The sequence below is a fragment of the Dermacentor silvarum genome, chromosome 10 (genome assembly GCF_013339745.2).
Source record: "Dermacentor silvarum isolate Dsil-2018 chromosome 10, BIME_Dsil_1.4, whole genome shotgun sequence".
Lineage (NCBI taxonomy): Eukaryota > Metazoa > Arthropoda > Arachnida > Ixodida > Ixodidae > Dermacentor > Dermacentor silvarum.
In genome coordinates this window covers 102,063,305-102,135,393 of record NC_051163.1, presented here as the reverse complement: position 1 = coordinate 102,135,393, position 72,089 = coordinate 102,063,305, and the positions used below count along the sequence as shown (strand labels likewise).

At 43.1% G+C, this 72,089-nt stretch overlaps 1 protein-coding gene and 2 long non-coding RNA genes across 4 annotated transcripts in view; all 3 read left to right on the top strand.

The window, feature by feature from the left end:
- LOC125940662 (uncharacterized) overlaps positions 1–9,973 on the top strand; it is a 24,516-nt gene extending 14,543 nt beyond the window's left edge. For both annotated transcript variants that reach the window (XR_007463860.1, XR_007463861.1), the window contains exon 2: positions 1–9,973. This exon is cut by the window's left edge and continues 3,115 nt beyond it. This is a non-coding gene — a long non-coding RNA (uncharacterized LOC125940662).
- Positions 9,974–21,457: 11,484 nt separating this feature from the next.
- LOC125940663 (uncharacterized) lies at positions 21,458–30,420 on the top strand. Its single transcript, XR_007463862.1, has 2 exons — positions 21,458–22,917; positions 29,821–30,420. It is a non-coding gene; the product is annotated as an uncharacterized LOC125940663 (long non-coding RNA).
- Positions 30,421–34,960: 4,540 nt separating this feature from the next.
- On the top strand, positions 34,961–55,895 carry LOC119466379 (zinc finger protein 513; the record flags this gene model as incomplete). The annotated part of the gene is made up of 4 exons (XM_037726886.2): positions 34,961–35,129; positions 39,182–39,560; positions 44,245–44,288; positions 53,194–55,895. Coding segments are annotated over 4 exons (951 nt in total), but the record flags the coding sequence as incomplete, so codon positions are not given.
- Positions 55,896–72,089: the final 16,194 nt, after the last annotated feature.

Sequence of the window (72,089 nt, the reverse complement as noted above, 5' to 3'; positions counted from 1 at the left end):
CTGTTACGTACGATTTCCCCAGTGCCAACGTTCGCGATCAACAACACAGTGACCTAATGGAGTTACGCTTTATTTTTACTGGTTCATGCGTTCCCGGAAACACAATTGTCTGCCCGCTAGGACCCCTGCAAACAAGAAAATGCTTGAGGCGCGTGCAATCGAGAACCGTATATAGCAGCCTGCCACATCAGCTTCCCTGCAATGCTCGCCCGCCCGTCTCGCATAAAAACGCCAGCATGCACTCGACCTCTTATTCCAGTACCAACAAATCTCCTCCTAGGTCGTCGCATCACCATTGCCGCCAAGCATATTGCAATAAGCATCTTCACCTATTTGTTTTACAGTGCGTATGATGTAGTGTCGTTGGTAGCGTACTGCACGCATTTAGTAGGTGAAAATCCATACGCGCCGCCGTTTCCTGCAGCAGGCGGCACGATGTGAGCGTCGCGTTGTGCTTCGGCGGCATCCCGCGTCAGTCACCAGCTCGATTTCGTTTCGGTTTCCCATCGCCATCTTAAAACACTGCGCAATAGGAAAACTAGACGTGTCTGGGGCCGCCGAAGACTCATCAGCTCGACGCGTGTGAGCGTCTCGTGCCTCGTGTGCAACGATGCGCACAACACTTCGCATTAAGTAGATTTCAACTATACAATCGAGTCTGTCGGATTGTTTTGTTACTTTGGATCGGACGTTTTCTCGGATAGCACGTCTTTTCCTGCGTTTTTTCCCCAAAATGGATGAACAAGGTTCTACTGTATATACAATTGTTGAGCTGAATGACAAATGTCCCTAAATGAAAGCAAAACAGTATACATGACAGTCACCCACAGAATCCGGCTGTTAAACTTTGCGAACACCTTAAAAGGGAAACAACTGCCAAGAGTAACGGACTACAAGTTTTGGGTTGGGACCCCTGTACACAGGATTTAACCTGTACAACTAATTGATTAAATAGTTGGCAAAACTAACTAAAGATTAGGGCTACAGTATACGAACGCCTAAGTACGCTTTGCCAGACGTGAAGCTAACAGCTTGCAAAAAATGTTAAGATCGATCATTGAATATGCATGTCGGGCTTATGATCCACACTTTAAGACACTTATAAAACTGGAACAGGTACAACAGTGTTCACTGCATTTTATTTACTATTGTAAACACAGAAACTACTCACTATTTTCACTTTATCAGAATGCAAACTTACCACCTCTCAAATGCAAGAAGCAAGAAGGGCTTATTCTCTTTCACAGTATAATAGGCAACAATGTAGTAATTGATAGAAGCTGATACATGAAAGAAACAGTGTGTCGCGGGTTACAAGAGGCAAACAAAACATAAGACGTGCAGAAGAAGAATGGTTCTCAAAAGGATGCTGTCACTATTAGTTTTTCTTATGAGCATGAGACTGGAACAGGCTACTACCAATCGTTGCAAATGTAGAAAGCCATGAAGGATTATCTTTCGTTGTTCTCTATAGTTACTGGCACCTCAGCATCTTGACTAGTACCTTATCATGCTGTACTTAATTTCTGTTACACTGAGTGTGAGTCTATTGTTATTGATTATTTGTGTTACCAATGTATGCCACATATAGGTCGCTTGTGTTACACCAAGAGTGTTTATTGCAATTTTTTTAGCTGTGTAGTATCACTCCTATGCTGTATCATAAACAGGACTGATAGTGTTTGTAAATAAATAAGTATTGACATGTTTGGGGGGATAGCGGAAAAGTGCATGGCAGCAACAATGCTGGTAGCAACACCTGGTGTCGCACAGTCTAACCATGAAACAAAGCTAATGCTACAGTGACATGTTATATTCAACAGAGCAATAAATAAGGCTAGTTGCATTTAAATTTCGGTAAGGAAGCAAGCTTTTCGAAAAGCACAACACGTGGAGACAACTCGAGAACGCAAGTTTTCGTTTTGTCTCTTCGTGTAGTGAGTTTAAGTCGGCGCGTTTCGTGAAATAAATGTTGTATACCGCTTGCCACTGTTACAAAGCTTTGCTAGCGAAATAATTGTAAAATGCAGCACCTTTATTATTTTACTTTGACGATACCGCTGATGTGGCGCAAACATTTTTCAAAATGTAGTTGGATAAATCATCACGAGGTGTTACTGCCAGCATTGCTGCTGCTGTCCGCAGCTCTACGAATAAATTAATACGTAAACGGTTAGAAGTTCTTGCAGACAAGCTAAAACTCTGTATTTTCCACTTGAATTCACTACAGAGCAGGTGCTCAGAAAGTGGTCGCATTGCAGGCAGCAGTGAGGCGAGATATAAGAATTTGCAAATTGGCTGCATTCAGTGGCAATATTGCTCAGATCTTGAAAAAGTTCTGGAAAAAGCACATTTCTCGATGAGCTGAAAATTTTTAAAAGCAATCCAACCTTGTCTTAGAGTAACAGTGCATGGGACAAGATGAACAGAAGAAAACGGACAATGCTTTGTCCATTTCCTTCTGTTCGTCCATTCCAATGCTCTGTTACTCTATTTAACTTTAACATGTACCAGCAGGTCCAACTTGGCATTTTTTTGTAGAACCTTGTCTTGTGTTCCCGAACTCTTGCCGCTTGTCACAGTACTGTGTAGACCTGTACACACTTGTTATAATGGTGGCCGCTATCTTGCACATTTTGCATTGTATGTGCATAAAATTAACCCTTTTATTAAGTCATTGTTTTGTGCTGATTGTAGCATGATCCTCCATCGGACCATAATGAAAGTGAACAGTCGGAACTCAATGCTGTCCATCAGCACTTATTTCAGAGTTACATAAGGCAGTAAATTTCCTGGTTAATTTTTGTGGTCATGCATACTGTACTTCACAGAGCAAGCTGCTTGGATGTGTTGTGACCAGCTAAAATTGAAATTTAACAGATGGCATTTTGATGACACTCAGTTCAGTTTACTGTGTATATCATAACCTTTAACCCAATGCATGGCGTACCATCTCTCCATCAACCGGGCAAACATCTAGATCATTCTATTAAAGACAGCGTCTCTGTCTCTTGATTCAGTTTATTTCACGTTATGGAATAGTAGATTTTGAGAGGCAATGGGTTTCTGTTAGGCCTACATTGAATTGCTTCCCTTAACTTGCATGGTGATGAAACATTGTGTAGCCATGGTCCAACTCAGTATCAAGTCTGGAGATTTATTGCAAAATCACGTGACTGCATGATTGCCTGCAGTTTGTTTTCAACCTTTATCTTTTTATAATGTGTAAGCCAAGGCATGGACATAGCTCTTAAAATTTTGTTTCTGTGGTTTATTTCTGTTCACGAAGTCAGTACCTGATGTTCTGCTGGCTTTTGAAATATGCTTTGAATGCTATTACCAGTCGAGAATGCATGCGCTTGGACGTCAGGGCAACTTGAGCTAATGTTATTACGAACAGACTTCTCTTCATCATGGCAATATCTGTTACCCTGATATGTCCACTTGTCAAAATGTTTCCTCCAGTGACATCTCTCTTGTTTGAGTACTGTTTATTACCACTTGTCCATTTGTAGAAAGTATGCAAGCTTTACATTTTATACCACCATTTATTTAACTGCACCAAAGTAAAAAAAAAAATTATAGCTTTAATAATCACTGTGACATTATCGTTACTGACCAAGTGTCCAGCTTGACAGCCTCTAGGTAAGGAATAAGTTATAGTGTTATGTGTGCGATTAAGAAAGTTACAATGACTTTTAATTATCAATCTTGGGTGGCTGCAAAAGAGCAGTTTGGAGCCCATCTTTGACATTATCTAGCTGTGCAAAGAAATTTTTATTAGACAATCTCCTGTCAGGGCTACACGAACAAATATTTCTCACTCAAAGGCTCTCTGAAAGCAAAACTGACACATAATGAATAGCGCCTTGAGATTGGTCTGCTTTCGTATTTCTCTTGTCACTTTATTTTTCTAATGGTAAGCAGTTAATGGCTATAACACGGGCATAGCAGCGAACACCTGCTGCTGAAAACTTCTTGCAATGCAGAAAGGATGCACGATGGAATGATATAAATTTATAGTGCCACTGGCACCCAGACATTGCACTGGCACCAAAGAAGAGGGGAAAATGAAGGATCCACAAGTACGAGTGCATCGCAAGTGCAAGATGTGCCGTATCAGTGGTGACCGTGCCCGCATGACAAAATGCAGGGCGGCGATAATAATCTCACAGGTGCCCTCCTTCTGCATCAGTTTCACTCTCAGAGAGCCTATGTGAAATAATTGTTCATATGGTTCTTACAGGGGCTTGTTTAAAGGCCAACTGCAATGCAATTTTGGACCGTGTAAAAAGCCTAGTTTAAGATGGTTTAGATATTGAGGCCTTGCAAAATTTGAGTGGTAGCGTCCTGAAAAGCTGGGAAAACTGTTCTTGATACCAAAACTGCAAAAAGCACTACCACTGCTGCTCGCAATAAGTGACGGATGACCTAGAGTGAGCGGCTCCTTATCATGACCTCACAGATGAAGCAGTGCCCGCGACGTGCTGAAAAATCTTAGGCTAGCACTTGAGTCATAGCGACGACTACCGGGTGCATTTGTCGTCTGCTAGGTGCTGTTTAAAGGCTGCTAACAAGAAATATATGTATGATTAGCAGCCTGTAACTTCGCGAAGATGGCTGTAGTGGTATGCACTACTCGTAACAAGTTTAGTCGAAGGGAAATTTTGTTGCATTTGGGCTTTAGCGAAAACGTTCTCACTGAGCTAGATAAGTTTTGAGGACGGGTTCCAAACTGCTCATTTTCTCGTCACCTAAGGTCACTAATAACTTAATTTACATCAGTGATTAGACACGTAAGTGCGTAAATTTTTATCTAAAAACTGCCAATATGGACACTTCAGTTGTAACAATCATGGCGCCATGATTTGCATTGCTCTAATTTAAACATTCGGTGCATCTAAATGAACCCTGTGTACAACTTCATAATCGAGAATTTGTGTCCACATTGTGTACCCATTCAGTATAGCAAGGCCTGTTGACTAGAAGAAAAAGTGAAGTGGTTAAGACTTTCCTATAATAAGCAGTAGACTTGAACTCAAATTTAGCACTTACTGTCACTTTGATCAAGGAAATGAGGGAGCCGAGACAAAAAGCTTTGTGTCTAGCTGGGCCCGAGTTACCTGTACGTAGTTTTGAACAGTGCACAAAATTCTACATCAAATGTAGTACCTATATAAATCAAACTTTCCGATGAAATGCACAAAACAGTTTTAAATTTTATATATGCACTGAAGCAGAAACTAATAACTGAAAATGCTTTGATACATGATGCACACAAAATATGTAGTAATCTATTATTGTAACCAAGTTAACTGATCACTGGTAAAATATTTCTGTAGGATACAGCGAGGGCATTCACTGAAAGCAGTACCCTATGTCTGTTCAGTACAGGACAGTTTAATGGCCTTCTTACAACACGTGCACAAGTGACATTCTTGATTGAACTTGATAACTTAACATTTGTTTGCTGTAATTACTGCAGCTGGTGGGGGTTTGCTCACATTTCTGTTGGCAAACGTATCTGCTGGATGTATTATCTGCAGTAGTGGGAGGTAAACGGTTTTTATGTTTGAGCAAACAGAAATCATATATGTGAGTTGCTTTTAAAAAGTATATAGTGTTGAAAAGATGGTGCCATAGCTAGGTCTCACGGCCTACCATAAACACCCTCAATGGAATGCAAACACATTTTTGCATGAGGATATGTTTCTAATAATTACGAGATTGTGTAGTTGTTTCAGTGTTCAATGATCAGTGTTTTATGCTTGATCTCTTTTCGTTTATTACGCCTTAAGGAACGTAGGCATCACATTAAGCTTGTGTATTGTCTTTCACACCTTAAGGAACCTAGGCATCACATTAAGCTTGTGTATTGTCTTTCATTCTAACTGTTCTTTTTTTTCTGGCCACCCTGCTCTTCATTGTTATTCCATGGTTGTTGCCAGCAATACATATAAAATAAATTATCATATTTAATATGTACGGGTGCGATGGTTTTTCCAAGTGTGTATGACCCTGTACTTAGCTTGTTCCTCAGTTTTGCACTGTCTTCTGCATCGGTGCTGTCTGAAGCGCCCCAGAAAGTGCTTCTATTGATGGAAGCGCACGTGATGCCACAAGAGCTTTTATCAATGAGCAAGAATAGTTCTGTCCCATGACTCAAAGCTCGGTTTCCTGCAACCCCCCATCTCCCCAGATGTACTTTTTCGGCAGGCTAGTTGGTTCATACTGACTTTTTAGTGTGCTACACAAAACTTTCACTGTAAGGTGCAGAAAAAAAGAAAGATGTGAGAGGAAAGAGTGCGAACAGTCTGCCTTCCTTTTTGTCGTGTCTCTCCTTTTTTTTTTGCACCTTACAGGTTTCCTGCAGTACATTATAAAATGTAAAACCCCTAGATGATGTTGCCCGCCACATTTCACTAGGGTGCCTCTGTCTTTATTGCCCACCGCTCCGTTTAGGGTGGCGACGACTGCTTCGTCTGCTACTGTGCCTGCCTTGTCTGTGCCCAATCCTTGGCAGAGCATAGCTAATGCGCGAGTGAAAAAAGTTTTTCAAGGAAAGGAAGAGCATTTTTTTGCCGATAATAATGTGCATAAAATCAGCAATGAACATTTGCAGTTAGGGGATTCAGTTGTTGCCCTTTCTTCAATTTTATAAAATTTCAGAACAGCAGTTCTAACTTTTGTTAAATACAGGGTGTTTTTTTTATACTATAGAGATATTTTTAATAAAAAGGTATGAGCGTAGCAAACACGGCACTTTTGGCAAGTTTCTAGTTGAGGTGGGCATGCTTTGCCACTAATGACGAGTTTCAGAAGGATAAGAAAAATTCGTTACTTTTTTACTAGTGTCTTGGGGGTTGTTTAAATGGCAAATTTGGAAGCAGTAAAATTTTAATGCATCCCCCATTTTGAAAATTCTGTTTAATTGCGCTCTATTTGAAACATCTAATTTCAACACTCAATCCAGGCAATGTACACAGATAATATCAGTGTGTAAGAAATATGTACTTGTAATATTGAATATAATGAAGATGTTGGATGGGACTTTGTTATGACAAGGTTGCATGAAGTGTGGACATCCCTGCACAGTACGCATTTGGTGCATTAAGGCTGTCTTTCTGAGCCACTCAAGAATGAAGATTGGGAAGTTGGTGTGTCAGAAAAGCGTGGTTTGAGGCTGTGACAACATGGTTTTATGCGCAGCACACAGGCTTATACGCAAAAGCATACTCGCTTTCTTCTTTTTTTTAATTATAATTTTAAGAGCATATTAACGAAAGTGTATGTTGCAATATAATGCTATTCAGGAGGAGGTCCCAAACTCAGTGACTGTAATGCAAACTCTTGTATAAAGTGTATGTAAGAATGTAAAGAGCAGTTGTAATGGAATAAATTACAAGCAGTCATACTATTAGTCGCCTTCATTAACAAAGCTGTAAAATGCAGAAAATATTCAAGAAATAATGTGTCTTGCAGGACATGGCATTGACTTGCCATGCAAGTTCCTTGTGTCTTGAATGAATGTTTCAAAAAGTGAAATGCAGTGGCATTACCACTGTTTGGGTGACGTCTGTATTACAGAAATAGTGAACCCCATAAACATTTAGTCATGTCTTTTTGTTGCTTTTGTCACTTTGTATGACTGTTTCGTAAGATATGATGTTAAGCCAAAGTACCAGTAATATTTCTTTTATCCTGCAGTGTTTTCTTTATTTTTCACATTGTCATTTTGTAAGCTATGTGGTTTGTTTCTAGTGTGTGTTTATGGTCAAGGAATTCATTGCAACTCATGCTGTTGCTTTTGTCAAGTGTCTCTGCATGCCTGTACGGCAACTGTTTCACAAGGAGATGGTTTCCCTGTGTAGTTGGAATCGAAAATTACTGCTCGTGTTATTTTGTCTTGTTCTCTGTCCCACGTGTTGACGCTATTCATGCCTGACATTGCCACGCAAGCTGGCCTGCACTGCTTCAAAAGTACTTGGCATTGCAATTTATAATACATCAATGTTGTCTGCTTTAGATGTACTATTAGGTACACTTTATGGAATTGTGATGTCACTTTTCATTGCTTAGTTAGTTATAAACTTGATAGTTTTGTTTTCTGAAAATTTATTTCTGACAATATTTGTTTAAAAATTGACGGCCTAATTAAAAGACTCCGCCTCAGCAGTCACTAGAATTTAACTTTTTCTTTCAAGTACAACAAACCTCACCAAATTTGGTGCAGTGGTTGCCAAAAAATATTTATATTTTCCCATGTGTTTAGATAGGAGCTCCTTAGCTAAAGCTTCCTCCTAATGTCTGAGAACAGAGCTTCTCTGCTCTAGTCTGTGTATTAGAACACGAGCAATTTAGAAAACCCATAAGTAATTTATTTTACTCAGTTACTTGATGCTCTGCTGCTATTTAATAATCTGTCGCATTACGGATGACAGTACATAGACGACTTGAACACATTGCTTTTCTAGGCATGTGTTCTCCCTCTAGCACAATAATAATGGCGTCATGCGCATATGGTGGTGGTTTGCAATTTATTCCCAGATAAAATATGGCAAGCAGCCATGTTTTGCCAAACCATGCGAGCCAAGAAAATGTTTTCGTGCTGTGAGCGTGAACAAACCATTAGTAAGCGCAAAGTTTTCTTTAGTTAGAAGGTGTCTGACTAATAGTGCGATTAACTGTCATTGACATGTCTACTCTGCCCTGTAGCTTGGCCCTTCCCGTGTAATACTCGTGTCTTCTCTCTTCGCAGCTGCATCAGGACGAAGCACTCGAGGTGAGGGGCGGTCATTTCTCCAGTGGTGGACGGTGAGGGAGAATGTCGAAGAGGCAGGCACGACTGAACCGAACAAGCCACGCAAGTTTCGCCAAGTCATCGGGAACGCCAGTAAAGGCGCCGACGTTCGGAGAAGGAAGACTTCCAAGTGTAGAGAACCGCTGCTGTGCGTCCTCTGCCCGTACACTACGCCTCACGTGACCCACATGAAAGACCACATGCGAACGCACAGTGGGGAGAAACCCTTCAAGTGCACCAAATGCCCTGCTGCGTTCACGCAGGCAGCAAACTGTCGGCGCCACTTACGCGCCCACTTGCGACAGAAAGCTACGCCGACCTAATTATTTCCATGTGCTCAACGCTTGTGAGCTCTAGCGCTCGTGTTTTGTGCAGAAGTGCGGGAGAGGAACTCAGTGATGGACGTTTTGTGAATGCCATAGGGGATCTGAGTGCTCCAGAATGCTTTTGGACAGGACCACAATGGCACACGTACATCGAACCTGGGCGTTGCTTTTGTTGGTCTTTCAAGATAGAAAAAAGAGGACCCAGTTGGATGTAGAAATGATTATTATGCTAGTTGGTGCACTACTGCTAAATAGTGATGCTCCAGTGTGAATAGACAGTTACTATGGTGGGACAATGTAAAAATAATGTAGACAGGATGACAAAGGCACACATACGAGAAACACGAGCTCTGTATTTGCATTGGCATGAAGTATGTTTCCAACTTGGGTTGCCGGCCGTTAAAGCACGTAGGATGTAGAGGCGCTGTGGTGTGAGCACCAAATGCCAGCCATTATTGAAAAACCACCATTTGGCGATTTCTTGCTTACCAACTTTGACAATGAGCGGGCTTTAACCTTACCTCTTCATACTTGAGCTTTGACATTGAAGAGCAATGTGCCAACCAACACAGGAATGAGCATGTTTGAAATAATTCAGCTTTGTCTTCTGTTCCCATGTTGCATTGTCATTCAACAGTTTGTTGCACTTGGTTTTGGTTGCAGCAGGAAATGTACACATCGGTAGTTTTTTTTTCTGTGTTCCACTTGTGAGACAACAAAACCTTCAAATCTTGTTGTTAAAGCTGCATGTGTAAACTGTTGGCACTGCCAGACGATTAGTGCTGGTGGAATTTTCCTGGCTTGGAAATGACTAAAGTATAAAATAAAATTTGACAAAGAAAAAAAATGTGTGTGTAGAAATAATTAAACAGTTCCCAAAGAATTAGTTGCATAGTGATTGCCCTGATGAGCGAAATAACGATTTCTTGCAGCTGGGGCCACACTTGTTGACTTTTCTGTTTCCAGTATGGGCCTGCATAAACAAGATCCTGATTTCAAGTAGAAAGTTTCTGCTGTAGGGTTGCACATAATGGACCATTAGGAAGACAACATGCCGACCAAAATCGTGTTGTCGAAGGGGTTAGATGGTTCGGCTTCCACACGCAAGCTGAAACATTAACCCTTCGCCAACACCATTTCGGTCGGCATTCTGTTAATTATGATTCTAATATGAATCTGCTTCCCGACCAGACGAGATGTCATCCAATTATTGATTTTACAATGGCCCATACTTGGCACCATTGGCTCTCCAAGTATGATATTGAGTGCACAGATTGTGGTGATTGGGTTGTCCCGACAGCTGTGCATGCATGCGTCATGGGTGACCTTCTACACACTTATTTATCAAAGGGACATTTTTATACCTAGTATCTCTTACGAACTTGCTATTTGGTGGACACTATTACGCACTCTTGTATGCCCAACATAAATATGCACGACCAATGGTGGGATCTAACCACTGTCCAGCAGTTACAGCAGCCGAATGCTGTAACCATGACGTCATGATCGCACACATGCTTCTTTTGTACCAAAGTCGTTCTCTTAATGTCTGGTGCATGCGTCACATGCATCAAGGGCTAGTTTCTCGCATACTTTCCTCGTTACTGCTAACACTTAGAGAAATTGAGTTAGATTGCACTGTCTTCAGTTTTGGCCCATATTTTCTCTTGAATGTGGAGGAAGTTACCCCATAGCATAAAAAAAAACTGGGTGCCACGAACATCAGATGTCGGTCCCATTAAATGCTTAACCACTCATCTTCATTTCAGACCGTGGCTTAAGTTGGCGCCTTCACTGCAGCACTGACATTTGTCTCCCACAGATGCAGCACCATCGAGCGATTCTGGCGAAGTCATTTCATTTCTCCAGTCATTGATGGCAGATCCTCCCGAAGAGATGAATGAGTTCAGGCCACGTGGCCATCGTTTCTACCAAGGTGGCGGAGAAAGTGGTCCTCGGGCGTGCTGGATCAAACAGAAAAAAAAGCCAGTTCCTCTGCAACTTCTGCCCGTACGCAACAAACTTTTCGTCCCACATAAAAGACCACATGCGGACTCACAGTGGAGAGAGGCCTTTCAAGTGCTCGCAGTGTACGGCCACGTTCACGACTAAGGCAAGCTGTCGACGCCACCTCCGAACTGTACATCAAGAGGGTTGATAGCTGGGGGAATGCATTGCTGCAAACTACACAGTAAGAGGTGACATGAGGTAAGAAAGTGAACAGGACGTGTGCTGACTTACAACAGAGTTTACTGAAAAACTAAGAAACCTTATATAGTATGCAGCCAGAGTGTGATGTTACTGTCACAGCTGGAAAGATACAAGCATATGTAAACAACAGCATGTTTCATGTTCTTGTGTAAATTGATCGTAAATCTGATCACTGATCGTAAATTAGTTGTCTTAATTGAGAGGTGGCTAACTCGTCCCTAATGGTGTGAAATGACTCGATAATCCCATGCTTTATGGATCTTCTCTCTTTTGACAGAAGTACTGCGTTTATTGGAACGCTTGCACCCACAGTTTCAGCAATGCATTGGCAAATCTAATCTTGATGTCTCCGAAAGAGATCACATGTACTGTCTTAATCTGAGGTTAACCAGTGAAGCTTGTACCAGTGCATTGGAGAGCAAACTTTGTCCCTCGAGGAAGTGTGGAGCCCGCAGCAAATTTGCATAAAAATAATGAAGGCTCACCGGGCAGCATCGAGGGGCACTGACACAAACTAATTTCTCGACTCATCTGCGGTGGTACAGCAGCTTCGCCATTGGGCAGCTAAGCATAAGGTCAAGGGTTCAACATCTTGCTGGCCCTCTTGCATACAGAGCAGAATGTAAAAGCTCTTACGGAATGTGCTTCAGGTGCACATCGTAGAAGCCCATGCTTGATCCAGAGCATACAACTGTTGCATCCCTCCCAGTTTTGTTTGCAGCTTTGAGACTTTATTTCTTTGGTTCCTTCTTTCTGGACTTGGAGGCTTTTATGATTAGCATTCAACGTCCTTGAAAAGTACATCATTGCTAACCTATGGCATGGGAGCCTGGAAGATAACAAAGAAGCCCAGAGAAAAAGATGAGGCAACAAATGATGTGGTAGAAAATTATAAGCATGACGTTAAGAGATGGGAAGACAACAGTGCAGATCGGAGGGCTGCACTGTTGAGCAGATTGCGCATTGTGTAGAGCAGGTAATCGACAGTCTATCATAGACTGGAATGGACACCCAAGGCAGGGTTGATGCATTTGGGGTTGTGTGACAAGTGCAAGATTTTTGTAGACTTGGAATAAGGTCAGCTGTTGGAAGAAAGAGAGGAACTAGAGATATCTGTGGGACTGTAATGAGAATGGATGGATTGCTGTTGCTGCCGATTTCGAATATGTCTTAAAATGTAGCCGTGCACCCAGCTATTTCAGAATAGAACTCGAAATGCTTCAGAACAACAAATAATTAATGGTAGCATTAATAATTGTAGTCAGCTCTGGCTGTTTCAGAAACAGTACTGGGAAACTTGGCTAGCTGAATGATCATAATGATCATATGGTATCGAAGCTGATAACAGCAGTTCACAAAACAGTGGCATAAAAAAGAGTATGCGAGTTAAGTTGTCAGTTGGTTTTTACGCGCAAGCATAGATGCCTAGTCTCTGAAATTGGCGCAATTATTGCCGCCGCGAGGGAAGATAATCGCTGCATTTGTGCCCTTTCTGTTTGTGCTTTGACGCTGCTGTGCTCACTGGGCATGTTCGTGGTGTCCATGAGCTTGCGTGTAACCCGCGTTCACAAAGTGAAACTTCACTAATTTTTGTTTGCTAGCCTAGCAAACGCTATGCCATATCACTGCTGTCTGTATTGCGGTTGTTCTTGTTGTGGACTGGAAGTGTGGCCGTTGATTTCCCGCCAACTGTAATCGCTGCCACAACTGATCTCGGAAACAACCTCCACTGGAATCCACTTTGTACCAGGGGGTCTGAAAGTGGCAGCACCGCCGCCAGTATTGCAGGCAGCAACGAAGCCAGAGATATCGTTATGCAAAGTGGCTACATTCAGTGGTGAGTTCACAAAGATCTTGAATTAAGTTAAACATTTGTCAACAAGCATAAAATGTTGAAAAGCAATGCACCCTCATCTTGAGCAGAGAGAAATGCATGGAACAAGATGAACAGAAGGAAATGGACAGTACTTTGTTTCCATCTGTTTGTCCAATGCAGTGCTCTGTTACTCTAACTTTAACATGTACCAACAGGCCTAACTGAACATTTTTTTGCAGAGCCTCGCCTTGTGTTCCTAAACTTTGGTGCTTGTCACACTACTGTGTAGCCCAGTACACACATATTGCTTGTTCTGTGCTTATTTTACATTATGTGTGCATAAAGTCAACCCTTTTATGAAGACATTGTTTTGTGGTGATTGTAGCGGGATCCTCCATCGGATCATAATGAAAGTGAGCAGTCGCAACTCAATGCTGTCCACCAGCACTTACTTGAGAGTTACATTAGGCAGTACATTTCCTGGTTAATTTTTGTGGTCATACATACTGTGCTTCTCTACAGAACAAGCTGCTTAGGTGCGTTGTGAACAGCTAAAATTGAAATTGTGCTTAAGCATTGTCATCATATTCAGTTCCGTTTACTATGTATGTATCATGATTTTCACCCAACTCTGGAGTACCTTGCCAGGCTATCAACCAGGTGAAAATCTCGAGCATTCTATTAAAGATATCTCTAGTATATGTTAGTTCAGTTCATTTCACAATTTCGCGGAGTAGATTCTGAGAGGCCGCATGGGTTTCTGTTTGGCTTGAACTGAATGTTTTTTCTTTAAACTTGTATGGTTATGAAATGTTGCTCACCCAGGGTTCAGGTCAATATCAAGTCTGGATGTTGGAAAAGAATGTGACTGCATGATTGGCCACAGTTGTCAACTTTGTTTTTTTTTTTCATATTGTCTAAGCCAATATGTTGATATAGCTCTTGAAATTTTGTTTCTGTGGTTTATGTCTGTTGTCTAAGCCAGTAACTGATGTTCCCACTGTCTTTTGCAATGTGCTTGAAATGTTGCGATCAATCGAGAATGCATGTGCTTGGACGTCAGGGTAACTGGAGCCAGTGTCTTGGTAACTGGACTTGACTTTGTTGGTGCAACAAATCTGGGCAACATTTGGAGCCTCTGTTTAGACGTGTGGACTTGTCTTCGTCATGGCAATAACTGTTGCCCCATGTCCACTTGTCAGTCAAGTTGACTTATTGGAACATTGGCCAAGTCCACTTGTCAAAATGTTGGCTCCAGTGACGTCTCTCTCGTTGTCTAATTGTTCATTACATTCTAAGGTGCTTGTCCATCAATTAGACAGTATCCAAGCTTTACATTTTGTGCCGCTTTTTACTTAGCTGCACCAAAATTTTAATGTGGTGGGCGCCCTTTCACTGTGTCAGTTTCACTTTCAGGGAGCCCTTGAATTTGAGATATTTGTTCACTTAGCGCTTACAGGAGCTTGTTTAGAAAAAATTAAATTTCTGAGATAGATAGCATCAAGGACGAGCTCTAAACTGCAAATTTTTCTTTGACACCTAAAATTAACAATTATAAGTTAATTAATATAACTTTGGTGATTAGGCAAATAACTACACTAATTACTTTTTCTAAAAGCTGGACATTCGAATGGTAACAACGGCACCATGGTTTACATTTCTCTAACTTTAAAAAAGATTTTGTTTCGCTAAAGGAACATATGTATTCAGCTTATATGATTAAGAATTTGTCTGTATACTTTGTACCCATTGAGGATTCCAGGACCTGTTTTCCAAAAGAACAGTAAAGTATTTCAGATTTTTGCATAATACATGGTAGAATTGTACTAAAATTTAGTGATTACTGAGACTTCCTTGCAGGATGTCGCAAAAAGATAATCCGTTTATGTAAATAAGTCTTGTAGTGAGGACGTTTTAAAATGTTCTCTTTCTTGAACAGTGCATAAATGGAATGTTTATGCTACAAACAAGATATCTTGACGTAGCATTAACATTGAATGCTAATCTCATTTAATTTATTCCATCCTAAACGAATGTTCACATTACATTTGTGCATTCTTTTGCATTGGTTTTGTTCTGTATGTCTGGCTGCCTTGTTCTTTGTAATGCCATGTCTGTTGCTGACATGTATATAGAATAAAATGTTATACTGAGTATGTACTACTGAGATGCTGTTACCAAGTGTGGAGGACCTTGTGTGGCAAAGTTAATAGTAAATTTTAAAGCGTTAGCTTTATTTAGCTCATTTCTCAGTTTAAGCAGCGTAAACTTTGACAAGATGTGAAAAATTCTTGTCAGTACTGCGAGGATCATTGCACTTTAACTTGACTTTGCTTCCCTGTACTCATGAGTTTGAAAAGTGGTCTCAGCACTATGTTGGCAGTTTAGAATAAGCATAGTCAGAGAAGTTGCAGAAGAACCTTGTGCTACTCTTATTGCTGAAATGATAGACCTACAGTGTAGTATCTACTTCGGCGGGCAAGTAACCGATGCATAAGATGGAACATGTGTTTCCACCAACGAGAGAGCAGAGTTTTGTCACGTGATGCAAAGCTTGGTTTCCTGCTACACGCCTAAATGGTGGTGCCCTGCACTGCATCACGGGTGGCAGAACCCACCAGTTGTCTGCAGTATTGTGGAATTCAGCAAAATCAATAATTGACTAAACAGCGCTCACGCTTTTCAGCCTGATTCGCACCACCATCGCTCGCCTTGTCTCGTCACTGTCGTGACACAGGCACATATTAGAATCGGGAGACAGCGCTTCCACGCCAGTTTCACCTTAAAAAAGGAGGCCGTAAAAGTAAAGTGTTTTAGCCAGCATCGCTGACGTCCTTCTTTTGGGAAGAAACCAGTGAGGAAACACTTTTTCCCGACACGCCCGTGTCGTGATAGGATGAGACGGATGATGGCTGTGCAAATCAAGCCTGCATTTTTCTAATATTCAAATTGACTTCCTCGATACTAGAGTTTATATTGAACTGGGAAAACTGAAAATGACGCTCTACAGGAAACTTACGGATAGCGAACAATAATTACAATAATAATCACCCATGACTCTGTAAATGGGGGATCTTTGTAGGGCAGGCAGAATGCATAAGTATGTAGCAACAATAGTGTCTACAATAACTGCTTTAATAATCTGAAGAGAACGCTACTTGAAAGAAATTTCCCACAAAACACCTTAAACAATGGCTACAGAAACACAAGTTAATTGGAAAGGAGATCAGTATTGGCTTGAAAGGCACCTAAAAAACAATCCAAGCTGCTGCGAAGCCTTTGCAACAACGTATTCCTATGCACTCGTAAACAATATTGGGAATAAATACTAACAAATATTATCAAGCACTGGGCATCATAGAAAAGTGTTCCCGGAGGTACCAATTGGGTCATATATCGCTGCAATAGAAACTTCAAAGGCATGTTAGGTTCACACAAAAGTAAGCCCTCAATGTACTGTCAATTTGAAGGCTTGCTCTCGCCTTAGATGTCAGATCTGGAGACTTCTTCAAAACGATGATAAAATAAAAGGACTACAAGTGTTATGCGCACGAAATTCTTTACATGCATGATTTCTACCATTATTTATTTGGTGTAACGTTGTTTTTGCCACAAACGTTATCGGCGAAGCAGGACAGTAAATGAATGCCAGATCAAATGGACATCATACGGACATAGCTAAAAAACCAGGAAGCAGTCGCATAACATTTTAACCTTCCAAGTCACAACCTTGATGAAATTAAGCTTCATATCCTACACACTTGACTTTCTTCGGTCAGAGACAGAAAATAGAATAATATCTTGTTCATAATTTCAATACACTGCAACCAAGAGGCATAAATGTTTCAGAGGGAGCTTTGAAATTCATTCTTTATGCCAGTGGCATGATTATAACAAGCAGCCTTTAGTTTTGCATAGCAAATGTAATGTAATTTCTATCGAATATCATTAAGTGAACTTAATGTCATTTTTCCTGCTTGCTGTTGTAGAGAAATAAAATGTCATTCGAAAATGCTGGCCATGACCTTTGCATTTAACATGAGTACATCTTTTAAATGATACATTTTATTAATAAAAAGATACTTTAAAATTATATGCTAGGCTGTTTTAGACAATTTGTTGCAGCTGCACAACAGGAACCCAAGTCCAGTCAAGCTTAGCCAAGCCAAACAAAAAGGAACATGGCCGATGACATAGGTGTCCTAAATGGTCTTGCCATACTTTTAACAAAACGTACATTTCTGCTTCTGTCCACTGTGCCCAACTTTCTGGTTCTGCACATGTGTTCCTCGACACACTTGCACACGGAAGGACCAAACTGCTGGGACTAAACAAATGACGTCGCTGACACTGGCATCCAGCCGCTGAAGAGAGAGCAGCCCTTTTTTTGACAACTTGACTTTCGCTTACTCGGCGCACGAGCCTATTCTCCTCCTCCTTTGTGGGTGGGGGAGAGTGAGCTTTGCGTACATGAAAAAACTAAGTAAAGCAGATGCTGGGTTGGCCAAGACAAGTCCCCTTGACAAAATGTTGGCTCCAGTGACACTCCTTGTTTTACCACTGCTAATCATTTCAAGCCTCCATCTTCTTGTGAACCTCTCTCCCGTTTTGGATTTTTGAGGGCTTATAGGTTCACACACACACTGGCCATGTCTACAAACCTTTAATAAATTTGTGATTCTTGTTAACCGTGCTTGCTCGACTCTACTTCATTTGATCACTCCCCATACTAGCACTCACCTGTGTGCCATCTGCTCGCTTATCCTGCACTGTCACAGACTTGAAAGGTGTCTTTGCAAAGCGATCTTCTTTCTGTCTAGGCATGATTGAAACAGCGCTTAAAATGGTAGGTGCTTAGTGAAGCTATCAAAGTATTCATGTACGGAGACGTTCGAAACATGCCCAATACTGATAGTGATCTGTGCATATACGATAAAGAAATTCAGCAAGCAAGGAAGGCATGTTTTACAAATCTATGTGAACCAAGGAAGCGTTTTTTTTGTTGTGATCATAAATAAACCGGCAGTAAGCACAAAGTTTTATTTTAAAGTTGTGAAAATAAAATGGCAGCCGCTTTAATGAGCATATCTACATTGCGGTGTAGCTTGGCCCTTCCAATGAAAGCTGCTATATGGACTTGTTGGTATGGCATCTTCCACTTTGTTGTAGTGCAGGCAGAACGACAGGACGCAGAGAGGCTTATTAGACAAACGCGCAGCGCTAACTTCCACCAAAGATTTCATTCCAGTTTTCACCAGCCGTACCTATACCCAACCAAATGTCACAGTACACGTGTACATTGCTGGGCAAGCATAAGCCAAACCAGGGAAACCACAAGCAGGCACTTTTGAGGTCACGTCAAATTTTAGAAGGCAATTACTAAACGTGTACTAAGATAGTTGAGCTCTTTTATAGATAATGAAATTTATGGTGTACTGATGCGTGTGTCACTAAATGTAGCTATATTTCTAGATTTTGCATCCAGGTGCTTCATTTTGCACTTCCTTCTGCTGGAAACAAATGTTTCTTTTAATCTGGCTTGGTAGTCTCATCTTTTGCGATGGAGGGCAGGAAATAATCAGCTGCCTCATTATTTACTTTGTTCATGGATTCCCGTAACTTATCATTTGGGCATCTACCAGCTTGACTGATATAGTTCTATCCACTAGTGAGGGGAATGCAGTAGATTACAGATGTGGTGCATTCAATGAAATTGTTCATGTGCTTTTTTTTTACATGCAGTGCCAGTGATTCCTTTTCGCCTCGTCTTCCTGCTCAGACTTGCCAACTTAGTAGGCGCCAAAAAAACGAGGTTTATGTCACTCCTTCGAGCAATCTGTTTTGGTCTGTGGTAAAAACAATGCATGTTATATCCATCAAAATGTTATGTCCTAAAACGTTTCAATGGGTATAAGTACAGCGGTAAAAATTTGTTGTAAATCTGTTGTTGGAAGTTAACACTGTACGTTTCTTTAAAATGCCTTTCTGTGTCCCTGCTGTGTCCTTGCCTTCACTGCAAGAAAGTAGATTGGGCCTTCCAGTGTAACACGGGTGCTCTCTCTCTACGCAGCTAAACCAGGACGAAACATTCGAAGCAAGGGCAGGTCATTTCCTCAATGGTGGACGGTGATGGAGAATATGGAGGAAGCAGCTGAGAATGTATCAAGTCACGCAAGTTTTGCCATGCCTTAGGGAGCGCCTATAAGCGCACTGCTCTTCGGGAAAAGAAGATTGCCTAGAGGAAATAACTGCTTTTCTGCAGCTTTTGTGCATACATAACGTTTCACACCGCCCACTTGTCAGACCACGTAGTGGGGAGAAACTCTTCAAATGCACGAAGTGTCCCGCTGCGTTCATGCAGGCAGCAAACTATCGTCGCCACGTGCGCACTCGCAGGCACCAGAAAGCCCTGCTGACCTAATTGTGCCTTCGTGCTCACGCCTGTGGTACCTTACGCTTATGAGTTCATCCCGCTCATGTTTTGGCACAGATGTGTGTGAAAGAAATGCATTTATGAATGTTGTGCGAATGACACAAGAGGTACCAGTGCTCCAGGTTGCTTTCTACACTGTACACAGGCATTGTTTTGGATGGTCTGACGCGATAGAAGAGGGCCCAGTGTACGAGTTGGATGCAAACTGATTGTTTTGCTAGTTGGTGCGTTACTGCGAAATAGCACTTCTCCAGTGTGAATAGACAACTACTATTGTTGTGTAATGTAAAAAGAATGTAGGCATGATGACAAAGGCACATATGCGACAAAGATAACTTCTGTATTAGTCATATTGACGTGAAGTATGTTCCCAACTGCAGCTGCTGGCCATCAGAGCGTATAGGACGTTGATCGCAGTGGTACGTGCGCTATCCGAGTCTCAGCCGTTATTGGAACACCACTATTTGGCCGTCTCTTGCTTGTCAACTTTGTGGCAATAAGTGTGCTTTTGTCTTATGTATTCATGTTGGAGCATTTATATTGAAGAGCACTGTGCCAACTAATTCAGGAATGAGTAGAAGATATAGTTGCTTGAATATGCATGCTTATCTTGTGTTCCCATTTTGCATTGCCTTACACGAGCATGTTTGCCATTCACTACTATGTTGCACTTGGTTTTGAGTGCGGCAGAATATTGTGGATTGCGTTGCTAGCCTTTTTTTTTTTTTTCGTGCTGTACTTGCAAGACACGAAGCACCTTCAATTCATATTGTAAAAGCCGCATGCTTAAATGGTCGGGATTTCTAGACAATTACTACTGGTGGAATTTTACCTGGCTTCATTATGGAAACAGGTTCAAAGGAACCCTGATTCATGTTTCTTTGAAGCTTCAAAATTTCCTTTGAACGAGTATGGTACCTCCCAGGAATATATTACTGAAAAAATGTCAGTTTCGCCATAAGTGTGAAGCAATGAATGCGATAGCAACACAGCAATGTCATACGAAGTAAGGTGAGCGGCTTTGGTAGCAATATGAATTGGAGTAAACATGAGCTGATTAAGTAAGCAGGTGTGCTGCGGCGTAAGTAGACCGACATGAAGAGAGACTCGATGACCACGAGAAGGCGCGTGTGAAACGGTGGTGCTGATGAGAAGCGCTTCCCGGGGGCAGCGCGTGCGAATGGACACACCTGTAGCGCTGCACTGCCGATCCGGGCAGCATTACATGTGTAGCGTGCGTTGGAAAATGTGGCCCGACTATTACTAACTGAATGAACAAGCATGGTGTGAGCGCGCACAAACATGAATAGATCACACTGAATGACTGCAGACAACGACTGTCAAAACGCTGGCAGCAAGCCCATACGCTGCAGCGGGCGAAGGTACGTGCGGTCTATCGCTTCAACAGAAACTGAGCGGCGAATGCACAGTGCATAAAGGTCAGAGCCGTCTGGAGATAAGAGGCGGTGCGGTCGAGCGACGAGCGCGGTTGTTGGCAGAGTAGAAGTGCGCCCCCCGCTCCCTCCGGCGCTGGCTTCCCGCTTCCTTGCTTGCGCGTGGGAGATTGAGTGCGTTCGCTCTCCGTGATAGCGCGCGTCCCCGCACGCTTCCGCTCGGGCATACGGCGCGCGGCGAAGACTTTATCTATACGGAACCTCACGGCGACGGCGATGCCGACGGCAGAAATCCGGTTGAAGTGTCCATATAATTGCTATCGCAATAATAATTTTTCAAAAGGCCTAGTACAAGCGTAGATACTTAGTGTGTGGTATTTACCTTTCCCATTCGCCCTCAATGGGACCGCCATTGGCGATAGTGGCGATAACCCGCCTACGGCATTACGGCAAATGGGCTTGTCGCGGTGCCCCGTGGCTGCCACAATATTTACGCTACGCAGCAGACGAAGCTACATGTGGCTGCATGCAAATGTTAGTGTACAGCAATTCCGTAGTGCGGGCTCGCTTGCTTCAGCCTGACTGTGCTACATGGTGCGCACCAGCTCTTTTCTGCACAGATTGTAGGCAAATCCAGATTGTGCACTTTGTAGCACTGAATAGGAAGCTCACATCTAGCCAGGAGCCGCTGGAAGTGAGCGTGCTTCCCAACTGCTATTTGTCGCGAAGCATGGGCAGGCATAGCATACGTGTGGTCTGCCTTTAAGTTTCGATTTTAAGCTCCGAGTAGTTCCAGGCTAGTTAAGTGTTCCAGACTAATAAAATTTTGCGATAACTTATGGCTACGACACCGTGATAAGCAGTGCAGGCCCCGCAGGGGCGTCTGCGTCAGCAGGCGTTTGGTGTGTTGCGACACCACGGACCCGAGCACATGAGGGTTGGACCCTCTCGTATGGAGTCGTGCATGGCTTAGCCGTGCCTGGGAAAGGGGAATCTGCGGGTTTGAGCCGATGCCAGGTGTCCGGACCTTTAAGCCCCCCCCCCGGCGGAGGAAACACACCTCTTTGGCCTCTGCTTCACATAGACAGTGTTTCCAGGTTGACCCAACTGCAGGAAATCGGCAGTGTTCTTTTCCTGTCCTTCTCTTCAATCTTCATCTTTCTCTCTCAATTTCAATCTTTCCTGTCTTCTACTCACTTCCTTTTACTTCCGATTTTCTGGGCAGCAAGGGTTAACCTTGTGTAATATATCCAGTCTTGGGTATATATACATTAGTTTATAGAGGCGATGCATGGCTGGCATCTGCAGTTATTCTTCCAACCTAGTAGAGTCCCCTCATCGGGCTTGGTGGTGGGTGGCTACCCTTGCCGCCGAATTTTCCAAGGCTTACAAGGCAAACGCTCCCCCCCCCCCCCCCCTCCTTCAAGATCGCCCCCTAAAAAGAGAGTTTTTTGTTAAACAAAATGAAGACACCTTCCCAAAGTACCATATCTTTCACAGTGAAGGCAACACAACAGTAAGAAAACTGTCACCTTTCCTAGTACGGAAATACCTAGCAAACACGGTTGGACTTGGCTACAAAGCCTCGAAATGGCAAGCGGTGACCGCCTCCTAAAATTGACAAAGAAATATTAAGTTGAAGAGCTCGCTGAACTTGCCAGTATCTGTGACATTAGCATGACAATCTTTGCACATTGCTCGCTCAACACAAGCAGGGGTCACCAACACCTCTGGTTTGGTGACCTCAAAGGTCTCGTCTCCCGAGGCGAGACCTTCAAGGTGAACGCATCGCTTGCAAGAGTGGATGTCCAGCCCCGCAAGAGGCGATGGACATGATTTCCAGTCAAACAGAGCCACCAGTGCCCAAGAAGCATCGAGAATCTCTCGGCCGCTCCAAAAAAGAGAAACCCCGCATCACGAGGCCCAGATAGGGCTCTGTAAGTTAACTCGCCTATATTAGACACGCAGCACAAACCTCTTCTGCAATATGGACACACAAATATGGCAGTGGAATGTCGGGGGACTTCTACATAATCTAGATGATGTTAAAGAACTTCTCTATAAACTAAGTCCAAACTGCTGTGTGTTCAGGAAGCACACCTAAAATCCACATAGACAAACTTTCTTAGACACTATGCCATTTTTTTGGAAAGACCACAACGCTGCTCTTGCCACGTTGGGTGATGTAGCTATAATTATAGATGAAGGTGTTGCCTGTTGGCAAATACAACTCTGGATGTCCCTTGAAGCAGTTGCTGTCCAAGCACTGCTGTTCAATAAGCTAGTCACAATCACTTCCATCTGCATTCCTCCTAGCACAGAAGAGAATTTCAGAGCCTTATCGATGAACTTTCCGAACCCTGTATAATCATACGAGATGCAAACATGCATAGCACCCTGTGGGGAGACTTTCGTTGTGATGCGAGAGGCCGCCTAATAAAAATTTAAATTTTTTCCTCGAATGCATGCCTCCTTAATAAGAAAGCAAAAATTGTACCGCGTTGCACATAAGACATTCTTCTTGGTAGAGATAAGCATAGCATCAGGTACACTTATACCAGACCTAGAGTGGAACGGCATCAAGAACCCTTACAGAAGGGATCGTTTTCTGATTGTTTTAAAGCTAACAAAACCAGATGAGTGCTATCCACAAGTTCCCATATGGAAAGTTGATTCAGGTGACTGGACGCAGTTTTGCGAACTTGCAGTTGACCTGGGATGATATCCGTGTGCTCAGTATTGATGATGCAGCGGCATACCTAACAGCTTTTATAATTGATGCAGCATCAGTATGCATCCCACAAACTTAAGGCTCGGCTTCTAAACGACGCATTCCCTGGTGGAATGAGAAATGTAAGGAAGCACGTAAGAAAGCAAGGTGTGGTGTCTCCTTCGTAGCTCCCCAACAGCAGAAAACTTCATCAAGTTCAAACATGTTAAGGCACAAGCAAGATCTATGCAACGTACTGTGGCAAAAATACATCTCGAACATTAATTGCTCCACGTAAGAAGGAAAAGTACGGAACAGGGTAACAAAATTATTAGGTCGGCCATCTTACCATTTGCCGTTGGTGGATGACCAAGCCAATGCTGTTGTCGAACATTTGAGCATTTGTCCAGTTCAGTATCTTTCCTGAAACACAAAGCAATAGCAGAAAGTAAAGCACTGAACTGGAAATCTTCTATTGAGACCATATATAGAGTAAACAATTACTGCAAGGTGGCGTGCTTAGCAGCACACTTTTTATCGTAAAAATTAATTCCTTGCATTCCTCAATACCGCGTAGTATATTTTATTTGGTATACATTGATGACGTCCAGATTAGATTTAAGTCATGTAACCTTCGCCATCTTTGAGCGGCGAGTTCAGCTTGGTCTGAAGAAGGTGTCTAAATTGGCCGATGAAAATGGCTGTAAGCTCAATGCCAACAAAAGAATCTGTCCTTTTTATTCAAAAGAGTGGCTTCATCGCAAATCCTGACGTAGAACTTCATGGACAGCAGATACCTGTGAATCCAGAACACAAATTTTTGGACATCATGCTAGACACAAAACTTACGTTTGTCTCACACAAGTAATGTCTTAAGAACAAATTTCTGAAAACAATGAGTATTCTTTAAAAATGTTTTGCCGACAACATGAGGTAGTGATAGGAAATGCCTTATGGAACCTCTACAACAGCCTCATACGTACACGCTTAGATTGGGCATCATAGTGTACTAGTCTGCTACTTCAAGCGCCTTGAAGATGCTGGACCCTGTTCACAATCTAGGTATCCGCCTGGCAACTGGGGGCTTCAGGACAGTAGCGAACCTCTATGTAGAAGCCAATGATAGCTAGATAAACTTTATTAGATAGTTTTGTCTTGCCACGAAGGGGCATCGCTAATGGTTGGGACCCCTAGTCCAGGGCTCCGATGGCTCTTGCCATCTTCTCTGCTCTCTGGATTAGCTTGAGCTGGTCATCGAGGGCCGAGCTGGACAGCAGTGCCTCCCATTGCTCCCTCGTGGTGTTCGTGTCGTGTTCTAGGTTGTGTAGCGTGCACTCCAAACGTAACGTGGTATAGGGTTGGTGTGGCCCCGCACCACAGGCATTCGTCCCTGTAGGCTGTGGGGTGCATGCGATGTAATTTGTGTAGGTTCGTGTAAGTGCCTGTCTGGAGCCTATGTCAGACAGCGGCATCCTCAGTCTTTAGTTTTCGATGGGGTGGGGGATATCGCAAGCCTCTGTGGTAGTTCAGGATTGCTGAATACTCGGGGTCAACTGGGTCAGGGTCATCTGCAGTCGGCTGAATTGTCTCTGCATCTTCAGCAATCATAGTACAGTTACACATTTTCTGACCGTTAATACGAACTGTGAACATCCTTCCTACATAACCGTAAATAACCCTTCTCAGTGCATGCAAGAAAACTTGGCGAGGAAATGGATGTTTCACTCCTTGAGCATTGTCTGATGACCCCAGCAACACCATTGCTGCCGTGGTAGGGGCAACTCATAGAATGTGATACATCGTTGTAGAGGTGACCAAACATGCTCCAGAGTCACATATTAGAATGCATTTCCTAGAATTCCAGTCCAAGTACTCGTGCACAGTTTTATACACTCGTGCTTCGAAGTAGCATGTCGGGGTATCTTATGCAGTAGTCAGTTCATTCTTCTGGTAATCCGGTGTACTGCACCCCGAAACAAGTATCTTTACGGCTGAGGCCTATGCATTGTTGTCGGCTGTGAAGCACATAAGAAAATAAATATAAGAAACAATTATATTTAGACTCCCTAAGCATCGTAAGAGCCATCATGTCACTCTGTAAACACAAAAATCCTGTACTTATTGAGTTCTACTCAATTCTGTGTAGCGCGTATATATCTAACCAGCATGTCATTACATGCCGAACACCTGGCCATAGAGGTATCAAGGGTAATGTGATAGCAGACCAAATGGCCACATCAGTTACATCGCAAGCTATTAATCATACAGCTGCTGTCCCTGCCACAGATCTTAAGCCTTCCTTACGAGAGAAACTGTGAAGCCACTGGCAACGCTTGTGGGATTCTGAAACAAATAAGCTTCACGTGATTAAGCCATAGTTAGGTTTCTGGCCCTCCATAACCAAAACACGACGAAGTGATGTTCTATTCTGTCGACTCGGGATAGGACAAACATTTAGCATCCATAATTTTTTACTGACTGGAAATCAACCTCCAACCTGTTGTAGATGTAGTGAGAGACTGACTGTCCTCCACGTCTTCTTGGAGTGTCAGGGAAGCCGAAACTGAGAGAAACATTTCCCTCTAGCGTACCGCTATCCGGCTATGTTTCTTGGTGCAGAACCATGTTTTTTTACACCAAAGTAGCTTTAAGTTTCTTAAATGATGTATTGCATGATATTAGTCCAAGAAATTCGTAGCACACCCTCTCGCCAGAGCATGATGCTGCGTTAATTTTCTGTAAAGCACATGCCTCCAGGCCCTCAACTTTCAAGGGCTTTGTTAAGGCAGCAGTGCTTCTGACAAATTTTCACCACTGTCATATTTTAGTTTGTCATATCATACATTAGTAATGTCACTTTTGCATTCATAGTACACTTCATTAGTCATTGCCATAATATTATTATACATACATTTTACGCACTTCTGCAACGACTATATTTAAGGCCCCTATACAGCCATGTCACGTTTACTTCGTACTTAATCGCCTTCTTTCTGGGGTGTTACGTGCCAAAACCAGCTCTGATTATGAGGCACACCGTAGTGGAGGGCTCCGGAGTAATTTTGACCACCTGGGGTTCTTTAACGTGCACTACAACGCAAGCACACGGGCGTTTTTGCATTTCGCCTCCATCGAAATGCGGCCGCCACGGCCGGGATTCAATCCCGCGATCTCGTGCTCAGTGACGCAACGCCTTAGCTGACTGAGCCACCCCGGCAGGTGTACTTAATCGCTACATTGCTAACTCATTAAGACTAGCTTGGCTCTCTTTGGCCATACTGTTGCTTGATGAATGGTGAATTTGGTGTTTTGTGCCACAAAACCCCAAATTCACCATTCATCAAGCAATGTGGCCAAAGTTTCATTCCTACAGGGTGGGCATGGCTGAGTGTTGGCTGAGACTTCTTGATGTCAGCTATTGGCCAATAGCAACCGTGTATAATAATTTTGTTGTATGATGAAATATGGCAGCCCCGAAAAGGGTAAGGAGAAGGCTTCAGTTAGAGAGTGAGAAAAAAATGTGGCTTTACGCTCCGCTTGCGAGCCCCACGTGCCATGAAGGAGTGCAAAATTTAGCTGAGATATTCGCAGCAGCGTATGCTATGCGTGGAATGTGTTTTTTCACCTAGCTCGAGGGGTAGTTCAAGACTCCTTTAAAATAGAATTTGACAGAACAGCAAAAGAAACACATTTCACAGAAATAATGTAACAAAAAAGGGAATGAGTCTTACCATGAGCATCAAAAAATTTATTTACATCTGGGGATGCAGTTGTTGGCTTCTCTAACACCCTACTGTTTCCAGCATAGGCCTGCATAAACACAATCCAGACTTCAGATTAAAAAACAGTTTCTGCTCAAGGGTTGGTCATAATGAACTATACACTTTGCACTGAGAAGAAGGAAAAAAAAAAATGGCTAGAACTTAGCTCCACCAACTCTCTAAATATGATGTTGCATATTTAGATTGTGATTATTGTGATGTCTCAACAGCTGTGTGTGTTCACAGGTGACTTTGCTCACTCATTTATGAAAGGGACGTTATATCTTTTACAAACTTACGATTTAGTGCACGCTGTGATGCTCTCGCATACGCTCGGGACACAATTTTCTGTTAGATACCATCAAAATGGGTAAAATTCCTCTGTGATGCTATTAAGAAATGCATCTATATCTACAACACCTAAGATGTGATTGTCTAAACAGTAGCAGAGCTATCCAGCCTTATTTAACACACACTGATGCTTGTTTCTCCCTTTTTACATGACACAATTGAATTGTGGAACAGTTTGCCTAACACAGTTGTGACCAATGAAAGGTCTACTGATTTTGAAAATGCATCAAGTACCATAAAAACCCGTGTATAATACGAGGTTTTTTTTCTGAATTTTACCATGTAAAATTTCTGCCTCGTATTATATGCGGATCCCGAAGTTTTCAGCGTAAAATTTGCAGTTTCGGGATCGTTTTTGCTCACTGCTATCATCATCAAGACTCGTAGCGGAGTATGCGTCATCTTGCGGTGGCGTCGGTAGGCTGCTGCTGCTGCTATAGTGCCTAGAATATATTCTAGGCACTATACTGCTGCTTCGAACGGGCGCCATTTTGACCACGCTAAGAATCGGCACGTCCGCTCGACTATCTCGCACGATGTCGGGACCACGAAAGTAGTACCCAGCTGCCTTAAAAGGAAAGTTATTTTAGCTGCCGAGGCCATCGGAAATTGCGCCGCAGGGCGGCACTTCGATCCGGGGGCAGAGTTCACGGCTCGGATGACATCCCAGTTGAAAAGTTGCAACGGCGGCAGATAAGCGCATTTGGTCTTGGCAACGCCGTCGCTTTGGTGGCAGTGGCTCCCCTCGCCATCCCTCTCAACTCCCTCGTAGCTCCCCCCACCTTTGACTGGCTCCGCGCGCGCCCGACGCCGCTCCCGTCGGCGCGGCGCCAACTTAGCCCTTTCCCTGAAGTTTCGTTTTCTGCCGTTGTCGGGAAGTTGGTCGTACAAGCGTGTTCCGGCGCGACGGTGAAACGGCGACCTTGCTATTTGAGAGTGAAATTGCCGCTGCGCGTTTTTTTTTTTTTTCCGTTTTCTTTTTCTCCGCGTGGCGTTGAGGGGTCTATCCTAAGCTTTTGCTCTATGGCGGTGTCGGAGCAATGCCAGTCAGAGGCGCCGCCACGTGATTTGGAGCGCTGCTGAGGGCATTGTCGGTGCGCCTTATGTTCGAATTAACCGTCGCAAGTGCTTTCGCGTTCGAGTTACCGGGCGTTTTCGCCCATAGCAATACACATAACTTTGACGGGACCACAGCGTCAGTTCGAATTAAGCACGTTCGAATTAACGAGATTAGATTGTCAATGCTTTCTGTGGGTTTTCCTCGCTCGCATTATATGCGGGTGAAAACATTTTTTTTCGTTATTGCTATCCCCAAATAACACCTCGTATTATATGCGGGTCCATATTATACGCGGGTTTTTACGGTACTTTTTTTTTGCGATGTATACTAAATTGTGGTGTGAGCATTTTATTTGTTGACTTTTCTCTGTATGATCACTCTTCTTTGTTCCTTGTTTTTCTGTTGTTGATTACCAATGGCATCAGTGAATTTGTATGTTACATAGAATATAATGCTTTATGTATGAATATTATGTGTCGTGTATTTTTGACACATCACCCTTCCTGTAATGACCCCTAGAACTGCGTTGACAGTATCAAATAAATAAGTAAATGACCAATGGTAAGATCTAACCTCTTTTCACCAGTACACCAGCCCAGTGCTCAAATCCACAGGCCACGATTGTATGCATGCTTCATCCATGCCTAAGTCACTCTTTAACTTCTGGCGCATGCATCACATGCCGGTTTCTTGTGTACTTCCCTTGCGACAACTTTCACTTTGAGACACTTTGTTAGAGTGCACTCCCTTCGCTATCAGCTCACATTTTCTGCTTGACACCTCTAATATTGGTGTAGTTAGCCTGTAGTGTCTGAGCATTCAAAAGAAGCATGTACCACGAGCATCAGATGTCAGTTCCTTTAAATGCTTGACCAGTCATCTTTCAACTGTCGTATTAATTTTAGAGATTGGCTTAGCTTCACACGTTTAGTGCAATGCTGGTGTTTGTTTCCCACAGATGCAGCACCTTCGAGCCATTCTTACAACGGTGCTTTGTTTTTCCTGAGCGAGTCCAGGCCACACAAGGATTGTATCATCCAAGGCGGTGGAGAAAGTGGATCTCGAGCTCGCACGATCGGCATGCGGAAGGAGCCTCTCTTCTGTAACCTCTGCCCATACACAACGCACTATACAAACCACTTCAAGGACCACATGCGGACTCACACTGGAGAGAGGCCCTTCAAGTGCCCAGAGTGTATTGCCACATTTGCAACAAGGACCAGCTGTCGGCGCCACTTGCGAACTGTACATTGATAATGTTGACAGCTAGGCGAGTGGTTTGTGTGCATTGATACAAATGGCGCGATAGGACTGAATACAAGGTAAGAAAGTGAACTAGACAAGGGCTGACTTGCAACTCAGTTCATCGAAAAATGGAAAAAGACCTTGTATAGTGTACAGCCGGAGTGTCGTGGTACTATCACGGCCACGAAGATACAAACATTCATTAACATCATCATTTTTGTGTTACATGTGGAGCACAAATTTATTCATTTTACCCTCCAGTGCGCAGAGCTTGGGGATAATTAAGCCCCATCAGAAAGATGACTAACAGTCCTCTCCTTCCTCCTGATATGAAATGCGTCGATGATCCTAAGCTTTATGAATCCTTTCTTTTCACAGAGCTACTGCGTTCATTAAATCTGGCTCACATTCATAGTCTCAGCAGTGAATCGACTAGTGTGATCTTGACGTCCCTGAAAGAGATCGCTTGTGCCATCTTAACCTGAGGTTACCCAGTGAGGATTGTACCCGTGCATTGTAGAGCGAATATTATCCTTTGAGGAAGCACAGAACTTGCAGTAAACTTGCAAAATATTAATAAGGCATTGCCTGGCAACTTGATGGTATACTGGACAAACTTCTTTTTTTCTCAACTCACTGGAACCGAGGTGACTGAGTGGCATCGAGAACCATTGGCCTTGTGCTGCTGAGCAAGAGGTCGAGGGTTCGACTGTCCCATTTGCATACTGGGCAGAATGTAAAAATGCTCTTGTAACATCGAAGAAGCCCATGTTTAATCTGGATCCTTCAACTGTAGCATCGCTCGCAGCTAAGTGCGCAGCTTCAAGACTAACCTTATGCTTTGGTTCTTGACTTGGAAGCTCTGACGAGAAGCATCCAGAGAGTCCTTGAAAAGTATATCAATCAGTGCGTTCTGTCAGTGCTAACCCAGGCCGTCAAATAGAAACGTGTTACGTTTCGGTTCTGGTTCGGGTTCACATTTTTCGTTTCACTTCAGTTTCAGTTCAGGAATAAAAATTGTAATGGTTCAAACCTGTTCAGAACTTTCTGAACTAGCTCATTCAGGTTAAAACTAGTTTAAAGAAAAAAAAAACCATTCGCATGCTTCCGGTTTCCACAAGAACGTGCAGTGCATTGGGAGAGACAAGTTGAATTGGGTATAGTGTAGAACTACTTTGAATCATGTCATTTTTCACTGGCATTAGCTTGAGAAAAATCGCCTAAGTGTGGCACCATGAATGAGAGTGTTTCAGATGCTCATGCACACTGCAGCTTTCCAGAACAAAAAAAAAAAGCACTTAGAGCTAATAAAGGACGACAAAGAAAGAATAATTTTTGAATCCACAGTCATGGCTTCACTGGGAGCAGAAAGATGTCTGAGTGCACCATATATCTGTCTATCGCTTGTGAAAATTGATTCGATTGACGGAGCGCGGAAGAACAATATGGTGTGTGATGTTCTATCGCTATCTTGCTCATCATGTACCCAGATAAATTGACAAATGTGCGAAAAATAAACACCTCTTATTTGCACTTTGTCCTGTAAACTTGTATTTCCATCTTCTTTCTTTGTGTAGTGCTTTTAGATCGGCACATTCTTCAAAGAAATAATTTTCAGCGCTTTCATAGGTGAAGCTGGGCAGTTCATAGGATAAATACTTTTTTTTTTCTGGACAACACGTCAGTTTGAGCTAGTTTTTGTTTTTACCAGCAGGCACGACATGATATGTAGATTAAAAAAAATAACAGAACTGTAAATTAATGTTTTTTAATGTGTGAGCACTATATGCCCCATTACGTGAAAATTCGTCGTGGTCGGCGTGACCGAAAGATAGTACCAAAAATGCTCAGATTGACATGAAATTTTTCAGGGAAGTTTCTGTAAACAAAGTAACTTAATGGCTTTGAAAAGAAAATGTACGTTTCGGTCTGGGTGGGAATCGAACCCGGGCCTCCGAGGTGCGAGACGAGCACGCTTCCCTGACGCCACGGCAGCTCCACGGTTCTGGCTGACTAAACGTGTGCCTAATGCATGCATCATTGCACACGTCACGTCGCAGCCATCTGGTTGACTTAAGGTGTGGCCTGGTGCGTACGTCATTAAGCACGTGATGGTGCAGTCAATGTGAAGTAAATGGCACCTCGTCATGAGTCTATAAAATGAGAGATTTCATGATGTTCCGAGGTCTACAAACAGTACGACTTCGCATTCCTGCATGTAAGCAGTCTTCGGTGTCCCTGCCAAATTTCTTTTTGCCTCGAAGGCCCATGTTCCCTGTTAAGCATTCCCGTTATGCACTCGTCACTGCTGCGCATTTCTTGCCAATATCACTGTGTAAGAAATATGTTGCTCTAACGAATTTTGAATGGAATGAAGGTGTGTGTGTCTGATGACCTTAATTATGAGTTTTGACTGTGCTGCTGATGTGTTCTCGCCAAGTGTGGACGACCCTCTGCAGTACATGTTTGGTGCCTTGTGACTTTGATCTATATGGGCCACTCAAGAATGAAGTGTACGATGTTACTGTGTCAAGAGTGCATTTCATGGTTGTGAGAACATGGTTTTATGTGCCATACACAGGCTTGTACAGGAAGGCATGCTCGCGCCATGCTTGCTTTTGCATAATCAGAATTTAGCTTAACCTAAGTGTATGTTATAAGAATGTAACAACCAGTTGTAATTAGGTAAATTATAAGCAATGATAATATTAGTTGTGGAATTGATTATATAAAGCTAGAATATTACAAACAGTAATGTGTCGCATAAAATTCAGTTGAATTTTTCTGCAAGTTTTTCTTGTTTTAAGTGAATGCTTACGAAGAAATTATGTGCAGTGCATTATTTTTTGGGTGATGCTTGTATTAGAGAAGCACTTCATCCTCCTATTATGCTTTAATTTATGGATGTCCTTGTGCAGCTTTGGTTGCTTGGTGTGGCTTTTTCCTTGTGTGATGCTAAAACCAATGTACCAGTATTATTTCTTTCATGGCGGAGTATTTTCTGTCTCTCAATTCTGTTGTTTGCAAAAGTGAATGAATTGTTTCTAGTGTGTGTGTTTATTTCAAGGAATTCATCACAACTTATGCTGTTGTTTTGCGAGACATTCATGCATGCCTGCACTGCAACTGTTTGGCAAAGAAAGGGTCTCCCAATGTATTTCTTATTGAAAGTTAGTGCTTGTGTTATTTCGTCTTCTGTCTCTCCTGTTTGCGCTATTTAATCCATGAGAATGCTTCATCAACTTGCCTGCACTGCTGCACTTGGCGAGTACTTCCCATTGTTGTTCGCCTGGTTTCTCCAAACTTGTAGTTGCCGACAGGCACAAGGCTAGCCCACGTCTCCACATCAGCTTACTTCTTCAGCAACCACGGGTGTGTTCCAATTCATTCCTGCAAGCAAGGCTTTGTAACCTAATGTTTTAGAAGGCAGCTTCATTTCTGTAACTATCTGTGTATCGAAACGTGAGTCCACCTAGGCATTGTTCACCGCTTGGCGTACAATTTCGGATGCAAAAGTAAGCTGTAAAGTCAAATTTCAGCATACCCCAAAGTCAGTTATTCCACTCAGCTCTCATTTTATGCTTGCTTGCTTTTTGTCATTACAGATAACACAGCAAAAACTTTAATGACTTGTGCACCTCGCTTTTGGAAAGCGATGTGGCAGCCATTGTCTGCCTTCTATTGTTACTGTTACAGCAGACGTACGTAAGGAATGAGAATTTTTTTGCCAGTTTTTGCTCAAAAAAGAGGTGCCCGTGTTGCTAGTAGCATTGGCCAATGTCGCCTCCCAATTTCTGACTTCATTTGATATTTTTTTAATATTAATTTTTTCTTACAAGCTAGGTTCTACTTATCTACTTTTCTTCCAATATAAGTGTCTTGTTTCATTTATTTCATATTTGATTAATGTTGTTTCTTCCCCCCTAAGCTCTAAAAAAAGAATGTGTATTCGTACCTTCCCTCCCAACTGAACATGTCTTTATAAAACTCAGTTTCTTCTACCAGTTATTTTCTTTTGACTTTTTTGTTCTCCTTTTGTTTTCAAATCTTCAAACAGCATATACTTTTTTGTTTTCCCCAAAAGATGGGCCTGCGGTATCATCAATGCATGCTTGTGTGTTTGAAACCTTTTTCATTTTTATCAGCTAGGCTTCTAAATTAGCATTAGTTTCCCTATCTATTGCCCCTCTATAGCAATTAAATAATGCCGCCCTCCTCCACTGACTAAGACATGTTGCCTTATCAAAACGGTGGCTTCAGCTACATTCCTTGTTTTATCGCTGCTAATCACTTCAAGCCTCCATCTTCTTGTTACCCTCAAGCTTGTTATAGATTTCAGGCATTACAGTTTCACACACTGACCACGTCTACAGACATTCAATACAATAGCCAATCTTTTTAACCATGCTTGCACGACTTTATACCATTGCACAGCCTCCCATAGTTGCACTCGCCTGTGTCATCTGCTCGCTAGACAACAGAGTATCCCGCACTATTGCAGACTTTGATGCTGTCTACTCAAAGCTATCTTCTTGTGTCTGCGACACGATTGACACACAAGCTGGTAATTGTCCAGCGAAGATGCCAAAGTATCCATCTACGCGGAGATTTGGAACACACCCGATATTGATGGCGTCATGTGCATATGGAAGTGGTTTGCCATTTCTTCCCAGAATAAGTAAGGAGGCGATCTTTCACTAAATGATGGGAACCAAGAAAATGTTTCCTTGCCGTGAGCCTAAACAAACCAGTAGTAAGCACATTGTTTTCCTCTCTTGGGAGTCAAAATAATAATGCGAGTAACTGTCATCAATGGGCCTACTCAGCCCTGTGGCTGGGCCTTTCCAGTGTAACTTGGGTGTTTTTTTTTTCTCCACGCAGTTGCAGCAGGACGAAGCACTCGAGGCCAGGGGCGGTCATTTCTCCAGTGGTGGACGGTGCGGGAGAATGCCGAAGAGGCAGGCGCGACTGAACCGAACAAGCCACGCAAGTTTCGCCAGGTCGTCGGGAACGCCAATAAAGGTGCTGCTGTTCAGGGAAAGAAAATTGCCCAACGGAAAGATCCACTTCTGTGCAGCCTTTGCCCATACACCACGCGTCACTCGACCCACATGAAAGACCACATGCGAACACATAGCGGAGAGAAGCCCTTCAAGTGCACCAAGTGCCCTGCCGCGTTCACGCAGGCAGCACACTGTCGGCGCCACGTACTCACCCACTTGCGCCGGAAAACCTCGCTGACTTAATTATGTCCGTGTGATGCTCGTGTTAGCTCGTGCTTGAAAGCTCATGGCACTCATGTTGTGCAGATGTGTGGGGAAAAAACCGCATTAATATATGTTGTGTTAATTATATAAAGGGTCATAATGATCCCCAGTGCTTTAAACAGAATCGCAAAGGCAGACATATATTTACACGAGCATTGTTTTTCGTGGTCTGACGAAATGGAAAAGGGCTCAATGTAGAAGTTGAATACAGGCGAATCGATTATTCAGCAAAATGGAGCATTGCTGTTGAATAGCAGTGCTCCACCTCGAATAGACAGGATGACAAAGGCTCCGTATTCCTGATGTTAACTTGAAGCAGGCATACGCTGCCCAAGTGTTGGCCATTATTGAAAAACCACTATTTGGCAATCTCGGTTATCGACTCCATGACTATGGGCTTTTGTCTTATCTCTTTATGTTTGAGCACTGACATTGAAGAGCAGTGTGCCAACTAACCCGGGAATGTGTTCATTTGAGATATAGTAGCTTGAAATACATATGCATGTTTGTCTTGTGTTTCCATTTTGCATTGCCATTCACTAGTTTGTTGCACTTGGTTTTGATTGCAGCAGAAGAATGCTGGCTTGCTATCTTTATTAGTATATCTTGCCTTTCTGAATGGTAGTAAAGAGCAATATATATGTTCATATGGTTACATATGTCAACTTTGCCACGAAGTCTCCTATTTCATAGTATTGTAATCGACTTTGTGAAATTTTGTACAGAGAGCTATGTAAGGTTAAATTACGAACTAGTAAACATTGCTTGTCTTGTATTATGCTGCTTGTCTTATATTGTGAACTAAATTTCCTCAACTTGTTTCTTTTGAAAAGAAGTATCCATGTCCAGATCTTAAATTACTGCCAAAATATGTTCATATGGTTGCACTTCGTTGCACAAACCCTGATAATGTTGATGCATGGCACATTTAAGGGAAAGTGTTTTCTCATTTTCTGAATAAAGACATCCTTGCAGGGCACTCAGAAATTTTTTTTCTAAATTACACTTTTACAAGGGGGTCATTGGCTAGAATTTGACCTCTCTTGACTTAAGCCCACCTAAATGGATGTAAAATCTATAAGGTTGAGCCCAATATCGCCACGAAAAGATATGAAGAGTGCCAATAGGAATGTGAACACGGAATTTATGTTCAAAGCCGGTAATTTATTACGTGTGTGCCTACGATGGGAAGAGGTTGCATGAATGGGATTCTTCAACAGGTGAACAACATATAGCAGTGCTTAAAGGGCCCCTAAACCACCCAGAGGTGGAAATTTAGTTCTTGTGTTGCAGTTGTGCACGAGTCTACAACGAACACGTAGCCGCAAGAATTTTTGGAAATGGTGCCGTAATAGTGGAGTTACACGCGTTTGATTGAAACACGGCCCTCGCTCGTTTTGCTCTTTCCTTCGCTACTCTCCTCGTTAGCTGGTCTCTCCTCCTCGCCGAGTGCTCTTCCAAATGTCACGTGACATACGTCATCGCCGACGCGCTTCTCAAAACACTGTCCACTACCGGTTAAGGCACATCCACGCTAGCGGCAAATATACCGACGGCGAACCGGCCTCCAGTGCCATAGAACGTCTGCCGCACGAGAGGTGTCCAAAGTGCATCCAAAGCACGATCAACGGGATGGTTGATGACCGCGAAGCTGCGCACCTCCACCACTGCGACAACGAAAACATCGGCTGCAGCTTCTGTCCTAAGAAAAATAATTTCCGCTAGATAAAGCGATGCATGAATTGTACATTTTATGAAGAGCGATATCCACTGTCAAAGGTTAAACATGAACGAGAGCTCCGATACTTGTCGAGCTCAGCTGCAGTGCCCGGCTTCTGACGGGAGATGACTGGCTCGGCTGTGCTCGCATTGCAGCCGATGGCGCTGCTAATATCAGCGCATTTTTCTTCTTTGCGTACAATTATTGCAAAGAGCAATAACAAGGATAAGAAAATGTTGCGGCTTGCGAGCGTCGGTAATTTGTTCTGAAGCGCCGTTCGCTTTAGCTTTGAAGTGAAACGGAAAGGCCTAGGGACGATATCGGCGCATTCGAGCGATCAGCGGCAGTGAGGCTGCCGCACAAATGGGTCCCGGTCTCATCCTCTCTACAGCAAGGAAATCTTGCCGTTCGCGAGCAAAACTGCCGTCGAACGATGGCCCACGAATGGCAAATGGCGTGCGGTGAGTTACCGTGCCGGTAACGTGGACGAGCCTTAGCTACGAGCGACTCAGGGCTTCTCCGCTACCCGCTGTTGCTGCCGTGCCGGCCTGTGCCCATGCGAAGCGCGCCGCTACGGACCCTGTGTTGCACGCACGTGTAGAAAGGCCAACACTGTCGGACTCTGTTCGCGCAGCTAATCAGACCGCTAAGCACGACTGTGTTGGAATGTGACCAATTTAGCCGCCAGCAATTGCAGCCCGCACTTGCATTGTGGGCTGTAATTACCGACTTGCAAGTGCGCACAAGCGAGCAACACGACGAGGAAAGGCAGGGAGCACGCGTACCTGCTAGCAGACTAACTGGAAGTCGTAGGTTCTTGTTCGACCAATGGACATCGTCACCACCGTTGACATCACCAGATGCACCCTGATGACATTGTGCCGACCGCTGGGGATACCGGAAAAGCCAGGAGAGGAGGACGGCATTGTTTTTTTTATTTTGTGGCGCGCCCGCGGCGCATAGTGCTGCAGCATTTGGCATCGTTGATCGTGACGGCATTCTGAACTCGATGCGCATGCTTACTTTAAATGTTCAAAAAATATCTGAGGTGGTTTAGGGGCCCTTTAAGACGTACTGGTGGGCTAGTTTGTTAGCCTGGATGGAATATTGCAGCGCACTTTGAAACAACAACATAACACAGATTGAACAAACACAAGAGCTGTTAACAGTGCTTGTGTTTATTCATTCGGTGTTATGTCATTGTTTCGAAGTGTGCTGCAATATTACAAAATAACAATGTTTGAGGTTCTGACTGGTTCTCATGAATCACTAGCAAAGCATGTGTGCATACGTGAAGACGACGACACCGGTTGGTGAAATGGTGATGGAGATGTAAGGTGAGAAGCGCCTGAGAAAAAATGAAAAGGAGAGGAAGGCGGAAGAGCTGGCATTGCTGACGTGGATGAGAAGCAAGACAGTTGCATCTCCAGCTGTGCTCTGGAGATGGGAAGCAGCAGCTTCGGGGGACCATGGACTGGAGAAGGGACGTCCGAGAGTTGGCCGAGCTTTGGATTAGTGGTTCTGCACATTCCATCCCAGCTACAACTATGGGAAGACCACGAGTGGTGCATACTCCTGAGGAAGAAGCTGCCTACCGCGAGCATCAGCGAGAGTTGGCACGTGAACGGGCTCGTCGTCGCAGGGCGACCCCGAGCTGCACGCCAGAGATGCCGAGTTTAATTGGCAGCGCCGGGAGGCCGATGCCGAAGTGCGCGCCCGAGACGCGGAAACACATCGGCAATGCCGGGAGGCAGCTTTGCTGTTCAACCATCTTCACGGAGTGGAAGGGGCAGTGATTTCTTGTCATCGGACTACATAAGCACAATCCAGATTGAAAAGCTTTTAAAAAATTAAAAACTGTTCTACAGCGCTTTCCACATAACCGCTACTGGATTGGGCACCATAGATGATGCACTTTCCATCGCACTAAAATACACACACACAAAGAAAAAAGAAAACAGGTGTCGCGAACCTCAGAAGTCGTTCCCCGCAAATGGTTAACCACTCATCTTGCAAGTGTAGCATGTATTCCTGAGCATGGCCTAACTTGGCTCCTTCACTGCAGCGTTGTCATTTATCTCCCACAGATGCCGCAGCACCGACGAATTGCGGTGAAGGCACTTCGTTTCACCAGTCATGGACGGTGGATCCTTCCGAGGAGGCGGGCGATTCCGAGCCAAGCGGGCATCCTTTCTTACAAGGTGTCGGAGAGAGTGGTGCTCGAGTTTACAGGAACGGGAAGCGGAAAGAACCGCTTCACTGCAGCCTGTGTCCATACGCGACACACTATTCGACCCACTTCAAGGACCACATGCGGGTTCACAGTGGAGAGAAGCCCTTCAAGTGTACAAAGTGCCCAGCCTCGTTCACACAGAGGGCACACTGTCAGCGGCACTTGGTCACCCACGAACCCAAGAAGCCTCACCAACGTGCTGCGCTTGCACGTGCCTCTATTCGGAAAGCGAGGTTTGTCCCCTGAGGAAGTGTACAACCTGCAGTAAACTTACAAAACGAAAAGAAAGAGAAAAGAGCCTTCCTTGGCAGTTTCAAGGGGTACTGCCACAAATTTTGTTTCGTGACTTACACCTGCAACAGTAGCTTAGCAGTCATGTCGTTGGGCTGCAGAACAAGAAGTTTCAGGCTCGATGCCTTGCTGTGATGGCTGCTTTCCAGGGGAAGGAGTCTGGGGGACAAAATTAAATGCTCAAGTACTGCGCTTTTTGGGTGCTAGTTAGTAGTAGTTAGTAGGACACCAGGTAGTCAAAATTGTCCTTTGTAGCACAGTGTGTGTATTCAAGATGTTGAACCCCACAATAAAACCATTTCCAAATCTGCTAGTATGCTTGCTAGCACGCTTTTCTTATTTGCCCAACTAATGGTGGCACCGATCATGATCGTGATTAGATCAGGCCAAAGTGATCGGAGCTTTCTTTTGCTGCTTCTAAAGTACCAGAGTAAGAACACTGATGGCTGCTTTGGGGAGCCTGCCGGTAATTCGCGTTGGCGTTGTTTCCCATTTTACAATATAATAAAGTCATTGAGACATGAAATGGCCATGCTTAACTTTTTAGGTTATCATGTCTCGCATGCTGAAAGATGCGTAAAGCTCTGTCCATTTGCTCCACAGCTCCTGTTGTGGAGCAAATGAATGCTTTTCTACCAAGCCAGTTTCATTTGTAATGATTTAGTTGATGATCCCTTGTGGTTTGCTCTGCTTATAGTTACTTATGCAATGTAGAGAGCTGTGTTGATCTTATATTTCCAATTAGAATTTGTGGCAGAGACATGAGTGACGTCACGATCAGATTGACTGTGAGGAAAGTGAGGGCTTGGGATCTGTTTACTCTCGTCACAGGAGAGTAAAACTTGTGTTCCACTTGCTGCCACCATCATCGTGGTATTGTTGTCAATAAGGAGTCTTGTGAAGCTCACAAAAGCTTTTGTTCTAGTGGAGAAGAGATTAGTTTGGCTAAAACTGTCGATAGGGCAGTACAGCGATCACGGGGAGAGTGACGAGCAGTGCATAAGCAAGGCACATGGGAATTGAGAGGCCATTTATACAAAAGCTTGACGCCTCTTTTCATCCTTTGAAAACCTGTGCACGAAAAGCATTCAAGGGATTTGCACATGCTGCTGCTGTAGATGTTGGAGTTCGCTACATATTGTGCTTCCACTTAGTGTGGTATGGAGGAAAAGGTGCTCAAGCCTTTCCTTTACAGGGTAAAAGCTCCACCGTCATCACCAATGTTTGATGTTTATTGTGGGAAATTGGGTACTGAGTGCATGATGGCAACTTCACAGTCGACTCCCGTTAATTCAAAAGGTCGAAATGACAAACAGCGGCAAAATGAATGAATTCCAATATATTTTTATTGCTCGAGGTTGTCTACAATGTCTTTCTGCTTAGTGTTCTTGCGCGATTAGATCGTGATTAGATCAAGTCAAAGTGTTTAGCAGCACACTCTGGGACCTGACTCTTGTGCATGCTTTCATCATGAGCACACTTGCCAACCTATGAACTTTATAACTTGCAAAAACCTTCGTGCACAAAGCAACAGGTATAGCACACGCTTCTTTAAAGCTTGTCCTCAGCACCTGCCTTTCATGGGATCAGCACTCACTTCACTAATGATTTGTCTTTAGATCTAAATTTACCTTTAGATGTAAAGCACTCAAGCAGCAGCAAACATTGAACAGCAAAGACTGACAAGCAATGCAGTGTTTCTATTCACATCGACTTTTTCAGCAACTTGTTGCCGATGTTGCTTGCTTCAGTCTGCATAAACTTGCTCGCAGCCATTACTCCTCTTGCATCCTTTCAAAATCGTAAGCCTTCCAAATGTAGGTTCGGAGACCAACCACCAAAACTTTCATGAGAATAGAATCAAATTTATTTTTTGAATAGTGATGAAAACATTCACGAAATTGTAAAATGAGCCCAAATTCGTAGAGATTAAAAAAAATTGGGAAATTTGGCATGTATAACCACGTGAGCCATGACTATATCTTTCATGTTGTAGGACAAGTAAACAGTGCTAGTATGTGTGGATTGCAAAAAATGACTGCATTGCTATTAGCTGTCCAAACTGCCTCATGGGAAAGCTAGCTTTACAATTATGAAAAGGGCCTATAATTTAGAAATGCAGCAAGTAGGGCTTGTTGGTTGGGATTCATTCTTGAAGACTGTAACAACGCTGACAACAGACGGAAAAAGAAGGCACACAGATACATTTTTTCTCTGCCTTGTCTTTTGCACCTTTATTATCTTGAAAAATTAACCATACAATTTAATTTGTTTTCGGACTTATTGGCTTTGATAGGTAGTTTATCAGTCCTTGAAGAAGTACATAAATCCATTTGTTTTATTAGTGCTAACCAATGAGGCCATAACTTGGATGATAAGAATGAAACTTGAAAGAAGACTGGGGACCAGTTTACAAGCGGTAAACGGTAAAAGGATACGCCGACTGTTAAGAGACGGGAAGACGGCAGTATCTGTTATACAGCTGATATGGGTAGTTGATGTTATAGTTGCATTCAAGTGAAAAGAACAGAGTCAGGCAGATTGTGCAATGGTGTAGAGCAGGCTATCAGTAGTCTATCGGAGTACTACAATGAGTGCCAGGGGGAAAGGAAATGCAATAGGGGGCATGCAGCGAGATCAGGATATTTTCAGGCATAGGACTGGGGCAGCTTGTGCGAGACGATGGTAAGGAGGTCACTAGTAGGTGCCTCTGTTCTGCAGTCAATCTGTGACACCGTACACCGGAAAACGAGGAGTTAACAGCTTATAAGGCAAGTAGTCCAGCAGGAAACTTCTTTCTGTATTGGGCTACGCGTAGGCATTGCAGCTAATGACTGCGAGCGGTCCTCATGGAGCGTTACTAGCGAGAGTGTACGAGGTACAACACATGTGTTCTCACTATCTCTAGGCCCTGTGGTTTCAAGTAATTTATATGCATAGTCTCTTAGCTTCTATTCCAGATATGCTTTTGGCAATATTTGCCGCTAGTAATAGGTCGGAGGTATGTATGCATACAAAGTACCTAGGTACCATAAGTATAAAATGAAATGCAAAGATAGCAAATTAAAACACCTGATATGCATAATTACATGCAAGTGCGTCGTGTAATGGCTTTGTAGCCTGTCAATAAGCATTGAGTATAGCACCAAGTTTACAGTTTTGGAGTCTGAATAGAGACTATTACAAATGCAGGTGAACCTAGAAACGGAACAATGCATTGGAGTAGTGTCGGTATTGTTCACATTTTAGTTTATGCTGATAGTACCTATGTGCACTGAAGAATATTGTGTAAGTACTCCTTCAAAGCACAGATCTCGAAGAAACATCATGGAAACCACATTTGTCAGTGGCTTGAAAAAGCTTGAATGCATTTTCGCCTTGGGTTTCAAAGCCTATACTGCTTGTCACCCTATTGTGTAGCCCAGCACCCATGGATTACATATCATAATGATGAGCACTGTCTAGTATATTGTATATTTGAGGTGCATAACATTGACTTGGTTATAATGACATGTCGTTATTTTCATCATCCCTGTGAGCGATTGATGCTTGCTTTTTTTTTTTGCGATTATTGTAGCATGACCTGAGAACAGCTCACAATGAATGCAAGCAGTCGGGTTTCGATGCTGTCCAGTAGCCATCACTCGATAGTTCTATTCAGCAGAGCAGTTCCTATTGTTTTCTAGTCAGGCATGCTGTGCTTCACCACAGAGCATGCTGCTTGAGTGCATTATGACCGCCTGAAGTTGAAATAGTGCTTATTAAGCGAATTCATTTGCACTGCATTAGGCATTGTTATGATGTTTAGATTTATTTACTGCATATATCTTTAACAAAATAGCTGGAGTAGCATGCCAAGCTGTCAATCGGGGAAAGATCTCCAGCATTCCATTAAAGACATCCCTTTCTATCTTTCAGTTTATTGCACATTGCGGGATAGTAGCTTTTAAGTGGGTGTGAACTTTTTATTGATTCACACGGACCTTTTCTCCTTTAACTTGTATTACGGAAAAGTGCACAGCCATGGTTAAACTCAATATAGAGTCTGGAAGTTTGTTGCGAAAGAATGACTTTGCATGATTGCCTGTGGTGCAGTAGCGCACCTAGGATCTCTGCCGGGGAGGGGGGATATTTGGGGTGGGGAGCAAGCATTTTGCATGATATGCAATTTCCTTGTTTAGCCAGAAAAATCTAACAGCAAATAAAATGCCTAATATAATAATAATGACACCAAAGATGATGATGTTCTTCTTCAGCATTTTACTCAAAGTAGTTTAAGAGTGCATGAATAAATACAAGACAGTGATAGTGTTTTTGTTAATCCGGGGAAAATTCGACCTCAAGCCACCTCCTGAATTGTAATGACAATGTAAACAGAGCACTGAAGCTACACATCGGACTGGTGAGGCTGGACGCGTGGCGGGGAGGGGGGTTAACTCGGCTTCAGGGGGGGGGGGGTTACAACACCCAAAACCCTCCCCGTCGGTGCGCCACTGCTGTGGTGTGTTCGAACTTTTTTTTTCATAATAAATAGGTCCATATGGTTACGTATGTCTTGAAGTTTTGTCTGTATTTTGTGCTTGTTGGCTAGGGCAGTAACTGATGTTCTCATTGTCTTTTTGCAAGGGGCATGGAATGCTGCAATCAGCCAAGAAAACATGTGCTTGGAGGTCAGTGGTCTTGCAGGCTTATTGTCTTGGAATGGTATCTAGAGCAGTGCACAGGCTTGAGCTTACCCAAAAGCTCGGGCTGGCCCACGGGCCGGGTTTGTGTCAGATAAGAGCGCTTTGATGTTGGCCCTCGGAGCTCCGGAGTCCGGCTTGGTCTTTAGTTGTGCCCAAAATAGGCCCAGTTATGTTATCTGTAGCTTTGGAAAACTGCTCACTATGAAAATTACTGCATTTAGCACATTTTGGGTCAGTAGCACCTGTCGGTCTAGAGAAAAGCAGGGGCAGGCGGGCCACGACACTTTAGCGATATGCTCCACCGATTAGCGTTACGCTAGCAGCGCTCCTCAGTCTCTGACAAAATGATACCAATTCCAAGCCCACCTTCGCTCCAATTTTTCAGTCTTCACAATACTACGAAACTCTGGTCAATGTGGTTCTCGGGCTATTAAGACCTCCAATTTCTTGAGGTGAGCTGCACGCTAGCAGCAGTGTATTATGGAATTCTGAAAGCCACTAGACGAGCATATTTAAATTTACAATCATGCCAATTTTAATTGTTTGCTGGAATTCTAGCATTGTACTGTGCAATTGTTATTCGAGATTCAAGAGTCAGATGAAATGGCTACTAGTGCGTACAACAGTAGTCAACTATGTCTTCTCTATACGAATATACGAGTGTTACAACAGTAGTCACCTATGTCTTCTCTATACGAGTTTTCACTCCATCTCTTTTCCACTATATATTGCTATACAATCATCTGGAATATACAGTAGGGGCATTCATATGACACAGCAATGCACAGGTATAATAAATAGAGCATGTAGTTTCTTGTTCTTTTACCTGTTTATTTGTCAGCAACAACTTCAGTGCTAAACCTCACACAGTCAAACCTTTCTCATAGCTAAGTATCTCCACGTGGCTAGTATCCTCGCAATAACTGCGAACTGGACCATGGTTTGTTAGGCTAAAGGGTTAATGGGCTGAATTGGGCTGGACCAGGTCAGGCAGGGACTAAATCTTTCAGGCCTGGGTCAGGTGCAAGTCGGGTTTGAAGCAGTCGAGTTGGGCCAGAAAAGATGGCCTGTACAGTGCTCTAATGGTATCTCACTGGGGCACAACATCTCATTAAGGATGTCGTAGTCACATTGTGCATGTATTTCAAATATTTGCAAGTGTGCTGCGATTTCAGAGTACACTATTTTCTATAGAAACATTCCGTGCTGTGGGATGCTTAGATTTGACAATGCACAGCGCTTCTTTTTTAAGTTGGCATTGCTGCTTATGGAGAAAAGAATGCATGCCTACATTAAAATTAACTTCTGTATCTTCTTTCTGGTGGGTCATTCTGTAGGGTCTTTGTGCATGCTTTTGACAGCTGCAGCTTTTTTGATCCATTCTTGCTGCTTTTTGTTGTGCTTTCTAATGTTATGCTTTATGATACTTTCTTTGATTGCTTATTCTTCATGAGATGAGGTGAAATATTATGTGTTGTAGTTTTGTTACTACTTTGGTGCTAGCTGAACAAGTGGGCTGCATTTTGTTCATGCCATACAGAGAAGGTCTGTTAATTGTTTGCCCTAAGATTCCAGGGTTAGGTTCTTGATCGAACACTTCCAAAATGCGACTTTCAGTGTGCGTTGATTGGCTGACTGGGGAAAAGTTGTGGATGTTTTGAATTGAGCTTAGACAGGTGCACTTCTTATCAGCCTTATTTCAGTCTATTATCAGCCTTTTATCAGCTTTATCGATCTAGTCAAGCACAGTGACAGAAGTGTACTCTGCAGATCTTTTGGCCAAAAATCAAATGTTTGTTTGGCATAGTTATTTTGGCCATGGAGCTGTTGTGCAGCTTTTCGTGATGTTAAATGCCTTTCACAATCTTCCTCTCGGTAATGCACACACTGTTAATGTTCGAGCAATATGGCTTTGTAAATTCAAGGAATTAAAGTAAGTTATATGAAAGGTGACACAGAATGGTTATTGTACCCACAGCACAAGATGACAACTAGTCTTATTTGGGATCACTCAGTGTCATGGCAGTTACTTGTTCATTAAGAGTACAAACACGCCATTTTCTTGCTAGTCTGTGGGAACCAGGAGTGCTTCATTTATCTGAGCACTCGCACGTGTCATACCATTTAGTCTATATGCTCGGACAAGTGTCGTTCGGCCACCATATCTACAAAACTCTTTTTGCTTATCCTGAAAAGAAGCTAGCAACGTCAACATTTAGACATTGCAAACTTTGATATTTCCAGTGTATCCAAGTGTACCTTGGGCACTGTTGCACTGAAAGCACCAATATCGGTGGCCGTGAAGTTGGCCTCACTATGTGGCACTCATCAGATGTGACAAGTTTGTGGAAATTTGGTAATGGAGTTGGAAACGTTTCATTCACAGACGTTCATGTGGGATCAGAAAGTACACTTTGGCGCATGCCTAATCACAGAAAAACTGAGTCGGACAATGCTCTGGTCGATTACACAATGCCCCATTCACGTACTTAAATTGCAGTTCTGAAGTGCCAGGAGGGGATTGCCAGATTTCCTTGGACTGTGCTTCCCTACCCAATATACGGAATCATTCATCCCCTCTTATTGAAAACATCTCACTGTATTCAAACCACCATAGCAGTTTCGATTTGGAATGCAAGCCTGCAAATAAATCTTCACATTTTACGCACCCATGTTAGCCATCAGGCTGACAGATTTTTTTTTCCCACATGAAGCAGAAATGTTAAAGTTGTGTGACACCTTCATTCAAATGTAATTATCAAGCAGTGAGAGGGCATCCAAGATTAAAATTTTTCATACAGAATTTCTATTCATATTGCGCAAACTTTTCAGATTGTATGTAAGACCTGTTTACTAGGAGAAAAGTGAAGCAGTTGAAATTATTGTGCAATACAAAATAAAATTGAACTGAAATTCATCGATTATTCTCAAAGTTGTGGGGTGTGGCAGGAGCATGAATATACAGTAATTTGTTGTCTTGTTGCAGGAAGTTAAGTATTATTTGCTTCCTTGAATTCTGCATGAGTGCAATTTGTTTTTGCTACCAACACATTTCCTGATGTAGTACATTTCATGTTTTATGTTTCTGTATTCTTTATTACTGTTCTTGTTCTGTATGCCTGGTTGCACTGTTCTTTCTTCTCCATCATGCGTTTGTCGTCAACATTGCTGGCAGTATGTATAGAAAAAATTGTCACACTGAATACAGCGCAGTGTAACAAACACAGATGTAAGGAATTATTGGATATAACAAAGTAAATGGGAAATGTTTCTTGCCAAGATCAACATGTAAGGAGTAAATGTTGATAACGCATATCTTTGTGTTGTGTGCGACATTATTGTATCCCCTTCAGGCACTAATTAGTTCTGTCTATTGAAAATTTATTTTCACAGCATCTTCAGAACAGATGGAGAATTTTAACAATTTTTAGTGTGTTTTGTCAAGTTTATAGAATGTGGACTCCATGCCTGTACGGGAACGTCAGATATGAGAACATCACCCATTTCACGCTTAGCATACTACTTCCCATCTTGCCATTTGAATAATATGTCTGACATAAAAACATTGTGAAAAACAGTAAAAGTGAACCCATATGTGATGACAAGCTGAAGTGAGGGCAACCAACCTGCCATTTAATTTGTAACTCATTCTGCTAAAAAATTTAACACTTACTATTCAAATCTTCAGCACAGGTCCAATCAGAAGTGTTTCAAGATGCTTGCAACACATTTTTAAAATGTTACTTTCATCAGCGCTTTTGCTTTTGACACACTATTCTTTGGCGTGTGCAGTTGAACACTCAGCGCCTAGAGGGGATAATGAGGATTGGCTGTACTAGTGAGGTCTTTTCACCAAGTGCTATAACAAATTTAACCTAAATTGTTTCTTTCTAGTACGAGTGCGGCAGAAAAAAAATGTTGATATCGAATACCATACGTACAATAGTGTCTTTGTGTCAAATTCAGCTGTTATAAGGAGTTTCAGCTGTACGGGTGATGTGCTTTCGCAAAGTGTGTAACACCTATTTGGTAACTTAAATCTTTTATCCTTCTGGGTCATTCAAGAATGCTATGTGCATAGTTAGTGTTTCAAAAGAGCACAATTCATGACTGTGAAAATATGATCTCATGCGCAGTGTTCGACCTTGTACAGGAAGGCACGGCCACACTAGGTTCACTTTCACATGAAGCCATAAAACTCTGCGAATATTACGCAAGATTATGCAATGTGCCTTGCAGGACACGCAGTTAGCTTTCTGTGCAAATTGCTTGTGTTTTGAGTAAATACTTGCCAAGAAGTACAATGGAGTATCCATACTTTCTGGGTGTACAAAATTAGAGGTACAAAGTGCGGTATGTCAGAAACAGCTTACCATTTTAAGGTGTTCTAATTTAGTGGTGTACTTCTGCCACTTCTGCTGCCCGGCGTAGCTTATTTTAGTATATGTGGTGCTAAACCAAATCAGCTGTATTATTTCTTACATGGTGCAATGTTTTGTTTCTCATGTCTGTTGCTTGGGAAGGTGCGTGAATTGTTTCTAGTGCGTGTTTATTTCAGGGAATGCATTGGAACTCGCACTGTTGCTTATATGTTAATCCTTGTATGTCTGAAATGGGGAGATATTTTACGTAGCCTAAAGCTTGGATGATGGTCTGATACAGTGTTTTCACTGCAGAAGACATGGTGTGGCAATAATTTTTGCACTTTCCTATGAAGTGCCCATTACTGTACTGGTTTTTGCTCAATGGCAGACAGTTACATTGCCAGAAAGCACTGTGTTTTGATTGGATGACATTCAACTCCATGTCAAAGTGGTTACCTTCCAATTTGGGTGGAATACAAATATGCTTGTAGACCATGTTTGGGTGCATGTGAAAGAGTTCAAAAAAATCCAGAACTCCTTACTACGACGTTCTTCATAACCCACTGTGCAATTTCCAGACAATAAACCTAGTAATTAAAATAAACCTTCTAGAAAATGGTAGTTTTTATGGTCCCTAAATAAAGTGTTTCTTTGTGAACTCTCAGTATTTATGAACTTGCTAATTTAAATCTATTGTGAAACTTAAAAACTCAGCGAGCTGTGCAATGACTAGGTTTTCTGTTTTCTCATTTATTAATGCCGATTGCAGATGTTGAAACGCACAATTGCGAGCTAAAATGCGACAATCTTCTATCCTTTGGAAAGCTCCATTTTTCATCCAATACATGCTGCACGAAGTTGAAAACATGTGCGCAGTGCACATGTGCTTGTTTAAACAACACAGTACAAGTACAAATTCCAGATAGTGCGGTAGCACCAGAAGTGATTTCAAACATTGCTTTCATGGTATCAGAACTTTTGCTCATGACACCCAAACGAGATTGAAATGCAAAACTTTTGTGATGCAGCTCTTTCCAAACGCTGTGCAGGCAACCTCCAACTTGCCAGAAAACCAGTACCAACGCAGTCAACCGAGACTGATGTTCTGAAAGTCGTGTAGCTATTCTTGTTATTAACTGTAGGGGTGTGTAAATATTCGAAACTTTCAAAAAACTAATATTGCCCTATTTATTCAATTTGATCTTCAATTCGAGTAGTCACTATTCATAAATATGAATATCTTGCAGATAGTTTTCTAACTCAACCCGCTAACTTTGGGATGAATTTATTTTTAGCAGCCGTAGTAGACAATAAATGTGGGAAGTTATGTAGTGGAGTATGCTGTACATCAGTCGGGGAGCTAGGCTTCTAGAGCTAAGCCACTATCACGGTGTAAGATATATACTCTTTAGGTGAGGACACTCGCGAGACACAATCGACCAGATAAAGTAGCAAAGGCGCGCGCCGATCGGCCCGGTGACGGCAGCGGATACCTATCGGCAGTACGACGCAACTTCAACACAGAAAACTTTTTTTTGGTTTAATCTCCCATTGGTATAGCAACCGGTGCTTCGCGGGAAATCCAAAATGATTGAGTGACGCGCAAAAGTAGGTCACCGGGGAGAGCATAGAACTTGGGGGCGAGGGCATGTGCGCGTTCCTTGTCCGTGCAAGCTCTCGCCTGCGTTCTAACTGAAGTTGCGTCGTTCCGCCGATAAGTATTCGCTGCTGTCACCGGCCCGACAGACGCGCGCCGTTGCTACTTCATCTGGTCTATCGCGTCTAGCAAGCAAGCCGAGAAGTGTCTCCACCTAAAGAGTATATACCTTACACCGTGGCCACTATTATTCACACTCGCCTATGACACCTGAGTATGCGAACAAGCTGCTTGCTTTATCCTAATGCTCAATTTGTGTTTTAATAAGCAATGCTTCAAAATTAATGTGCAGTGTTATAAAAGAAACTTTCTAACATTGTAAATATTCTGCGTTGCAAAGATCGTTTTGAATTTATGCTGAGAATGGCTGGTTCATTATCGAAAACTATTCTAAAGGTATTCGAGTTGATTCGCTACTGGCACTGTTCGATTCATATTCGATTCAGTCTCATAAATTACTATTCACACATCCTTTTATTCTGTGACACAGTGTTGTGTGCTTGCCGCTGTTTGAATCTTGATGTCTTGAGCTTGAGCTTATTGCTGCAAGAAGGGGCAGGTGATGTGTACACCCAGTAGAAATAAGCTTGCATGAAATGTTGCCTTCTGTCACTTTTAAATGCAGCTTTGTTTTTGATCACTGGTGAAAATCACAAACAATTGATGTTCTGGAGCATTCATTTACTGTTAAGTCCAACATGTAATGCAATGTATGTGTTTTATATTTTGGGCATGTCAAGATTGCTTCTTTATTTCGGTACCACAGTGCTTATGAATTGAACTGTATTTTTGGCCTTGTTTAGTTGTGCACAACCATTTCTTGGGCATATTATGCGCGTCACTAGACTTCTATTCGTATTTCATGGCCATGAAATAGTCCATTATGTTATATTCAGGTGTGTATTTTATACAAGATTTTAAATTTTTTGTAGCCCACGACCAGCAAATGTAAAGAACAAGCTCCTTAAGGCTATGAAAACGTAACTTGTGCCTTTTTAGCTGCTTGCTGCATTGAAAGCAGAGATGAGACAAATCAAATGCATAGGCCAATAACATCAATAAAATTTGACAGCTTTGAATCTGCTCAGCAAGCTCATTTCAGTAAGTGTCTGTGTTACAAATTATGGGAAAATATAGTGTCTGCCTGGCCACCCTAAATTTTAGCAATGTTGAATGTGCATTGTAGTAGTAAGAAATTTATTACAATATTTTTGCTGACAATTTACATTTAAGAAACTTGTGTCTGAGTCAATACGCTCTGTATTTTATTGAGGGCGCATTCCATGTATTTCGTAATACAGAAATTTGCGTTCTGAGAGATTTTTTCGCCTGCTTACCAGTGCAAGGGGCAGTTGCAGAAACCATTTTTCGGAGGGGTAACCAGAGTTATAACCTCAAAGCATGAACCTTTGTGCAAGCAATAGGAAGTTGCTACATATAATAAGTTGCTGAGTGTTGAAGAGTGTCATTTGCATGAAACTTGTTAAGTCACTTGGCATCCTAATATGCTGTCATTTATGTGGAGCTTTTTGAGCATAGCTAAACTTACCGATGAAATGCTTCATGCAAACAGTCCCACATTTCTGTGTACTTTTGAGTATATTCTGTGCTTTTTGAACGCTGCTAATGCAAGCCCTTTGCATCTTCTTCTTTCTGGGCTTTTACGTGTCAAAAGCAGTTCTGATTATGAGGCACATTACATCATTACCAGGCATAGGAATGCTTATCGTTGTTTAAGATTTAACATAACCTGTTCCATACAGTGATGCACATTTTTATTCCAACAACTTTTAACTGAATATTTTGCACTTACTGCTGCTTTGTTCTTGCTCATACCTTGCAGCAACATTACATTTCTTGGTCTGCACCATTGGTAGAACACTCGTCATTATTGAGGAAGTAATATAGCCAACTCGAAGGAAAGAGAAAACTATGAAACATGACTACCTTTCGAATAGACTTATTGGAAAACCCTTGTATCATCACACATTCATGCTTGCCTATGCTGTGACTGTGTTATAAAAAGAGGGTTTCTATCTTATTCTTAGTTGATAGTTAGCACTTGTGCTATTATGTGTAGTCCTTTGTGCTGTCTTTAGTGCTATGTTATTCTTAACAATGCTGTGCCACTTGGCCTGCACGTCTACACTTCTCAAGTGTGTGGCATTGTTGTTCACTTGGTTCGTTCAAACTTTTATTTGCTGACAGAAATCAAAGCCAGTCTGTGTTTCTGACCTCTAGTAATTTCAAGGAGTTTAAGAACTCGCATACTACATTGTCTTTGATGAATTACTCACATTTGCAGCATATGACGCAGTGCTTTCCCCTTGGTACGAATAGTCCCTTTTCTTGCATCTACATTTTAATCTCAAGTGTATCTCTATGAGCTTACAGAAAAATTATTTGGAGCCAGATGGTAGAGATATGCATTTGACACGTGCCAATACATTTTGACCACGTCCAACATGGTACAAGCTCTTGTAGAGTGGAAGCAGTAGCACAAGGTTAACAAGGTGGTTACACTCATAATTTGTACCATGTGAACAGCAAGAAGCTGTGTCTACTCTGGTGGTAAATTTCACAAATCAACTCTGCATTAACTCAATCTTTTGACAACACTGACGGTGTTGATGTTATTTATTACCGAATTAATTGTGCATTCAAAGAAACCACGCATTACCAAACGATGCTGACAAAAAAAACGAAAACCAGCAGTGGGCGTAAAGCCTTCTTGGAAAGTTGTCGGAATAAAAATGTGAGTCACTCTAATGGGCACATCTACTCTTCCCTGTAGTTTGGCCCTTACAGTGTGACACGAGTGTTTTCTCTCCCTGCAGCCGTGTGACATGAGTGTTTTCTCTCCCCGCAGCAGGACGAAGCGTTCGAGGCAAGGGCAGATCATTTCTGCAGCTATGGTCGGCGACGGAAAATTCTGAAGAGGCAGCCGAGACTGAAGGGATCAGGCCACGCAAGTTTCGCCCGGTCTTCGGGAGTTCCATTGCAGCTGCCACTGCTCGGGAAAGGAAATGTGGAAAGAGGAAAGATCCATTCCTTTGCAACCTTTGCCCATACACCACGCACTATGTGACCCACATGAAAGACCACATGCGAATGCATAAGGGGGAGAAGCCCTTCAAGTGCACCAAGTGCCCCGCTGCGTTCACCCAGGCGGCAAATTGTCGGCGCCACATACGCACCCATGATTCCGAGAAAGCCCCGGTGACATGATTTCGTGTTCGTACGCTCATGCTTTGAGTGGCAGTTGTGCTCTGTGGAGATGGGCACAAAGGAATGCGTTAACAGGTGTTGTAAACACAACATAAAGGATGTCGCTGCTCTAGAGCGAGTTATACAAGACAACAAAGATACATGAACAGCAAGCATGGTGCAGTGGAATCTCGATACGATTCTTCATAATACGTTTTTCGTGATGTTTTTTTCTCTTATATACGAGTTTTTTATTTACAATTATTTTCGGATAATAGGATTTTCGGATATGTTTTATTTTCAGGTTCCCGTGAAGGTTGTATCAACGAGATTCCACTGTAATTGCTCGTTTCAGTCTGGTGAGATAGAAACGGGCCCTGTGTAGGAGAAACTTAAGTCCGGAGAACTCTGAGCTTTGACGTAGCTGTTATCCAGTTATTCGTGCTCCAGTGTTAATAGGCGAATACTATGTGGAGCCATGTAGAAATAATAGAGTGACGAAGGCACACTTACAATAAACGCAGGCTCTGCCATTTGTCATATTAATTGAAAGAAGGGTGCCAATGGGAGCCACCAGCCACCAGAATGAGGACAATGAAATGTGCAGTGGTTTGTGTTGTCTACATGGGAAGCATTATTAAAGGATATCTGTATGGCAAGCTGTTACTTATAATCAAATTCGTGACAGTTTGTGTGCTTGTGCCCATCTCTTCATGCTGGAGCACTCAAATTCCAGTAGCAGTGTATCAATTAACCTGGAAGTTCTTTTGAAATAAAGCAACTTAAAAAGCATGCATGCTAATCTTGTATTCCAATTTTGCATTGCCCACCACTAGCTTGTTGCACTACATGGACTTGATTGCATAAAAAAATGTCGCAGTTTCACCCGAAAATTGTAGCATTGATTGTGATAACAAAGTGTTAAACAACAACACGAAGCAAGGCTCGTAGTTTCGTTGGTCATAAAAATTGCAGTGAACATTTCCTGTACCCACAGCAGATTACCTCCAAGATAGGCTTGCACAGTCGTGCTCAATTGCTATTCGCAGCCGCCCCCTACTAGAAGAAACGTGCCAACCGGCCAGCTCCCCCGCTTCTAGCGTGCACTCACCTTACCGCTTCCCCACTTGCGCTTACAAGGAGACCACACGCATTCGCCCCACCCCCCTCCCTGCACGTGAGACGCCCCCTCACCAACCGGAATCCTCATCTCTGCCTTACACCTACAGCACACGGTGCGAGGCCACGATCTTATCACACTTAAACTTTACACGGAACATTACGGTGACAGTGACACCAATGACGATGGCGGCAATTTGTGTGCAGCGTCCACGTAATTGCTATCGCGAAAAATTGTTGGCTTGCGGTAGACATAGGTAGTCATTTTATTGCGATAGCAATTATGTGGGCACTCCAGGTGCAGTTCTGCTGTGGCCGTGATGTTCCGTATAAAGTCTAAGGGCAACAGCGTCATCCATGCGAGCTGTATGCTGTATGTGAGTGAAAGCGTGCGAGAGTGAGCCGACGGCGGCTCTATCTCGCACGCGCAAGGGAGGAAAGCGGGAAGTGTGCCGTTTTCTGTCGCATGCAAGGCACCGGAGGGAGTGGAGGGAGGTGTTCTACTCCGGTGGCTGTTGTGTATGGCACGGCAGCGCGGGCCCTATCTTAAAAGCAACCTGGGATGGGGAAAGAGTCCAGGCATCTAGGCGCACCGACAGCCGATAGCTTTGTGTGCGCTATGTTCTCTCCGCTTAGTTCACATTGAAGCGAGAGGCAGCACAAAGGTCAATTCGCTCGCTCACTCCAGCATTTTGACAGCGAGTTTATTGTGGTCATCGAGTGAGATGTGTTCATGTTTGTTTGCGGGTGTGGGACACCATGCTTGATAATTTAGTAAGCTAATGTTCACAAGTTTATACAGCTGATAAACTACTACCCTTACTTCGTATAGCTGTCTACAAATTTGCGATCACAATCGATGCTTCGCCTTTTGGCCGAACTTTTTCTTTCTTTTTTTTTACCTCTCTGAATAGTATTGGTCTGGAGCACAATGTTGTTATAGCTATGTATTTCATTACTCTGTCACCAATTGAACTGTTTGAATGAATTTCTCAAGGGAGCTATGTATATAAGGATAAATACTATTGAAAATAAATTAACATTGCTTGTCTTTCTGTAAGCTTTAACGTTTTCTCAACTTGCACTTTGTTGTAAAAAAAATGTCTCGACATCTGCAAGCACAGCCTGAAAGAGGCTTTTGCAAAATTGTCTGATATTGAATCTATGTTTATGCGTGAGTGACTGCATTTAAGTGAAAATGTTTTTGCTTTGTCTGAATAAAGACATCCTTGCAGTGCTTTCAGAGCCTTTCTCTAATTTGTGCTTCAACATGAAGGTGAATGTTAGAAGTGCATGTGTGCATCAACATGATGGAAAAAAACTGAAGTGAACGGGTACTTTTTTGCATATGATAGGGTCTATTACTAAGGCATTCAGGCTAGAGGCTTTTTTTTTTTTGCTGCTTCTACGCACCAGTAAGAACATTAATGGCTGCATTGGAGAGTCTGCCGGCAATTCGCATTGTCTTTGTTTCCTATTTTACAATATAAGAAAGTCATTGAGACATAAAATGGGCATGCTTAGCTTTTTAGGTTATTTTGACAAAAGAGAAGGGATGTTAACATTGCCAAAGTAATATGACCAACATATACTTCGACACTGCATGAGAACTTGGGACACGAAGACACAATAGATATTTGTTGGCTGTGAAGCGGCATGTTAAACTGAAAAAGTGTTTCGACAGTGTTGTTGCACAAGCATGTGGTATGCCTCGCATGCTCAAAGATGTGTAAAGCTCTGTCCATTTGCTTCGCAGCTCATGTTGTGAAGCAAATGAATGCTTTTCTACCAAGCCAGTTTCATTTGTAATGTTTTAGTTGATGATCCTTTATGGTTTGCTCTGCTTATAGTTACTTTAGGCAATGTAGAGAGCTGTGTTGATCTTGTTTCCAATTAGCATTTGTGGCAGAGACATGTGACGTCACGGTCAGATTGACTGTGAGGAAAGTGAGGGCTTGGGGTCTGTTTACTCTCGTCACAGCAGAGTAAAACTTGTGTTCCACTTGCTGCCACCATCATCGTGGTATTGTTCTCAATAAAGAGTTGTGGAGCTCACAAAAGCTTGTGTTCTAGTGGAGAAGAGATTAGTTTGGCTAAAACTGTCGATAGGGCAGTACAGTGATCACGGGGAGAGTGATGAGCAGTGCATAAGCAAGGCACATGGGAATCGAGAGGCCAATTATACAAAAGCTTGACACCTCTTTTCATCCTTTAAAAACCTGTGCACGAAAAGCATTCAAGGGGATTTGCACATGCTGCTGCTGTAGATGTTGGGGTTCGCTACATATTGTGCTTCCACCAAGTGTGGTATGGAGGAAAAAGTGCTCGAGCCTTTCCTTTGCAAGGTTAAAGTTCCACCGTCGTTGTCAATGCGCATGATGGCAACTTCACAGGCTTGCATACGGGGTGCACAGTAGTTACAAAAAACATTAGACAGTTTTAGTTTAGCGTGGTTACCGGAATAGCGGGCGTACTGGAATAGCGGGATCGAAATGCGCATGTGCAGAACCCTAAACGACCCATACCGTTTACCGTGCACGCGCTGTGTCTCAGAGTTAACGTTACCGTGTTAGCGTAGTTTACGTAAAACATGGCGGCGGTCCCGGTCACCCGCTTTGAACTGAATTTGGCGTTTTTGTAGAATTCACTTCGTTCGTAGCAAATGACTAAGTATACGGCGTTTGCTTAGTCTCATGCCGCTTCGACGAGAATGTTATGGCTAATCTTGAGGAATTTTCGAGATCTCTTCTCGTTTTTTATTAAGCATATCATAGGCTTCACAAACCTGAGGTTTGTGTGAAGTTTTAGAAAAGAATGGTGCAAACGAATGCATGACGTTCCATACACAATACATGTTTATAGCGTCTCAGGAAAATGAATGTAGGTGTAGTTTGTAAAGTACACTAGGCCTATGTGTATGCTAGAGTAGTGTGCTTGTTCTCGAAGCACACACGATGGCTTTTTTACCTTTCTTTTTTGCTGAGTGTTTCTTGAATATTTTTTGCTGACTACAAACACTTGCAGGTAAAAAATATATTAAGGATTACATCAACACTGCTATTATTCCTCCTGGTTCCTTTCTTGCTGCCGAGAAAGATGACAACGCTCTTATCTTCACAGTCAATAAAACCAAGCCGTGTTGAAGTAAATTTAGACAAATAAAAATACATTTATATATCATATGAACATTACTTAAAAAAGATAATTTATGCAGGATTTTATTACAAATTGGAAAATAGGTGGGAGGAAACAGAAAACAACAAGGACGATCTATACACCTCTGCCAGTTGATATGAGTTATGCAATGAAAGTACAGCAACCCACATTGGGGACCCAGACGTAGATCCAGTCTCTTAAAAGGTCAGAAAATCCTAACGAAAATGTTGCCGACCAAATTATACAACAGGACTGAAATGCAAGAACAGACTGTTATTGAAGGAGATTCCACCAGTTTGTTGAATGTTTCAATTCCCTCTCAACCAAATGCTGAAGTCTTGAAAACTTGCATTCACATATCACGTGTAGATCTGCATCAATAATATATTTTCATTGCAAGCCTCTGAAAGCGACACCAAAGTCCTTGCCTGTGAAATCATGCTACATACTTAAATAGTAAAGACACCTCCCAGCAGAAAATATTTCCCACTAAAATGCTCATTTTGCTACCAGAAGGTTATGAGGGCTTACGCAAAGTTTGTTTGACTCTTCGCTGCAAGCCTTTTTGTTTTTTGAAGCTCCAGAATATAGCAATTACATTAGGTGACCTACATCAGGTTTTGCTCCCACAGAGGCCCAGCATACTTTCTTTTTTATTTATTTGACGTACCTTACAGGCCCGTAGGGCATTGTGTAAGGGGGGCGAAAAAGAATTACAACAGTGAATACACAACCAGATGAAAAAGAAAAAGTACAATACATAGTAAAACAAAAAATTTAGAACATAATCACAGACTAAGCAATGCGGAAATAACAAGAAGAGATATGATATACAGTTTAAAGTACACAATAAAATAAAAAGCGCATGACGCATGGATACGTTCATAATTCATAAAAGCGTGTTATAGCAGATGTAAGGCAAACAAAATGTAACAAAGAAAAAGGAAACGAAATGCTTACAAGGAAATCGGGGAGAAAACAAACTTCGAAATGTGAACTGAGACATGCTAAACAACGGTCTCAGTGAAATGTGTAATAAGCTGGTCATGGAATGTATCGGGATTAGACACAGATACGATGCTGTCTGGTAGGTTATTCCATAATCTGATGGCTCATGGAAGTGCTAATGAATTAAAAGCTAAAGTGTCACCATAGATCCGTGCAAAACTCAATTGATTGTGCGATATTTTGGACGTGCGGGATGGGACATCGAGGTGAAAGGAACATGTTCTATTGGAGTGTACATACTTGTGAAATAATGTTAGTAGAGCGATGTCACGGCGTGTGCCTAAAGATTGGAGAGAAAGATCAGTTTTAATCTGAGTGACGCTTGATTTGTAGTTATACTTTCTTGAGATGAATCGTGCGGCCCTATTTTGGATGGATTCTAATGTGGTGACCATGTTATGATAGGACGACCAAATGGAGGAAGCAAACTCAAGTTGTGGGCGAACAAAAGTACGGTAGGCTAGTGTGCGATTATTAGCAGGTAAATTTCTGAGGTTACGGTGTAGGTACCCAGACTTAGAGGCGACGGCACATATTGATGTGGTATGAAATGACCATGAAAGATCTGATGATTATAAAGTAAGATCTGATGATTATAAAGTACACTGTCGTAGTGTTTCAAAGAATAAAGCGGCACTCGTGAAACTTTCACAATGTATTTACAGTGCGAAAATGTCATCTCACACAAAAATCAGCAAAATGTAACTGGTAGACTTTTCTTGTTCCTTAATAGGAGTGCCAACTGTAATTTTGATGTGGAACACTTTTTTGTAACAAAACAGTCATATCGCCACTCCCGTTTTTGCAGATGAGCTACTTGGCTAGGCGGGCATAAGCAACATGCTAAAAGAATGAAATGAGAATTTCGCTAATTAACTCAAATATCCTAATTAATTTATTGTAACTAACTTTAGGTGTATCTTGCAATTTCAAAATTGAAGCTGAACAGTAGTGAAGTGTACTAAGCTAGAAATTATAAGATTAACACCACTTTAGAGAAATCTGTCACCCAAAGCTGCTGAAGAACTCGTCAGCGTTCCCGATAAGATCACCCAAACTTTTAGAGGTACGCTTTTAGGAAACCTAACAGGAACGTCCATGTATTTTGCAGCACATATTAAGGTCGAATATCTTGAAAAGTGATAGTTGTGATTTCTGGTGAGCAGAAACCACTCCTGGACTTCCAATTTCGTGCTTGTAACATTAGCCCTAAAGTCAATAACTGTTTCCTATCTAAATATCCGTTTTGAATTACAAGGACGGTACTTTAGGATACATGCCATCAATGGTGGCGTCTACGTAGTGACAGGTGCTATGCGGTAATTAACAAAAAAATTACTCGTTCCGTCGGCGGCATCTTGCGAACGAGGAGACGTCCCTTTTGTCAAGCACGCCGATGTGCACGCGAGCGATCGCGCCATATTAACTGAGTTCCCCCTCGAGGATGGAAGGATGGATGGATGAGGCTGAACCCTTTAAATTGGGCGGTGGCATACGCCACCTAGCCGTGACTATTAGCATATATTGTACTTTGTGGTGGGTGAAATTTCACACCTGCCTTGATTTTAGCCACCAATCAGATAATCACCGTTTGGTTATTTCTACCTGCTTAATGTCTATTTTGCCTCCACTGTCCTTAAACCCCAATGCTTTGAAAAAAATCAGCCCGGTTACTTTGCACTGTATGGTTAAGCCCTTTACAGAAAAGTATGAGGTGTTCAGCCGTTCCTCTTCCTCTCCACATGCACCGCACGTGTCTATACCTTGGTACTTGACTTGGTACATCTTAGTCCACAATACTCCCGTCCTGGCCTCAAACAACAAAGAGCTTCCCCTAGAATTATAGATATTTTCTTCGGCAATTTCTTGCTTGAAAGTTCTGTATGTTCCCAGTGCTGATTTCGTCTGCATCCCTGTTTTCCACAGACCCCTCTCTGTTTCTTTAACCTTTTTCTTAACCGCTGTTTCGTGGTTTGCACCCCTCCTAGCTGCAGTCCAAATATTTGATTGACAATTTTCTGGCCAGCTTACTCCATTTTGTGTCAACATTCCTCATGTACAAATAACTGAAAACTTTCCTTGCCCACCACTTTTCTGCCATTTCTCTCAATTGCTCCTCAAATTCTATCTTGTTGCTAGCTTCCCTGCCCTCAAATGACGTCCATCCCATAGACGTCACCCCTGTTTTGATTTTAGCCGCCAATCAGATAACCTCTGTTTCGTTATTTCTACACTGTACCCCCTGATTTGGTGTATTCCCGTGTGCTCCCAAAGCAAGCCTACCTACCCCTCGCTTCTTAACTTCCAACCTTGCTCGCCAAACCTCTGATATCATGCACAGGACCACATTGCCGAAAGTCAAACTAGGGACCATCACCCCTTTCCAAACCCTCTCACCACTTCGTACCTATTGTAATTCTACAGCACCCTATTTTTCATCACAGCTGCATTCCTGCTACCTTTAGCTGTTACATATTTTTCATGTTCTGTTAGGTACTCAGCCCCGTTGTTTAATTACCCACACTCCAAGATATTTGTACTTATCCACTACCTCCAGCATAACCTCCTATATCGTATGCTCGCTGCCCTGATTATCATTACAAATCATGACTGCCGATTTTTGTTTACTAAACTTCCAACCTAAGCTATCTCCCTCTTACCACAGATGTCCATTAATCCCTGCAAGACTTCCTTGCTGTCAGCCATAAGTACAATGTTATCCACGTATACCACACCTGGTAATGACTGTTTAATCCATTCTCCTTGCTTGAAAAAGGAAAGGTTGAAGCCATATCCGCTCCTCTAATTTTTTCTCTAATTCTTGTAAATACAGCATGGACAACAAAGGGCACCTCTGCCCAAGTCCCTGCTGTAGCTCTATAGGCTCGGATACCTTGTTTTCCCATTTTATAAGTACCTGTTACTTTTATAGACATCTTTTAAAAGATTACTTACTCCATCTTCCACATCTAGAGTGCCCAGTATGTCCCACAAATCCTTTTGGATTACACTGTCATAGGCTCCATTGATATCCAGAAATGCGAGCCGTAGGGGCCTGTGTTCCCTTTCTGCTATTTCAATACACTGCGTGAATAAGAACAATTTATCTTCTAACCTTCTTTGTTGGTGGAACCCATTTTGTAGTTCCCCCAGCACCTCCTCGCCCTCCACCCATGCCTGCAGTACGTCCTTTATAATCTGCATCATCACCCTGTAAACCATTGATATGTTGCCGGTTATGGGATGGTAGTTGTTTATGTCGGCTTTGTCCCCCTTTTCCTTATATATCATGCTGACCCTGCTCAGTCTCCACCCGTCGGGGGCCTTACCGTCGATTATCATTTTGCTCACTGCCTCTCTTAATGCTTCTTAGATTTTGGGCCCAATGTTTTTATTAACATAATTGGGATGCCATCAGGACCTGTCGATGTGCTACTAGGAACCCTCTCCTCTGCCCTTTCCCACTCGCTTTGTTCAAGTGGAGCCACTGTACTACCCAGTCTATCCTCACCTGATTGGGCACATGCTACGTTTCGTTCTTTAAAATTTTCTGTCATCAGTGTTCTTATATGCTCCATTGCCTCATCTCCTAGCCGAACACCTTGAGCTGTAACTATAAACCTCTGCTCTAGGCTAGTCTTATTACTCCAGGAGTTGAGATGTTTCCAAAATTTCTTCGCTGCTTTTCTATCCTTTTTGTTTACTTCTGACAACCATTGGGTCCCCTTTCTTCTAATCTTCTCATGATCAAATGGGATGCTTACCTTCTACAGTTTAAGAAGCTATCCCATTTTCTGTCTACATCAGCTTCTGGTCCACCCCTCTGCTTTGAATATCTATGTTCCCTGGATGCTTCCTGACGTTTCTCTATGGCCTTCTTAACCTCCTCATCCCACCAGCTCTTGGGTTTACGTCTTCTGTTCCCTTTGGGCCTGACTCGTACCTTAGCAAGCTCTAGCTCAAAAAGCCCTGTTAAATTTGCATATGTCCATTCTGTTTTCGTATCCTCTGAAATTACTTCCTCAATTTGTTTGGTTGCTATTTCCAGCTGCTTTTCCGAGTAAAATATCCCACCTGGTTGTTCATCTTGCTTCCTACCTACTTTCATTTCTCTTCTAAAGCTCACCTTAATACGTTTGTGATCAGTACCTAGACTTCTGGGGCCATATTCATCTATGTTCATTACTTTTAGCCTATCATGCATCCTATGTGACATTAGTGCATAATCTATCATCGACTGCACGTTCCCTACCTCCCATGTTATGTGCCCTTCACACTTCTCAGTACTGTTGCATACAACTAAGTCATGCCTTTCACACATATCCAGCATCATGTTGCCTGTTGAGCCTGTGTACCCGTTCATGTCTTCTATGTGTGTGTTCATGTCTGCTAGTATAACAATCTCACACCCTCCTCCTAGCTCATTAATGCCACTTGATATGTATTCCAGCATTTTTTTGTTTTCCTCTTTGGCATTTGCGCCTGTCCACAGCTATACAAAGCCAAGGAGTGTCTACTCTCCTGCCACTTCCTCTTTTAGCCATAAATGCTCCTTGCATTCCTGTTTGACCCTTTGCCAATTCATACTTTTATTGCGATAGCAATTATATGGACACTCAAAAGCAGATTTCTGCCGTCGGCGTCGCCGTCGCCGTGAGGTTCCGTATGACGTCATTTGGAGATGAAATCGTCGCCGCGCGCCGAACGCTGTATGTGCGAGTGAAAGGGCCCGAGGGGCGCGTCTTTCACGGGGAGTGAACGCACGGCGGAGAACAAACGCGCGTTCTGCGCCGTGCTCGCAGAAGTAGGCGTCTCTTTTCTCCTTTACAATCACCATATATGTAGAGCAAACGCGCCTTCTTCCGACGCGCGAGAGGCCATTGGGGAGGGGGGGGAGGGGGAGGGAAGGGAGGCGACGTTTAGCTGCGGCACCAAGTGCCTATTTATATCACAGGCTCCGGCAACAGTCACCAACGCCGCACGCATTTTGAGCGAACGCGGGCAAAACGCCGATGGCGTCGACAACAGTTCTGCGTGTTGCCGATGCTGCTGCATGTCCAAGTTTATACAGCTGATAAAGCTAATATCATTACTCCGTATAGCTCTCTACAAGTTTGCTATCGCAATTGATGCTTCGCGTTTCAGGTGAAACTGCGACAACTTTTATATGAATGAATGCCCCAATTCCACCCCCTTTTCTACTGCCCTCTGTTCTATTGCAATATTCCCATGCATACTCAGGGGATGATGATGATGATGATTTATTGGCATCCCCTTTGAAACGGGGCGGCGACAAATAGTCACCTAGCCTGCTTGATTTAATCAGGTATACTATACATGTTCTTTATCTTGCATTTTTGTATACCTATCATTATTTTTCTTTTTCAAAAATTTACCTTTTACCGCTGCCTATGATTTTAAGAGATCAGGTCGCATCCGTCTTTTCCCTACTTTTTTTCCACCAGTACTCTAATCGTCTCTTGCTGATCTCTACGGCTGATCTGTTTATGTTTCCTTCCACTTTAAACCCAAGCGCTTCTGGGAGTTGCACGTTACCTACGGTTCTCGCTGGGTGGATCCCGTCGCATTCCATTAGGATGTGCTGAGTGGTCTCTGGATCTTTACTGCAGCATACACATGTCTCATCTAATTCCGAATATTTGTTCCGATATGTTTTCGTCCTTAGGCAACCGGCTCGAGCCTCAAATAGCAAGGCACTGCCCTTTGTGTTATCGTACAGATTTTCCCTTCTAATTTCTTTCTTCTCATTCTTGTAAATCTCCATTGTCCTTTTCGTTTCCATTCTTTGCATCCAATTCACGGTCTCTATTTCTCTCACTTTCTTTCTGATGACCCCTGGTTGTCTATTTACAGTTTCGATTATCCTGTACTTGGTTGCCAACTTCCTTGACCTCTTCCTCCATTCTGTGTCCACGCTTTTCATGTAGAGATACTTGTGCACTTTAGCCGCCCATTTATTTTCATCCATGTTCCTGAGCCTTTCTTCAAAACTAATTTTGCTTTGTGCTTCTCTGACTTCAAAAGAGGCCCAACCCATGTCTCCATGCACTGCCTCATTTGTCGTATTACCGTGTGCTCCCAAAGCCAACCGGCCTACTGATCTTTGGTTAACTTCCAAACCCGCCAATATATCCGATTTTAAGCATATAATGGCATTTGCGAATGTTAGCGCTGGCACCATTACTCCTTTCCAGATTCCACGCACCACCTCATACTTATTGTGGCCCCACAGTGCTCTGTGTTTCATTAATGCTGCATTCCGCTTCCCCTTTATTTTCAGATTATCTTGGTGGTTGCTTGAGTAATTCTTTCCTTCGTTTATGTGTACGCCGAGGTACTTATATTGCTTCACTATGGGTATTACTTGCTGTTGAATTGACACCACGAAGTTACTCGTGTGCTCATTAAAGATCATAATCCCTGATTTCTCTGTGCTAAACTTAAGGCCTAGATTTGTCGCTGCGTTCCCACAGATATTCGCAAGTATCTGTAAATCTTTTTTATTGTCCGCTAGTAGCACAATGTCGTCTGCGTACATCAGTCCAGGGATCTTCTGTTGCACCATTTGTCCATTACGCATGTAGGATAAATCAAAACCTAATTCGCTGTTTTCCAGTCGTCTTTCTATGCCCTTGACGTAAAGCGTGAACAACAATGGTGACAGAGGGCATCCTTGCTTCAATCCTTGGTGAATTCCCACCATTTCATTTCCTTTTCGGCCTTCCCATGCCACTTGTACTTGGTTGTCTCGATATATCTCCCTCAGCAGCTCCACGAAATCGTCATCTATGCCTTCGTATTGAAGAATATCCCACAACAATTCCCTGTCTACGTTGTCATAAGCTCCTTTAATATCTAGAAATGCTATCCATAAAGGTCTTTTCTGAGCTATTGAAATCTCTATGCACTGAGTTAGTACAAACATATTGTCTTCTAAGCGTCTGCCTGGCCTGAACCCATTCTGTAGTTCCCCCACACAGTCCGCTGACACACAGTGCCCCTTGCGGACATCGCGCGCATTGTTCAGTCATACAAACAGAAGAAAATCCCCAGAAGCGTCATACGGTGGGAGACGTGCAAAACCCGTGAAAGAAATAAGTTTGAAGGCCGTCTTTATACCTGCTTGGTTAATTGCCACGACTAGCTAAGTCGTAATATAGCCCTATCATTCTGTTATTTTTCGTGAAAACTACGTTCATGAGCGACGGCGACGTTGGATTCAGGCAGGCGCGATGGCACGCCATTTAATATTCAACTATTTCTACAGCTTCTCCGGCATAATATCCGTAAGCATTTGATTTTATTGAAAGCGAAAATGGCAATGCTTCTAGTACAAAAATGTATACATTTTCTTAGTACAAGATCGCATATATACAGCCGGCATTTTTTCGGGGTCGCTAAGAATAATATTAGTACCAGCCGGCGTGTAAATTCCCCCTGGGTTTTCAGCGGTGCATGGTGCCTTGTGACAAAATGAAAAGGCAGAAAATGAGAATGCTAAAGATACACTCTCACAGCGAACATATACGGTGAACATATCGTGTTTAATGCAGAAACGGCGCATCGACGCTGCATCGGCATGACACCGCTGCCGGCGACACAAACATTGGTTATGCAGTTTCTTTTTGAGGTAGAATGATATCCGCTAGAGTAAAGCGACGCATATATATTGTTCATTTTACAAAAAAAAAAAAAAATAACATGTCCATGATCAAACGTTTAGACGAGAGCTCCTATACAAGTCACCGACGGTGCAATGCGAACCGGCTCGGCCGTGCTCACGTTGCACATATAAGCATCTTTACTTCGTGTGAAAATTATTGCGAGGAGAGGGTAAAGCGTCAAGAACGGTAACAAAACATTTCTGCTTGTGAGCGTCGGTGGTTCGTTCTGAAGCGCCGTCAGCTACAGATTTGAAGGGAACAGTAGAAGGCCTAGCTGTACGATATTGGTGGCGAGCGATCAGCGGCGGCGAGCCTGCCGGCGACGCCAGAGCGAAGCCGCGACCACTCCTCTGTCACTGAATGATCACGCCGCTGTGCTGCAGGGAGATCTAGCAAAGAGGTCCTGTTTTACAGTAAGACCGCCGTCGGCCGGCGGTCCGCGAACTGCCAACGGCGTGCGGTGAGTTGCCGTGTCGCTAACGTGGACGCGCCTTCAATTCCGGCGCCGTGGACACCATGAGTGGCTCCAAGGAAATCAACCTCACTCTGCTTACGAAGGAACTGCCTCTATTTGCGTATGGAATATGCAGAAATGGAACATGGTGATGGCTTATATACTTGAATTCTGGCGGCGTTTATAGCTACTTCACTAGATCATAAATTGTATTTTGCTGAAACCCTCAACCGTTGTTGTCAGGTATCGTTTTCTCAACCTAGAAAACAATTTACTGTATACAATCCTCGCCGTTCTCGAATTATTTTGCATCAAAAGCTCTTACAATGAGCCGACACTCTCGAAACCGTACGCAACATGATCGGCGGTGTACGCTCGCAACTGCTGGTGCATGCATGGTTATCATGCAGTTTTCGGCGTAAGCCACTTCTTGGGCGTTTTTCACAAGGAAATTCGTCCTCGGTGATTGGAGCCTCTTCACTGTTTCCAGTATTCACGCTGAGAGAAACGACAAAGAAAAGGCGAAGCATCGATTGCGATAGCAAATTAGTAGAGAGCTTTACGGAGTAAGGATAGTACTTTTATCAGCTGTACTTGGACATGCAGCAGCACCAGCAACGCACAGAACTGTTGTCGACGCCGTCGGCATTTTGTCCGCGTTCGCACCAAACGCGCGCGGCGTTGGTGACTGTTGCCAGTGCCTCTGGGGGTGGTTTGGAGGTTTTCGACGAGATTAGAACGGGACACTCGTCGAGCAGCGTCGGAAGTCTTTACGACCTGCTTGCCTCGCAATGTTCTTAACTAAAGATTGCGCACTTTCGCCCGAAAGGCGAAGCATCAATTGCGATAGCAAATTAGTAGAGAGCGATTCGGAGTAGGGATAGTAGCTTTATCGGCTGCATAAACTTGGACACATTCGCTTACTAACTGTATTAACAAGCGTGGTGTCAGCGCGCACAAGCAAACATGAATAGATCACACTAAATGACCGCAGACAACCACTGTCAAAACGCTGGCAGCACAGCCGCCGCAGCGAGCGAAGGTTCGTGCGGTCTATCACTTTAGCGGAAACTGAGCGGCGAATGCACAGCGCATACAAAGGTCAGAGCCGTGTGGAGATCGCTTTTAAGAGACGGTGCGCGCGACCGCCGCAGCCGGCAAAGTCAAACGCAGTTGTTGGCAGAGAAGCAGGTCCCCCCCCCTCCCTCCCGCGCTGCCTTCCCGCTTTCCTCCTTTCGCGTGGGAGACTGAATGGCCAGTTCCCCTTGCGCCCGGCTGCAAGATACGTAGTTGGTGCCGCAGCACAGCGTCGCCCGCCTCCCTCCCTCCCATACCCCCATGGCCTTTCGCGCGACGGAAGTCGCGTTTGCTTTCCGCCGTGCGTTCGCTCTCCGTGATAGCGTGCGTCCCCCGCGCGCGCTTTCACTCGCGCATACGGCGCGCGGCGACGATTTTATCGCCCTTGGTCTTTATACGGAACGTCACGGTGACGCCGACGGCAGAAATCCGCTTCAAGTGTCCATATAATTGCTATCGCAATAATACGCATTTGGTGCCGCAGCTAAACGTCGCCTCCCCTCCCTCCCTCCCGTCCCCCCGCGGACTTTCGCGCGACGGAAGAAGTCGCGTTGGCTCTCCGTCGTGCGTTCGCTCCCCGTGAAAGCGGTCGTCCCTCGCGTGCTTTCACTCGCACGTACAGCATACGGCGCGTGGCGACGATTTCATCGCCGTTGTACTCTATACGGAACCTCACTGCGACGGCGACGCCGATGGCAGAAATCCGCTTGGAGTGTCCATATAATCGAGGCTATTAATTAAGCCAACTTCGAGGCTATTAATAATGAGCTGTCCAGCTTTTTGGACGTCTTCTTAGAAGGTTTCGAAAGTCGGACAACAGAATCCAACTGGAATATGTTTGCATCGAAAGTGCATGAATTAATTGACAGATACGTTCCTATGCGCACTATCTGCTCCCATTCCAAAGCACCTTGGTACACCTCATACATAAAAAGACTATGTAACAGAAAAAAACGATTCTTCCGTTCGGCCAAGCACTCTCCCTCTGAAAAGCGGTGGGATGCATACAAGAAGGCGAACAATGCCTACGTCTCAGCGTTAAAGACAGCCCGCAAAAATTTTTTACAAGTCACCTTACCTACTATGCTCAGTAATGATCCCCAAAAATTTCTGGCGAACTATCAACCCCGATAGAGATAGCGAAATCGCATTGCTAGATGCTACTGGGGAAACGATTCGGGTTGCTGACTGTGCTACAGTTTTAAATGAGATATTTTGTCGTAACTTTGTTACGTCAACGTGTACGACATTTCCTGAGTTGCAGTGTTTCAATTCTTTAACTATGGATCCAATCATCATTGAATCCCTTGGGGTAGAAAAAATTATCGACTCTCTCAAAGTGTCTTCAAGCCCAGGAATGGATCTCATCAATGTCAAATTTTTAAAAAGCACCAAAGTATATTCTAGTGTTATCCTATCAACGATATTCCAACAATCCGTTGATGAATCCACCCCACCACCTGATTGGAAAATCGGAAAGGTGGTTCCTGTGCATAAATCTGGAAGTAAAAACTCTCCTTTCAACTACCGACCAATTTCACTAACCAGTATTCCGTGCAAGATCATTAACATGTCCTGTACACTAACATTGTAAAGTTTCTAGATTCGAACTCATTTTTTTCAAATGCTCAACATGGCTTCCGCAAATCATTGTCTTGTGAAACACAGCTGGCTTCATTTACTCATAAACTACACACCATCCTTGATCGTCGTTCCACTGCTGACTGTATTTTTCTTGATTTTGCAAAAGCTTTTGAGAAAGTTTGTCACAATTTACTTCTCATGAAATTAAGCAAATTAAACATCGATAGCAAGCTACTTTCTTGGATTGAATATTTCCTGACCGGTCGCTCACAATATGTGTGGGCTAACACTTTTAGTTCCCAATTGAGTCCCGTCCATTCTGGCGTACCGCAAGGTTCTGTACTTGGCCCCCTCCTTTTCCTCATTTATATTAATGACTTGCCTGATTGCGTTACATCTAACATTCATTTATTTGCCGATGACTGTGTATTATATCGAGAAATTACGGATCCAAATGACGTAACAATTCTTCAGAATGACCTCAACTCTATATCTAACTGGTGTAAAGCCTGACTAATGGAACTGAACACTACAAAATGTAAAGTATTACGCGTTTCTCGTACATCTTCTTGCTCCACCACTTATTTGCTTGACAACTTCGCTCTTGAACCCGTAACGTCTTATCGCTACTTAGGTGTACACATAACTAGCACTCTCACCTGGTCTGTTCACATTAACAAAATAATTAGTAATGCTAACCGTTCGTTAGGTTATCTCCGACGCAACTTTTCTTCTGCCCATGTCCCATTGAAACTCCTCCTTTACAAAACTCTAACACGAAGTAAACTAGAATATGCCGCATCCATTTGGGACCCGTCCACTATTGTACTAACCTCAGCTCTTGAGCTAGTCCAAAATAATTCTGTCCGCTTTATCCTTGGAAACTACAGTCGTACCGCGAGTATGACTGCAATGAAAGACTCTTTAGAACTTCCGTCTCTCGCTTGTCGTCGCAAACTCTCGCGCATAAGTCTTTTTCACAAAATATACTACGGTCCCACCCTGCACAACAACCTTATTCTTCCTCCATCATACATCTCCACTCGTTCTGATCATTCCCAAAAGGTGGGAATCATGCGATGCTCAACCCACACATGTAGTCAGTCATTTATTCCCCGAACCTCACAGGACTGGAACAATCTTCCAGGATCAATCACGTCCATCGTTCATCATTCTCATTTCCATAACGTTTTAAACTCAAGTCTACTGTTGTGCAACCAACCAACTATGTAATTACGTTTTTTGGCAAACTGTGTGATTCTTGTTTGTTTGCTAAAGACATGTACTGTTACTTGTTTATTTATGTAATTCTGCTTTTTTCGCAAACTCTGATCCTTGTTTGTTTAGTTACGACTAGTACTGTTTACTTACTCTTTTTTTTCAGCCAACTTTGTACTTACAGAAGAACGTTTGTACTGTACTTTTTAAATGTACCACTCCCCTGTATAATGCCTCTGGCCCTGAGGGTAATTCCAATAAATAAATAAATAAATAATTGCTATCGCAATAAAAAAGCGGGCAAATTGGCAGTCGGTCGTGCAAACTTCAGGCACAACGAAAGTGTCAATCCTCAAGTCTTATTGGCTGCTACTGCTAGGTATTAACTTGGTTGCTGCTAGGTATTAGCTTGGTTTAACTTAACTACGCATGTAGGGAACGTATTCTCGAACGATCATTTTCGGAGGTACCTTCCCTTTCACGATATTTCGCTTGACTAGCGCTGGACGCGTCGGCGCCTACGAGCGACAGCGTTCCTGGCATGCCACGCTCCTCTTCCACATGTTGATGATGCCATCGACTGCCTTTCATCAGCATCTTACTTTTCGTCTGTTGACTTGAGGTCGGGGTACTGGCAGATTCCTATGCACTAGGCAGACAAGAAGAAAACGGCACTTGTAACACCAGACGGACTTTTTCAATTTAATGTGATGCCGTTCGGGCTGTGTAATGCGCCTGCGACTTTCGAGCGCTTCATGGACAACATCCGGCGTGGTTTGAAGTGGGAAGTATGCTTGTGCTATTTGGACGATGTAGTGATTTTCGGGCGCACGTTCAGTGAGCACAACGCACGTCTCGATCTTGTGCTAGACTGCTTGGAAAAAGCGGGCTTGGTGCTCAACTCGAAGAAATGCCATTTTGGAGAGCGCCAAACGCCGCGGTTCTGGGCCGTCTAGTGGATAAGGACGGCATACGACCCGATCCAGCGAAGACTGCTGCTGTCGAAGCCTTCGAACAACCTCGCGCAGTGAAAGAGCTACGTAGTTTCCTGGGCCTTTGCTCATACTTACGCCGGTTTATTTGTGGGGTTTTCAACATCGCGTATCCGCTGGAATGCCTCCTCCAGAAGGGCGTTCCCTTCGAATGGACTCCTGAATGCGAGGCCAGTTTTCGTGAGCTGAAGTTTCTTCTGACGTCCCATCCCATTCTCAGACACTTCGACCATGCGGCTCCCACAGAAGTGCATACGGACGCTAG